This window comes from Pristiophorus japonicus, chromosome 9 (genome assembly GCF_044704955.1).
Source record: "Pristiophorus japonicus isolate sPriJap1 chromosome 9, sPriJap1.hap1, whole genome shotgun sequence".
Taxonomy (NCBI): domain Eukaryota; kingdom Metazoa; phylum Chordata; class Chondrichthyes; family Pristiophoridae; genus Pristiophorus; species Pristiophorus japonicus.
Window position 1 is genome coordinate 124,813,502 of NC_091985.1, and position 72,089 is coordinate 124,885,590.

General features: G+C 46.7%; 1 protein-coding gene and 1 long non-coding RNA gene across 3 annotated transcripts; one reads left to right on the top strand and one right to left on the bottom strand.

Annotated features, from left to right (window-relative positions):
- The first annotated feature begins 6,824 nt into the window (after window positions 1-6,824).
- Window positions 6,825-51,035, top strand: LOC139273213 (uncharacterized). 2 transcript variants are annotated; one of them, XR_011595037.1, is made up of 4 exons: window positions 6,825-6,894; window positions 32,576-32,752; window positions 43,658-43,756; window positions 50,367-51,035. It is a non-coding gene; the product is annotated as an uncharacterized lncRNA (long non-coding RNA). The 2 variants fall into 2 exon arrangements; XR_011595038.1 differs by lacking the exon at window positions 6,825-6,894 and adding an exon at window positions 17,629-17,653.
- A 3,074-nt stretch (window positions 51,036-54,109) lies between these two features.
- prokr1b (prokineticin receptor 1b) lies at window positions 54,110-57,038 on the bottom strand. The gene is made up of 2 exons (XM_070888773.1): window positions 56,569-57,038; window positions 54,110-54,809 (listed from the first exon to the last, which is right to left on the bottom strand). The coding sequence occupies exons 1-2, from the start codon at window positions 57,036-57,038 to the stop codon at window positions 54,110-54,112; spliced, it is 1,170 nt and encodes a 389-aa protein (XP_070744874.1).
- Between the last annotated feature and the right edge of the window lie 15,051 nt (window positions 57,039-72,089).

The window sequence follows — 72,089 nt, forward strand, 5'->3', positions numbered from 1 at the left end:
TATAATTACATAGAAGCAAAAGGAATATAACAGAATAATCAGAATAATATACGATCCTTGGCTAACCTACATAGTTTAAGCTCTCGCAAAAGTGGTTGATGCCCTTTCCAGAATCTTTAAACTGAGTCTTTTGATGCTTATAACAGTTATTTTTTCTCTCTAGAGATTCCTGTTTTGCTGCTAATGTGGAAAACAAATGGCTAACACAGGAGAACTGGGAATTGAGGAAAGAGTGAAAACTCTCACTTATTATACCATTTGGGAAGGCTTTATTGGGAAGATAAAAATGTTACAAAATACAGAAAATGCAGGTCAGGCAGTATTTGTGGAGAGAGAAGTAGGGGTAATTTTTCAGGTCAATAACCTTTTGTCAGAACTGGAAAACGTTAGAGATGTAATAGGTTTTAAGAATGTACAGGGGCAGGGAAAGAGGGAAGGGGAGGGGAGGAAAGAACATAAGGGAAGGACTGAAAGGTAGGAGAGATTAAATGACAAAAGGGATGATGATGCAAGGCAAAAGGAGATGGTAATGGGACAAGATAAGAAACAAAAGATGGGTCTGGAGGAGGTGTAAATGGGAATAGCCATCAATACACCTTTCCCATTAGACTGGTGCTATCACTCAATTCGCTTTTCAGATCAAAGAGTGTGCATTTTAACCTTCAAACCTTGAGTTGTGTGTTTTCTTCTTTACATCCTATTAATATATCCATCAATTTAATCCCGAGAATAACTGTTTGTGACCATTTTGCCCATGAAAATTTTGCACCCATCCAAAATTTCACAGGGAGGAGAGAATTCGGTTTGCAATTAACAATTTTCCTAGACTTTGCGCCAGGGAAATGCTTCTGCCCTAGGTGCAAAGCCCAGGAAAAAGAGACAAAGATCCATGATGTTGGATCTCCGCCCCTAAGGGTGGCTGCAGTGGCTGTGCCCAAATGGAATGCAACCATATACCCAGGTCTCTATCCTCATTTTTCTGATGGGCATCCAGAAGAATTAGGCCTTTGCCCTAAGTTCTTCCAGGGTCAGGGGTCAGTGCTGAAGGCCTCCTGGCTGTTGCTTTTTGGATGGCAGCCTCTGACCTTGGTAGCCATTCCTACTGCTGCAGGTCTCACAGTCCTGTAGCAGGACTAGGGTTACCAACCCTCCAGGATTGTCCTGGAGTCTCCAGGAATTGAAGGTTGATCTCCAGGAAACTGCTACGAGGAAAACCAGGAGAAAAATGTTTGGGGCATTAAAACAAATTGTGATTTAAAAAAAAATCTTTGAACCCTTTAAATTGTAAGCTATAAAAATATTGGAGATCAAAAAAGGCTGTTTGACTCACAATCAAGACCCATTCAGTCGGTTATTGGAGAGTCTGCCTACTTTCCAATTGCTGTGGGCAGGCATGGGGGGTGGGGTGGTTAGTGACAGGAGGTCATGTGATGAAATCTCCAGGAACACGTCCAACCAGAGTTGTCAACCCTAAGCAGGACTGACCCTTCTCCTCTGCTTCTAGGCAAAAGTCCCTGGTAGGGCATTGGCATATCATCATAGGCAGTCCCTCATGTAGAAACATTGAAACATAGAAAATAGATGCAGGAGTAGGCCATTCCGTCCTTTGAGCCTGCACCACCATTCAATAAGATCATGGCTGATCATTCACCTCAGTACCCCTTTCCTGCTTTCTCTCCATATCCCTTGATCCCTTTAGCCGCAAGGCCATATCTAACTCCCTCTTGAATATATCCAATGAACTGGCATCAACAACTCCACAGGTTAACAACTCTCTGAGTGAAGAAATTTCTTCTCATCTCAGTCCTAAATGGCTTACCCCTTATCCTTAGACTATGTCCCCTGGTTCTGGACTTCCCCAACATCGGGAACATTATTCCTATATCTAACCTGTCCAGTCCCGTCAGAATTTTATATGTTTCTATGAGATCCCCTCTCATTCTTCTAAACTCCAGTGAATACAGGCCCAGATGATCCAGTCTCTCCTCATATGTCAGTCCTGCCATCCCGGGAATCAGACTGGTGAACCTCCGCTGCACTCCCTCAATAGCAAGAACGTCGGATTAGGAGACCAAAACTGAACACAATATTCCAGGTGAGGCCTCACCAAGGCCCTGTACAACTGCAGTAGGACCCCCCCTGCTCCTATACTCAAATCCCCTAGCTATGAAGGCCAACATACCAATTGCCTTCTTCAACGCCTGCTGTACCTGCATCCAACTTTCAATGACTGATGTACCATGACATCAAGGAAGATTAGCTTCCACACCAAAAAGGGATGAGTTCACAGGTGTTTGAATGAAGGACCTAATATTCCAGATCCCGAACTACATCCTGTGGAAGTTGCCTGTGCATGAATTTTTTTAACGTGTGGTGGCCGTTGCACACCAGCCACCACATGGGCTTGACAGATCTAGGTCTTGGTCCAGTGGCAAGGATTAACCAAGACGACTGGAGACCAGCTCTGCTGCATCGACCTAGTGTGCGCACATATTGCAGTGTGGGCTGGCCCATGCTGCCCCTGAACCCACGCCTCTTTTAGCCCCAAAAGAGCCAAACTCATGCCTCTCCTGGGCCCAGATCACGTCGCTCCACAACATTTAGTATAACGCTCAGTTCTGCTAGCTCTATTTTAACGTGGGTTTTATTCCATTGTTTACTGTGGATTTTTGCACATCAATTTTATTCCATGTGGATATGTTTCCCTCCCTTGAGGTATCTGCCTGAATCAAATCTCCTTCAGAGAATAGAATGGTCTTAAACCACTGATGTCTTTCCCCCCGAGTAGTTCATAGGGCCTACACTTGGAATGGCCACGGTGTCTGTATCATTTCAGAAATACCACATCGGAACATGGAACATCATGGCACAGTCACCCATACCACCGGCATTAATATATGTATTGTTGCAGTTAGCTCTGTGAATGTCATCATTAAATGCTACTGTAAACTTGTTTGTTGAGGGAGATCATTATGCAATATTTACTGGGTTCAATGTTACTGAGCTTATACTAGTGTTGGGTTGAGGATTCGGAATACTCCAAACCTCCCAGAATGTTCCATTCATGTCATCTGCCTTCTTGCTTTGCAACTCTCAAGGACAAAGTAAAATGTTGTTGCATGGAGCTAGGCTTGGAACAGTGCCTTTTTAAACTAGGCGGGGTGAGGGATAGGGGGGGCGCGGGGATGAAGAGAAATCTACTTTAGTAGAGTGCTGAGTAGAAAACTGGCAATAACATTCAAGTTGAATTGAAACATTCTGTTTTCTATTCTAAGTGTCTTGGTCCCAGCTGCAGTTTCTACTCTACTTGTGTCATTGCTGTGTGAATAGGGATTCATTTGTTCAGATTATTTGTTAAACTAGATTTGGGCCATTTGTATAACATTATTACACATCTGTTCTGCTGTCAACACTGACACATACCGTGTTAGCACCTGGCCCATGTAAATGACCTGAACAAGGAACACAGGCAGGTCCAGGTCATTGTAGGCAGAGCACATAAAGTGGGAGTGCTTCGAAAACACCTAAGCGAAACCACTTATAGAATTTGATGACCGCGACAGGATGCTGGGTGTACTGAATAGAGAGCTATGGAAGATATTCAGGCCAAGAGATCGGCAATGGGGGATAGGATCTCCTCATATATCTTTGGGAAAGTTAACATATCACAACAGTGGGTACTAGACCTTTTGCGGGCTGAGAGTCCGGAGGACAAAGCCGCTGAGTGGACGGAGAATAAGGAGCATAGAAAGGCCAAAGAAAAGGCCATCTAGCCCCTGTGTCTGCAGAAGCAAGTCCAACCGCTTAGGGAGCCGGTTGGTAGGCTTAAGGCAGAGCTCAAAGAGTCCGAGAAGCAGTCAGCTGCAAGGGCCGTGGCAGGAACAAGGCTTTTAGATGAGTTGCGTGAAGAAAAGCAGGAGAGGCACACTCAGGAGGAAACCTCCCGTAACAAAAGAGAGTATCTGCAGTGTCAGGTAACAGGCCAAGTTCAATGAGCAGGTCGCATGGCAGGAGGCCGCTCGTCTAATGGGTAAAGTAAACGGGTTGGAGGGGTAACTGAAGGATTTTGGGCCCAAATTTCCCCAAGAGTTGCCCTGTTTTTTTTTGGAGTTGTTATATATGCATACTATAGATATACTCTCTGTATAGTCACCGTATAGTTGCATAATATGGAGACTTGTTTACCGGAGGTACCATCAACAAGGTTCACACTGTATACACTATGCTGGCACCACCAGAGGGTGCAACTGGTGGAGGCCCAGGGGTCACCTGTACACCACAGGTACCCAGGTATAAAAGGGAGTCCACCATGCACTATCCTCACCCTGGAGTTATATTAATACTTTGCCTCGTGGAGTCATTATCAGAGCATCTAAAGACATAACAGGCGTAAGTAGCTTTTTTTGGAGTAACTTAAAAATCGCAAATTTCCCCATTTAACTTGCTCCAATGTAAGTCAGTTAGTTAGGTTTTATTTCTAGTTTAGTTTGTTCTCTCCAAAAGGGGGCGTGACAAACCACTTACACCTCTTCTGGCCATAGAAGCAAATTTGGTCAGCTGAAAGTTACTCCAAACTAACTTAGACCAGTGTATGTGGCCACTTTTGTAGGCACAGAAAAACCTTACCTACATTTAAGAAATCAGCGCAGGTAGCCAGAGATAGGGGGGTGGGAAGGTGAGTTACAGGATTCCAAAGCACTAAAGACCTTCACAACATCAGCACAACAACTGCACAACATCACCACAAATAAAAGAAAGATAAATCAGCTACAGAAAATAGAGCAGTCCTACCTTGCCGACTGCAGAATGCACCAGCTAGCCCTTCTGCCAGGGCGGCAAGCATGCATGACTGTAGGGGTGAGGGATTTTTACTTTTTACAGTTGACCCTAAATGTTGCATGGTCCTAATGGAGGATGATTCAGTTTTGATGCAAAAGATCTTGTATTGTAAATTTTACAGTGCACTTCAACGCTACCAACAACAACAACAACAGCAACAATAGGAAAGAAAGTCTGCACCCATCCCTCACCCACATCTCGGGGAAAGTGCACTCCCTCATAGGATCGGTGATGGTAGTGGGGGGGGGGGGGGGGTAGTGGGGGCCCGGCTTGGGTCTGACCGGTGGCTGTTGCATGGAGTGAAGTGGGAGTGACATTGTGCCCTTATTGCAGAAGCCAGCTCCCCCATGGCATCTGCCATCGCTCGCACACTCTCTGAAATGCCCGCCCTGACTTCCCATCTTCGAGCAGAGATTTCACCCGACAGTGTCGCGACCTCAACACGCACCCCACTGATGGCCGCCACAAGTGATCTTGTGAAGGCATTGGTCTCCTCACGCAATGAAACCACCTGATTAACCTCTGCTGAGGGCTGCCTTTCAGGAGAGACTGGTCGGCTTCTCCTTCCCCTCGCCGTGGGTATGCCTAGTGGCACCCCTCCAGTGTGAGGCACAGGCTGGGACAGTGGGGGACTGGGTGTCCCAAGATGCATTTCCCGACCGCCACTCGGACCCACGATCTCGGAAGGTGTGAACCCATGGAATGTTGCCGAGGAGCTAATGGAGGGTTCTGGCAGTGTGATGCCCTGTGCTATGTCCTGATCCATATCACGGTCAGCATTCTCCTGAGCACACATTTCCATGGACCCCTCTTCCCCCCACCCGCCTTGGTCTGGAGCGCACGCATCTGGATCCTCAGGATCTTGAGGAGTGCCTTCTTCTTCTGCAAAAGACAACACAGCAGTCAAATGGTTAGCAGCACAGGAGGGGGCAGGATCGGTAGCATGCGTAGTCTCACACAGAGCAGGCCAATCAGCAGGTTGATTTGAAGGGCGACTATGCATTTTAATGACTCACCCTCACCCTTGCGTGTGGGTCCAGCTTGTGCAGAGCTGATTCTTTTTCTGCCGATGTGAGTCAGCAAGGCAGCAACCCTCTGTTCCAGGGGTGTCAGTTGGTGTAGATTTGGCAGACCTCCTCCTGTTCTAGTTCTCTCCCTCTTGTTGTGGGCCAATTTCTTCTGCAAAGATGAAAATATTAATTGTCAGACATGGTGCGCTTCTGATGGGTGGAACACATACAGGTGCTCACATTTTCCACTGCAATTCAATTTAAAGATGAAGATATTACTTACACTCATTACTTGACCAACATCCCGCCATTTCTTCTTGCACTGGCTTCCAGATCTTGCGGCGTTGACCCCAGCGGAGAATTCTTCTACAACGAGGTTCCATCTTTTTCTCATTTCCTTGGGTAAGACCTTTGACGGACCACTCTTGCTGATACCCAACTCCAGCCGTTTCTCTTCAATTACAGTCACTAATTTCTCCACTTCCTCATGGAGGAAATTCTTGGTTCGTCTTGCACGCTCTTGCGCCATTCGTCTATTGGACTCAACTGCAGGTAATGTTCAAAGATCTCACCTCTCACCTCTCACCTCTCACCTCTCACCTCTCACCTCTCACCTCTCACCTCTCACCTCTCACCTCTCACCTCTCACCTCTCACCTCTCACCTCTCACCTCTCACCTCTCTTACACCTATCCAGCACTCCTTTCCACTCCCTCAGCCACACAAAAATCAATATTCAGACCTCACCTTTATATATGCTCCATAACCAATTATTCTGAGGACGCTCTCCCCTTAATTGGCCGATTGCCAAGCTTCCTGTTACACTGCGCATGTGCGCAAACTGAACCGCCCATTGCGCATGCGCGCACGCTCAAACGGTCATGCGTGCCCCTGCTGGCACTACACAACATGCTGGCCCCAAGCCCCGCCCCCCTGCCTGCCGCGCTGAGCAAGCGTGACCGAAGCTCCGCCCCCCCCCCCCCCCCGCAGTCTCTGCTGCGCGACGCCGATGGATCCGGACGACGAGGGAGCGGCCAAATTCAAAGGTAGATTTTTGGCGCTTTTTTCCCCCCAGGAAGTTGGCGCGCCACATCTAACTACGGCACTCTAAGCGGCTGGGAAAATTTGGGGCCATTAAGACAGCGTATAGGGTAGCCACCAGTAAGTATTTTGAGAGTGGGAACCATGGGCCCTGCCAAGAGAAGATCCAAAGCTTGACCCATGCTCTATACAAGGCCAAAGGAATGGTCTGCCTATAGGCCCCGGGGGGAGCTTGGGTGGACTGGGAAGAGGAAGGGGAAGATAGTGATGATTGGGAGCTGGACAGGGATGCACGACCTCTGCCAGAGGCGCCGGGACCCATGTATCCCATACGGCAGCAGAAATACGGTGCGCCCGTAGACGGCCAAGGTCAGGGAGTGCTGCAAAGCGATTTTGTGATCCCATTCTCAACCCCACAGGTGCAAAATATGATTTCAGGGGTGCCCAAGCTTACCAACGAAGGCGACCCATCGATCCACTTCACAGAGGTGGAACAGGTGGGAGGGATTAATGGGTGTAATGAAGCAGAGGTTCACAAGCTGCTATTATTTTCCCTGGAGGGGAAGATGTATCAGGCCCTATCTGCCGAAAGCAAGAGGGGGCAGGGAACCATAGAGGGCTTAAAGGAGGAAATCCTAAGAGCCATGGGTTACACCCAAGTTAGTCCATTCTCCAGGGTGGGATGGACGTGCAACTGGCTTGGGAAGCACCTCAGGCTTTTGCGGACCGGCTCTGGCTGGTCTATAATAAAGCCTGTAATGGAGTGCTGGACCGAGTGCAGTTGCAGGAGGAGCCAAGGAACCATTGGCTCAGGACCCTAGTGTCAAAAAGTTTGCCCCGAATTAGGATAAACTCCAAGAACTGGTTTGACCCTGAGAATCTCCAGAACACGGAGGCCGATGTGCTCCGTCACATGAGTCTAGCATTTAAGGAAGGCGCGGAGGAGGAGGTCAAACCAGTTAAAGAGAAGGTTCACGAGATAAAGGCCAGTGAGGGTAGTAAAAGAGAATGGCGCCAGGAAGGAGGTAGCTCAGAGAGGGCTAGGGTGTGGGAAGATGGGACATGGAGGAGAGACTGCCCGGCCCCGAGGAGGGGGCAAGGCAAAGGAGATCCTCCAGTGCCTACGACGAAACCTGCCAAGGCGAAGGGACCGACCCCGGAACAACTTGATGTTCTGGTGACCGCCCTTTGGACAGCTTTTGTGCCAGAGCAGGGAAGGGTAGATGCTGCCCTGAACAGGGAAATCCCGACCGCTCCAGTAATACCACCACCCTGACTAGCATGCACCCAGCCTGAGTACCTGTGTTTTCTCACGTACAATGAATGGAGTAGACCATGCATGAGGATGGGGGTGGAGAAGGTAGAAGGGAAGTACTTGGTGGATACTGGGGCTTCGAGCACGGTGATTCATGCGAGTAACCCGACCGATTCACCCTGGTCCAGCAAGGTTCCACACAATCTGGTGGGGTTCATGGGGAACGAGCAGGCGGGGACGATGTCCAGGCCATTAGCCATAGATTTAGGATCCCTCCACACCAGGTGGGAATGCATCCTAATAAAGTGGGGACAGCCAGAGTCAGGAGTCCTAGGGGTCGACTTTATGTTAGCCCCCAGAATCATAGTGGATTTAAGGATCCACTGTCTTTAGGGGGAAGGAGAAAGAAGTGGTAGTGATCCCAAGAAAAGGGGAAGGTAAAAGCACAGTGCTTACGATGAAGCCGAAGGGTAGTTACGACCTAGAGCAATTGGTTAATATTACCCCGGCCAAGTACCGGGCTTACGTGCGGGACAATCTCGCATCGTTCGCCACACACAATCACGACTGCGGTAGGGTGACGGGGGTAGAATTCAGGGTACAAGGAGACCCTATGTCCCGGCCGCAGAAACAGTATAATTTCCCCAGGGAGGCTGAGGCCGACTTAGAGACAGCACTGGGATCCCTGGTAGCCCAGGAGGTGTTGAGGCCCATAGCCACATACGTGAACTCTCCACTTTGGCCGGTTCAGAAACCGGACCAGTCGTAGAGGGCCACCATGGACTATCGGGTGCTCCGCAAGAACATTCCAGCTTGCGGCTGTAGCCAACCTGCTAGGGAGCATTCCAGCATCTGCGACCACATTCACGGTGCTGGATATATCGAACGGGTTCTGGTCAATTCCCCTCAAAAGAGAGGACCAGTACAAGTTTGCATTTTAAAGGGCAACTGTATACCTGCTCGTGCCTTCCCCAGCGTTTCCACAAGAGCCCCTCCATTTTTCACCAGTGTATGGCCAACAGTTCAGCAGACCACAGCAGTTGGTGCAGTATGTGGACGATTTGCTTCTGTTCCCCGACGAGGGGGAGGAGCATGGTCCGCTGCTGGCCGAGCTGTTGAAGGACATCGGGTTCAAGATCAATCCCAAGAAAGCTCAGATCGGTCAGAGGGAGGTCAAATTCCTCGGGCTGACCGTAAGGGCTGAGGAAAGGGCTATAGACGGGGACAAACGGAAGGCGGTACAGGAGTTACCAACCCACACGACCGTGATGGGGGTGATCCTTCCTGGGGCTCACGGGGTACTGCAGGGATTTTATTGAGGATTCCGACACCACGGCAGCCCCTCTACTTCAGCTCCTCCGCAAGGGAGTCGGATGGGAATGGGATGGGGGCTGCACGGCAGCGTTCAATCGTCACAAGGGAGACCTGTAGACAGCACCCATCGAGGGGCGATTAATGGTGGGGAGGACTTAATTTTAGAAGTTGCAGCCAGCAGGGACAGTTTGAGCGCAGTGCTACTCCAGGAGCGGCACCGCAAACTGAGGTCTGTGGTGTACTCATCAACAGTCCTCACAGATGTAGAACGGGGGTTCTCCAATTGCGAGAGGCATCCTCTTGCCATGCATTGAGCCGTGAAGCGCTCCCAGCTCTTCACGGGGTCATCCCAGATCAATCTACTAACCCACTATACCCCCACTCAGATGTTATTAGATGGGAGAATAAAGGATGGCACAGTGAGCAGTGTTCACATTGCTCACTGGACTTTATTGCTCTAACAAATGAATCTGAGAGTGCAAGGCCTGTATGAGCCCAAGCTGGCAGCTGACATGATCTATGCAGGGGCGGCCCATAAGTGTTTGGTAGAGGGAGTACGGGACGTAGACGTAGGATTTCGGTCCGGGTTAAACCCCACGGGCCGCAAAAAAGTTGTCGATGGATCCAGTTTGGTGGTAGCAGGGGAGCGTTTCACCAGATGTGGGATCTATGACCGGACGGCAGGCTTTGCAAGGGCCATTAAACTCCCGAGCACTCTGAGCGCTCACCACGCCGAAGAGTTCCGGACCCCATACAAGATCTGCTCAGATTCCACGTTCACATGCAATTCGTGCACCGAATACTTGGCCATCTGGTCTCGTCGCGGTTTCACATCCGCAGACGGGAAGCCCTCAGCAACCAAATCACTATTGCAAAGGATCTTAGAGGCCACGGGAAGCCAGGGAAGCCATTACATTCATAAAGTAAAGGCCCATTCCAAGACTGAGCCCAGAGGGGAAGGCAACCAAAAGGCTGGAGTTAGCCAAGGAGGGAGCCAAAACAGGAGAGTGTTGTGACCCATATGGGTCCAGCCCAGTAGCAGCGATCCGGGACAAAGGGGGAACACAAGGGAGTGTAGGGGTAGCATTGGCCCCGGACTTGAGGAAATTCCAGGCACAGGATCCCATCCTCAAGGTTGTCCTGGAGCAGCTGGCTGGGGAAGAAAAGATAGAAGGCCTGTTCGGGGTACTGGGCATTACTTTAAAGGAGGGAATGCTTTTCAGGGGAGATCAGTGGGTGGTTCCAGAACAGCACCAGAGGGAATTCCTCCAGATAACCCACAGGGGCCCAGGAGCGGGACAACAAGGGCCAGAGACTACCTGGCAGAGGGTAGAATAGGCAGAGTGGTGGCTGCAACTGAAGGAGGATGTCCATGATTTTTGCGCAGACTGTCTGGTGTGCGCAGCGAACAACCCCGATCTCCAGAAAAGAAAGGTTCTCATGGGACACACGAGAAGGTTAGAGGGACCATGGCAGTCGGTACAGGTCGATTACATCAGGCCATTGCCCACCGCAAAGTGGGGTTACAAGTACTGTTTGGTCCTAGTGGACATTTTCTCGAAGTGGGTTGAAGCCTTCCCTTGCCGATGAGCCACAGTGTTGACGATGGCAAGGATCTTGGTGAGGGAAGTGTTCTCTAGGTGGGGACTGCCCCAGATCGTAGAGTCCGACCAGGGGAGCCACTTCACAGGGCAGGTCATGCAGGCTACATTGAAAGTGCTAGGAAAAGAAGGGAAATGGCATGTGGTTCACAACCCACAGTCATCGGGCATTGTGGTGCGACTTAATCGGACCATCAAAGAAAGGCTGCATAAGGAAACAGGACAGTCCCCGAAAATGTGGGTTGAGGTCCTGTCGTTTGTCCTTATGGGGGTCCGAGCCAGCCTCTCCCCGCATGAGCTCATGACTGGTAGGGTCATGTGCACGCCCACCCATGTTCTGGCACCGGTTCTCACAGTGGGGCAGGTGAGAGAGGTAAACCGGGACAAGTTTGTCAAGAATCTGTTCGAGCACTTGAAACAGATTCATTTGCAAGCTGCCAGCAACATGGGGAAGCAGCAGGGGAGCAATCGGTTGTTCCTCGAGCCCCGGAGAACCCACGAGCAGAAGGTAGGGGATCAGGTCATGGTCCGCAATTATGCTCAGGTGGGCATGTCTGAGCCTTTGTACATGGGACCCTACAGCATCGGAAATAAGGCCAGTCCCATGGTGTACGCGGTTAAGCTTCCGAAGCGCACAAAGTGGTTCCATGTGAACCAGTGCAAGTTGTTTAACCCGGGGAAAAGAGCGAGAAACAGAAAGAAGCACCAAGGCGCTGTAAACAGCAAGGTGGATGCGGGTCTTCCTCCCATAGTTTGGGACAGTGAGGAGCCCGTGGTGGTGGTGGTTAGGAGGAGGAGCAGGATCCCATGGCCGAGAATGCCATGGTCGCCTCTTTACACACCACCGAGGAGCCGTAAAAGGCCCAGCATCGTAGAGACCGAGTGTGGCCACCCAGAGACGGGTGGCGGTGTATATAGTTTCCTTCTCAGTTTCATGTTTTATAGAGTGTATTTTTGATGAAGCCAGACCTGTGGAGGTATACCTTCTCACAGAAAGGTTGTTGTTTCTTTGTATCTTCACAGGATTCCGAGAGAAAGATGGAGACTGTCATGTATTTAACCCCTTGTAACCCGTATTACGCTATCACCAGAGGGCCTATCTGTTGGAGTCCCAGGGGAGCCCAGCATCCCTTGGGAGCAAGGTATATAAGCACGAGGTACCTGCACTCTGGAGTCTTATTAAAGGAGCTAAGGTCACACTTGCTCATTGTACACAGTACTCAGTTTCATCTTTTATTATGAGTGTACCAATTGGCGACGAGGTAAAGAACAATCGCGTGAAAATGCAAAGAACAGTTGGTATCCTGGAGAAGTTCTCAGAAGGGGACTATTGGGAGGCCTTCGTGGACAGGCTCCAGCAATACTTCGTGGCCAACGAGCTGGAAGGGGACAAGAACGCTACCAAACGAAGGGCGATCCTCCTAACTGTCTGTGGGGCAACAACCTATGGCCTCATGAAGAACCTCCTGGCTCCAGCAAAACCAACAGCTAAGTCCTATGAAGAATTGTGTACACTGGTCCGGGAGCACCTAAATCCTAAGGAAAGCGTTTTGATGGCGAGATATCGGTTCTACACGTGTCAACGATCGGAGGGTCAGGAAGTGGCGAGCTATGTCGCCGAACTAAGGCGCCTCGCAAGACATTGTGAGTTTGAGAGATTCCTAGAACAAATGCTTAGTGACTTTTTTGTACTGGACATTGGCGATGAGACAATCCTTCATAAACTTTTGACTGCAGAAGCTCCGAATCTAATAAAGCCATAACGATAGCCCAGGCATTTATGTCCACCAGCGACAACACCCAACAGATTTCACAGAGTAAAGAAGTTTCGGCCAGTACTGTGCATAATGTAACGTCGGTTTCGAGCAGAAATATACATGGCACAACGTACACATCGCCAATTGTTACAATCATAATAAAGGATGAAACTGAGTACTGTAAGCAATGAGTAAGTGTGACTTTAGCTCCTTTAATTAGACTCCAGAGTGCCGTTACCTCGTGGGTGGCCTGCTTATATACCATGCTCCCAAGGGATGCTGGGATCCCTTGGGACTTCAACAGGTAGGCCCTCTGGTGGTGGTGTGATACAGGTTGCCAAGGGTTAAATACATAACACACGCAAAGACTGTAAATGCATTAATATGGGAGGACAGGAACACTTCGGCGCAGGCAGTACAAAACGAAGTGTGCGTGTTGTACGGTGCCTGGTTGTTGAGCAAGGGGCGCGGTAACTTAGAGGACCTCCAGCAAGGCTGCGTCCCGTCTTGGATCAGCAACCGGCACCTCGCAGCGCTCAGCCCATGTCAGCTCCTTCTAGCCTCCGAAGCCTACCCAATCCCAGTGGATTGCGGTCAGTCCAACCACACAATCATGGGGATAGTGTTGCATATGCTGGTAATGGGTGAGACATCACAACCAGCGGCAGTATACAGGGTGGAGAACATTGGGGTCATACGGGAAGGAGTGCACGTACGGTATCATGAGGTCCCACCATTTGTTATAAAGTGGGAGCATGCCATGATCGGCATTGACCTCAATGGGTGCCAGAGCAGGGCTGCACACGTCATATTGTGTCCCCAGCATTTGAACGTTCTCGATCAGCCAGAGTGCGGGTTTGAATCCAAGAGTCGAGAGCCTATCAATTGCACCGTGGAGGTGAGGGCCCATAGCCACATTACACCTCAGGTAGCATATGCGGGCAATGGATATACTGCGTAACCACGAGTGTGGACCGGTATCGAGTGCACCGGAACACTTGGTGTCCGGTCACCGACAGCACTTTCTGCTTCAAACCCCACACCGAAGTTCAAGTGGCACAGGGACGCATTATTCTGATCCCAGAACCATCCACGGTACACATTACGGTAAATTACACGATCCCGAACCTGCAACAGTTCATTACCCAGTTTGGGTATCAGATCCCTTTTCTGCCGGAACACCTAACAACGTTATTAAAGGCCGTCGAGCTATCCCAAAAACATTATTTCATACTGGAACAGACAAACTGGCACACAGGGGAAAGAATTAAAGAGATAAATTCCCTGCCCTGGTGGGACCTTGGTATAAGTGTGGAGGTTCCTCGTGGATCCGGATATGCTCACATACTCTCTTCATTGTACAGTTTTTGATTGTGATATACCCGTTGTGTATTTCTTGTAAAAAGAGAAGTCAGGTGCTCCGGAGTCGATGGGAGGCCGTAGTTAACGAACCTTGAATGTAACTTTCTGTATCTATATGCTAACAGTGCGATGCACAGTTGTATTACATGGATTTATATTTGGGGTGTTTTAAAAGTAAAAAGGGATAGGATTGGTTGGGAACCGCGATGCTTGCTCACCAGTGGACATTGATATGTTCTAGAAGACTCTTGAAATATCATAGGGGGGACTGTAAGCATCGAATCCCTGAGGATTTATTGGACATTGTCTGGACATTGCGTTTTAATATTCTTCTCACTGCAGAAGAAAAGCTGGAAGCTGTTTGTGGGAGGGGCCCAGATGGTACTCCATGTTGGATTTAGAATGATGGGCAGGGAGTCTGGGAAGACAATGGTCAAGATAAGGCAATTCATTGCAGGTGATGAGCAGATGGAGAGTCCATTGTTAAGCAATGTGAACTCGTCAAAGGTAGATCAGGTGCACTGATCAGTGATCGAGCCATTACCTGGATGAGATAACAGAACAAGAGAAAGCCATTTAAGCCCAGACCAGTTGGAAGCGAAAACCCATCACTGGACTCAAAACAGGAAGCCTCGAAAACAAGAAAACTTTATTGGGTAAAAGCAGAAGACACACCCACAGGAAGCCTCGAAACAAACTTTATTCAGCTTGAAGGAACAGACAGTATAGGGATATAAAAGAGGCCGTGTGGCCACACATCGCTCTTGCTCTCTTGTTCTCGCTCACTTCGCCTCTACAAGGACCAAACCCTCCGTATGGGATGGAGAGAAGAAACCAGAAGAGACATGTTTTCATCAGGAGAAGCAGCGACTAAGCCAACGAATCGGTGAGCATCATCTTCTGCACACACATCTTTTAAGATCACAGCCACGGTGTGAGGAGGTATCGTGGGTTCTCCCAATCAATATCTTAGGGGTTTTCAGGGAAGGTTTTAATCATGGGTATTTCACGATAGGGGCCTTTTAAGATGGACCAGACTGTGTTATTGTACTGCATTTGTTTGTTTTACACACCAGGATGTGTGGTTTTACTGGGTGCAGGTGTGTGTTTTAACTTTAATAAAAGCATTGCTGGTACTCAGACCAAGGTACCCATCCCTGACTCATTCATCTGTTCAGTACAGTATTCACTCCCAGCATTAGAACTATTGTAAACTGGGGGTGCTTCGAAAACACCTAAGAGAAACCACTTACAGAGCAGAGGGCAGGAGTTACTTTTTCACACCGAGCGTTGTGAGGCTGTGGAACTCATTTGCAGGGCTGGTGGTTGAGGCAGAAACTGTGGCAACATTGGAGATTAGATTAGATAGGTGGATGAAGGAGAAGGGGATAAAGGGAGTAGGATGGATAAATATGATTAGGACTATTTGCTTGCATGGAATATAAATGCCGATATGGGCTGATTGAACCGAATGGCCTTTTTCCATGTTGTAATTTCTATGTATATAATAGGTATCTGTAGGTGTTTTTTAAGATTTTGCAATTATTTTGACAGAGGGATCAGTCCTGATGTTTTTTTATTGATTCATAATCAAGTTTAAAAATCAGACTAGATCTTGAAGACAAGAAGCTTAATGTGTATCTGTACAGCAATGTCTCAACTCTAGGCTTCAGATTTTTAAGAACAGCACCTTACCCACTTTACATGTTACACTGGGGCCATTAAACTGGATTGACCTGCTGGCCACATGACTAAGAAGCAGTAACCATAATCTGATTCTGTGTTACTGAAATAATTCACAGATAGGCAGTAAGTCCTGACTATTACTTGGGATACTATGCTGGCATAGCACACAACTGATAGGTCAGCTTTGACCAGCATACTACGTGTACTTTGGTACATCCTTTACAACCTTTATTATGCTGGACTTCAGACCTTTGTGACTAACTAATGTACACATTTTGCTTACTGCATTTAAATAGACATTTCTGTCTACATCTTAAGCTATTCATAGCTTTTGCTAAATTGGATGAGGTTATAATGTTGGTTTGGTTGTCAAATTTTAAGCATAGACTGAGTGAACCTTCCATAGGCATATCCCCCACCCAACACACAAACATTTTACTCTCAATATTGTAGAGCCAAATTTTCAGATTTTTACGTGCATAATTTTACTAACTCACCTCCTCTAAAGGTATTTATTTAGGAATTATGCAGCTTTGTATATTTACAAACCATTCCCCTAGTGTCACTACATCACTAAACTTGTCAGCAAACGGCAATAGCTCGCAAGTTCAGTCATCCCATCCAGCAGTTTTTCTGATACGTCACAAATCTACTGAAGTCATTTTATGTAACTTGACAATTTTGTTCTTATTGGGAATCAAGAGATGGATTTTCTTTTAATTCTCTGATGAAATCACGGACTGAGTACAGATAGGCAGCTTCACAATAAGGACACAATTCAATATTCTGTTGAAGGCTAATGCTCTGAATTTTCCTTGGCATTGAGACAACAACAACAACTTGTATTTAATATAGCACCTTTAACATAGTAAAATGTCCCGAGGTCCACCCCAATGGTGGGACAGTTGTCCATGAGACTATAAATATGTTGAGGAAGCTCATGGCTATGATTGAGATCCACAATAACTTCCATACTCCTTGACACAATTGGCAGCAGGGATACTGGCCTGTAGTTATTTGGGAATTCAATGTATTACTTTTTTAAAGATATGCATAAAATGTGTTACTTACTCCTGAAATAAGACAGCACTGATTGACAGCTAAGATAAATGAGCAACACGAGCAGGTAGTATTTTATGATTTATAATATATTTTATGATAGATATTGGGCCCGAAATTGATGATCCCCTGCTGCCGCCTGATTCTTGGCGGTATTCCGGCGGTCCGTGGTTTTTCACCACCCGCTGCTGGGACTTTCATGAAAATGTCACGTATTTTCTCCTGCCCTCTGCTCTCTCTTACAATTAATCTTGTATCTGTGGCCTCTTGTTCTAGATCCCTCAACCACAGCAAACAGTTTTCTTCTATCTGCCTTGTCCCATCCTTTCATAATTTGAAATACTTCCATCATGTCGCCCTGTAGTCTGCTCTGTTCTGCTGAAAAAAGCAGCAATTTTCAAGTATTTCTTTGTATTTGTATTTCCTCATACTAGGCATCATGCTAGTGAATCTGAAATGTGCACTCGCGAGAGGTCTCATTATCTCTCCTACAATGTGGAGCCTGATACTGCATGCAGTATTCATTTTAAGGTGTTATAAAGACTAATCATTACATCTTGGTTTTATATGCTGTCGGCCATATATAATGTAGTAATGCAGCAGTGGTGGTCCTTGAACTAAGACTGTGCTACATGATGTGACGGTACTCATGTCACCCTGACGCCTCCCCTGCTGCTAACCACTTAAATGTTGTATTGTACTTGCAGATGCTGATTTGGATGACACCAAGGTAGCCTCCATCTCAACCTCCGGCATTCAAGCAGCAACCGCCTCGATCTCTGGCACCCAAAGAGCCTCTGCCAGAGCCCTTGCCTCAAGCCCCTTCAGACCCCCCCACCTCGACTTCCGCGAGAACCCCCTCCTCCACCTCCGCCACCCAGGGAGATCAACGACAGAAGGGGGGGGGGGGGGGAGGTAGGAGAAGGAGCAGTCCATTGTTTTAACCTTTGTGTCTGCACCTGTGGACACGAATAACTCTGCATCGGGGTTGGCGTTGTATGGCTTTGCAAATGATTCCAAAGAAGCGGGACCAAGCGGTGTGCAGCAATGCATCCCTAGTGATCAAGCCACTATGCCGCTAACACGGAGGTTGATGCAGCAAAGAGGGAGTGCTGCAAGACATGGGGCTGCTCAACAGGACATAATTGAACTGTCAAGGATGAGCGTCGAGATAGGTCAAGAGCTCCTCCAGGCCATGGCTGCGATAGTTGGGCACATCGCGGGACTTTCAGACCGACATCGGGAGTCTATGTCGAGGCTGATTGCCGCGGTGAAGCAAAACACCGAGTCCATCGATACCATGCGGCAATTGATGGTCTTGGGATATGGCACACAACCCCACCCCCACCCCCGTGCCATAGCAGCCAGGCCTTCCACATCCCGAACTGCTCATGTGAGTCCAATCATAGCGCCGCCATTGTCTTCCCACCAATGATGGCAGCAGCTCCGGAAGCAGTGCTGCACAACGTCCTGGCCCCAACGCGGGGAGGGGCAAGGGTGGGGGTCGGCGTGGGGATAGGCAAAACGTTTAAGATCAGCTAAGATCAGGTAAGATCCTACTTTTCAGGACGGTATTTAGGACGGGCGGTAAATGGATCTTAGTGATCAAATTTGCATTTTTGGGCCTTCTCCGTTGGGAGGCCAGTATCGACTACTGCTGGTGGTAAATATCTGATGAATTTCCCGCTGGAGGGAATGTGGGCGGTAAGTGGGCAGTGATTTATTTTTTTGGGATTAAATTCGCATTTCAGGGCGGTTAGTTCCGATTTTTTTAGGTAAGTTTTTCACCAAAGCGGGCGTAATCTGCCACCCACGCCAATTCTGGCCAGTTAGGCAAGTTTGGCCAGCTGAGAGTTACTCCAGTTCTTTTTAGGCCAACGTTTGTGGCCTCTGTCGAAAAACCTTCTGGTGAGTTAAGGAAATCGGCGCAGGTAAGTGTAGCAGATGCCCGGATAGCAGCAGCAGGAAAGGTAAGAGAGAGAGATGGGAGAGGGACGAAGCCTTTCGGGTGTATGTAGGTGCGGGGACCAGGAAGGAGGCCATTCGGCCTGGGATAGGTGCGGGGGAACGGACTAGGAGGTCATTCGGCCTGGGATAGGTGTGGGGGAACGGACTGGGAGGTCATTCAGCCAGGGACAGGTGCGGGGACATGGACCGGGAGGCCATTCAGCCAGGGCTAGGTGTGGGACAGAGAGACAGGAGGCAACTCGGCCAGGGCTAGGTATGGGACAGGGAGGGAGGAGGTCACTCGGCCAGGGCTAGGTATGGGACAGAGAGACAGGAGGCCACTCGGCCAGGGCTAGGTGTGGGACAGGGAGGGAGGAGGCCACTCGGCCAGGGCTAGGTATGGGACAGAGAGACAGGAGGCCACTCGGCCAGGGCTAGGCGTGGGACAGGGAGGGAGGAGGTCACTCTGCCAGGGCTAGGTATGGGACAGAGAGACAGGAGGCCACTCGGCCAGGGCTAGGCGTGGGACAGGGAGGGAGGAGGCCACTCGGCCAGGGCTAGGCGTGGGACAGAGAGGGAGGAGGCCACTCGGCCAGGGCTAGGTGTGGGACAGGGAGGGAGGAGGCCACTCGGCCAGGGCTAGGTGTGGGACAGGGAGGGAGGAGGCCACTCGGTTAGGGCTAGGTGTGGGACAGGGAGGGAGGAAGCCACTCGGCCAGGGCTAGGTGTGGGACAGGGAGGGAGGAGGCCACTCGGTTAGGGCTAGGTGTGGGACAGGGAGGGAGGAGGCCATTCGGCCAGGGCTAGGTGTGGGACAGGGAGGGAGGAGGTCACTCGGCCAGGGCTAGGTGTGGGACAGGGAGGGAGGAGGCCACTCGGCCAGGGCTAGGCGTGGGACAGGGAGGGAGGAGGCCACTCGGCCAGGGCTAGGTACGGGACAGAGAGGGAGGAGGCCACTCGGCCAGGGCTAGGTACGGGACAGAGAGGGAGGAGACCACTCGGTTAGGGCTAGGTGTGGGACAGGGAGAGAGGAGGCCACTCGGTTAGGGCTAGGTGTGGGACAGGGAGAGAGGAGGTCACTTGGCCAGGGCTAGGCATGGGACAGAGAGGGAGGAGGCCACTCGGTTAGGGCTAGGTGTGGGACAGGGAGGGAGGAGGCCACTCGGTTAGGGCTAGGTGTGGGACAGGGAGAGAGGAGGTCACTTGGCCAGGGCTAGGTGTGGGACAGAGAGGGAGGAGGCCACTCGGCCAGGGCTAGGTGTGGGACAGGGAGGGAGGAGGCCACTCGGTTAGGGCTAGGTGTGGGACAGGGAGGGAGGAGGTCACTTGGCCAGGGCTAGGTGCGGGGAACGGACCGGGAGCCCCTTCGACGTGGGATAGGAGAGGGGATCGGCACCAGCATCGGGGGGGGGGGGGGGGGGGGACTTTAATAATTTAATGGAAGTAAGTTGCTGTAATGTATTTGTGCTTGTGAAGTTGCTGCAATGTGTAATGTGCTTGTGCAGGTTGCTGTGAGCTGGCTGTATGTTTCACTTTCCAGCTTCAGCCCACATTGTGTGTCTGCTTACTGTGGCAGCCTGATCTTTATGGTGCAGATTAAGGCTCCACTCCTAAAACTAAAGGACAGGCTAAGCTGCACCAAAATGAAGAAATCAAATGGGGAAACTTGGAACATTTTTTTGGGGCGTACTTGGGCCTCCAAAAAACGGGTGTAACTCTTCTAGTACACCAAAAAAAAGCTTTGGGTAAAATTGAGTGCATAACCTCCAACCTGATTCTTAAACAGATACCTACCCTTGTTTTAATTTAAAGGAGCGAAAAACCTTTACGTGAAAAAAACAGATTAAAAAGAAACACTGGGACATTCCTTTCCGACTCCCTAATGAAACATTTTTGCTGGTTGGAGTTTTACTTCAAATGTATACCACTCTTTTAATCTTGATATTTCTGATTGTTTATTGGTGCCTTTTAATTTTATAATCGCACTCTGCTTGTTCTTTTGGTTGCCTGAACTTCTCTACCTTTTTTACATTGTTCTTGGAGTGGGTGACATGGGTAAAGCTGTATTTAGTGACCATCCTTATTTGCTCTGAGATGGTGGTGATGGGCACAACTGAAGGGCTTGCTGGGCCACTTCAAAGAACATTACGAGTGTGGCATTACACTGTAGATTGAGTAATGGTGACATGTTCCCTTACTCGAAGGACATTGCTTGCAGTGTGGTTTTACAGTAGCTCTTTAACCTACGGTGCCAAGTTTCGTGTAGCTCAATGTTGGTCAGAGATTGGGCGTTCTTTATTGCAGGGTGAAGTATCTCAGAGATGGTGTTAAGGATTATTAATGCATGGGTGAGGTGGGGGAAAAAAATCAACTGAAGCACTGGTTACTTAACTGTTGCTGAAGAGCTCTGGTGAAGGCAGATTTTTGTAGAATCATAGGGGTCACCTGTTAGCACCTCCGGAGGGCGTTAACGGGGCACGGAACACTTTTCACCCAGGGGAATTGGGGTGGATGGGGTGGATGGGGTGGGGGGCTGGATGGGACGCCACCGGCTCCCGTGAAATTGCCCAGGAGTTTGCGGAGGCGGCGCCACACCTCACGGGTAGCGCCCCGGGCTGCCGTGCAACCGACGATTAAGTCATTGTCGTGTGCAGCGGCCCCTCATCGCTCTTCACTGACCCTTTAACGCCCCGTTGTGGATATTGCCCCACGCCCCACGAGGCTGGCACCGAGCACGTGTCAGCGTCCGCCTCGCAGGTCATGAAGCAGGCCGACAACCACTCGCGGGGTGAAAGTTAAAGGGGATGCCGCAGGCAACCCACGCCGCTATCTTGGAGGTTTTGCCGACTCACCGGTCAGCCCAAATTCTTGCCCCGATGCACGGTCCGGTCCGCCATCCTGCAGCCCGGCACTCTATCTTTTTGTGCCGGGCTGCAGCCTCGGTACGACACTACCCTGGTGGCCTAGTGGAGGCCATCAGAGGCCGTGCAGAATGAGCAGCTGTCCTCCCCTTTAAGCGAAGGGGAGGGGTGCAGCGCTGCCAATTGAACCCCATTAGCGCCGCTGGGCCCAGCCCAAGGGGAAGTGGCCCGTGCGGGATTGTGCTCCTCTTCTTCTGAGGGGCGGAATTCCGCGGTTGCGGCGGTACTTCCGAGCTGGGTGCAGTTTACCGCCCCCAATCAGGGCGCAGGGCAATTTCTCCCTCATAGAACCTTACAGCACAGATGGAGACTATTCAATCTTCGTGCCTGTGTCAGCTCTTTGGAAGCGCTATCCAATTAGTCCCACTCGCCTGTTTCTTTCCCCATAGCCCTGTAAAGTTTTTCCCCTTAAAGTATTTATCCAATTGCCTTTTAAAGGTTACTATTGAATCTGCTTCCACTATCCTTTCATACAGTGCTTTCAAGGTCATAACAAATTGCTGCATAAAAAAAAATCTCATCTTGCCTCGAGCTCTTTTGCCAATTACCTTATTGGCAAAGTGTATTGTCAGCCTTCTGCTTTTTCTCAACCCTTGCTTTCATTGCGTTCTTCCTCACCAGTTGGTGGAAAGTCTTATTACTGTGCAGGCTCCATTTGCTGTCCTCATTGCACAGTAAAGTTGTACAGAATGCAGCAGACGACCACAATCTCTCTATGGGCTGTAGCGCAAAAAGTCGCAGACCTGTGCAGGCAGAAAAAGCGTTGTTTGAATAGTTCATCATCATCATAGCCAGTCCCTCGAATCGAGGATGACTTGCTTCCACGTCAAAAAGTTCACAGGTGTTTCAATGAAGGACCTAAAATTCCAGCGGCTAGATTTGACACTTTTGTGCAGATCGCCGAAAAATGGGCACTATTTCCAGTGTGGGCGGTAAAAATGGGTTTTCAGATCGCCGGCTTGTTGCCCATTCTCAAAGCCCCTAGTCTCATAGGAACATAGGAATTAGGAACAGGAGTAGGCCATCTAGCCCCTTGAGCCTGCTCCGCCATTCAATAAGATCATGGCTGATCTGGTCGTGGACTCAGCTCCACTTACCCGCCCTCTCCCCATAACCCTTAATTCCATTATTGCTTAAAAATCTATCTATCTTTGACTTGAAAACATTCAATGAGCCAGCCTCAACTGCTTCCCTGGGCAGAGAATTCCACAGATTCACAACCCTCTGGGAGAAGAAATTCTTTCTCAACTCGGTTTTAAATTGGCTCCTCCGTATTTTGAGGCTGTGCCCCCTAGTTCTAGTCTCCCCCACCAATGGAAACAACCTCTCTGCCTCTATCTTGTCTATCCCTTTCATGATTTTAAATGTTTCTATAAGACCACCCCTCATCCTTCTGAACTCCAAGGAGTAAAGACCCAGTATACTCAATCTATCGTCATAAGGTAACCCCCTCATTTCTCGAATCAGCCTAGTGAATCGTCTCTGTACCCCTTCCAATGCTAGTATATCCTTCCTTAAGTAAGGTGACCAAAACTGCACGCAGTACTCCAGGTGCGGCCTTACCAATACCTTATACAGTTGCAGCAACACCTCCCTGCTTTTGTACTCCATCCCTTTCGCAATGAAGGCCAACATTCCATTTGCCTTCCTGATTACCTGCTGCACCTGCCAACTAACCTTTTGGGATTCATGCACAAGGACCCCCAGGTCCCTCTGCACCACAGCATGTTGTAATTTCTCCCCATTCAAATAATATTCCCTTTTACTGTTTTTTTTTCCCAAGGTGGATGACCTAACACTTTCCGACATTGTATTCCATCTGCCAAACCTTAGCCCATTCGTTTAACCTATCCAAATCTTCTTGTAGCCTCTCTGAGTCCTCTACAGAACCCGCTTTCCCACTAATCTTAGTGTCATCTGCAAATTTTGTTGCACTACACTCTGTCCCATCCTCTAGGTCATCTATGTATATTGTAAACAGTTGTGGTCCCAGCACTGATCCCTGTGGCACACCACTAACCACTGATTTCCAACCGGAAAAGGATCCATTTATCCCGACTCTCTGCTTTCTGTTCGCCAGCCAATTCTCTATCCATGCTAATACATTTCCTCTTACTCCGCGTACCTTTATCTTCTGCAGTAACCTTTTGTGTGGCACCTTATCGAATGCCTTTTGGAAATCTAAATACACCACATCCATCGGTACACCTCTATCCACCATGCTCGTTATATCCTCAAAGAATTCCAGTAAGTTAGTTAAACATGATTTCCCTTTCATGAATCCATGCTGCGTCTGCTTGATTGCACTATTCCTATCCAGATGTCCCGCTATTTCTTCCTTAATGATAGTTTCAAGCATTTTCCCCACTACAGATGTTAAACTAACCGGCCAAAATTACCTGCCTTTTGCCTGCCCCCTTTTTTAAACAGAGGCGTTACATTAGCTGCTCTCCAATCCGCTGGTACCTCCCCAGAGTCCAGAGAATTTTGGTAGATTATTACAAATGCATCTGCTATAACTTCCGCCATTTCTTTTAATACGCTGGGATGCATTTCATCAGGACCAGGGGACTTGTCTACCTTCAATCCCATTAGTCTGTCCAGCACTACCTCCCTAGTGATAGTGATCATCTCAAGGACCTCCCTTCCCACATTCCTATGACCAGCAATTTTTGGTATGGTTTTTGTGTCTTCCACTGTGAAGACGGAAGCAAAATAATTGTTTAAGGTCTCAGCCATTTCCACATTTCCCATTATTAAATCCCCCTTTTCATCTTCTAAGGGACCAACATTTACTTTAGTCACTCTTTTCCGTTTTATATATCTGTAAAAGCTTTTACTATCTGTTTTTATGTTTTGCGCAAGTTTACCTTCGTAATCTATCTTCCCTTTCTTTATTGCTTTTTTAGTCATTCTTTGCTGTTGCTTAAAATCTTCCCAATCCTCTAGTTTCCCACTAACCTTGGCCACCTTATACGCATTGGTCTTTGATTTGATACTTTCCTTTATTTCCTTGGTTATCCAAGGCTGGTTATCTCTTCTCTTGCCGCCCTTCTTTTTCACTGGAATATATTTTTGTTGCGCATTTTGAAAGAGCTCCTTAAAAGTCCTTCACTGTTCCTCAATTGTGCCACCATTTAGTCCTTGTTTCCAGTCTACTTTAGCCAACTCTGCCCTCATCCCACTGTAGTCCCCTTTGTTTAAGCATAGTACGCTCGTTTCTGACACATCTTCCTCATCCTCAATCTGTATTGCAAATTCAACCATATTGTGATCACTCATTCCGAGAGGATCTTTTACGAGGAGATCGTTTATTTTTCCTGTCTCATTGCACAGGACCAGATCCAAAATGGCTTGCTCTCTTGTAGGCTCTGTTACATACTGTTCTAAGAAACAATCCCGTATGCATTCTATGAATTCCTCCTCCAGGCTACCCACTGCGATTTGATTTGACCAATCGATATATAGGTTAAAATCCCCCATAACTACTGCCATTCCTTTTTCACATGCCTCCATTATTCCCTTGATTATTGCCCGCCCCAACATGAAGTTATTATTTGGTGGCCTATAAACTACGCTGACCAGTGACTTTTTCCCCTTACTATCTCTAATCTCCACCCACAATGATTCAACATTTTGTTCATTGGAGCCAATATCATCCCTCACAACTGCCCTGATATCATCCCTTATTACCAGAGCTACCCCACCTCCCTTCCCATCCTGCCTATCTTTCCAAATCGTCAGATACCCCTGTACATTTAATTCCCAGTCCTGGCCACCTTGCAACCATGTCTCTGTAATGGCCACCAAATCATACCCATTTGTAATGATTTGTGCCGTCAACTCATTTACTTTATTTCTAATGCTGCGTGCATTTAGGTAGAGTGTTTTCATCCTACTTTTTAAACCATGATTTTTAGTTTTTACCCCTCCTGCAGCCCTTTTATATTCAGTGGCCCTTTTTGTTTCTTGCCTTTGGTTTCTTTGCCCTCCACTTTTACTCATCTCTTTTCTGTCTTTTGTTTTTGTCTCCTTTTTGTTTCCCTCTGTCTCCCTGTATTGGTTTCCCATCCCCCTACCATATTAGTTTAACTCCTCACCAACAGCACTAGCAAATACTCCCCCTAGGACATTGGTTCCGTTCCTGCCCAAGTGCACACCGTCCGGTTTGTACTGGTCCCACCTCCCCCAGAACCTGTTCCAATGCGCCACGAATTTGAATCCCTCCCTGCTGCACCACTGCTCAAGCCACGTATTCATCTGTGCTATCCTGCAATTCCTACTCTGTCTCCATTTTTGAAATCGGGCGTTACCACGAGCGATATGAAATGGGTGGTAGCGTTAAATCTCTCTGACTTTCTGCCAAAAAGTGTCGCCGTCCTTAACAACGGCATGGCAATATTTGTTTTCCCGTGATTCAGGAGGTCAGAGGTCATCATTACATGCGCAGAAGAGGAGACAGAGAGGGACTGAAAGCGTGTGTGGGTGTGGTGTGTGCTTGTTTGACTGTTGTGGGAGGCACGAGGGAGATTCACCAGCAGCAAAAAGCCTACTAAGCACCAAGAACATAGTTGGCACCGAGTTTTTGTCCAACAAATAAGATATAACATGGAAGGGATGGAGGAGGCCCTGGAGCTGGTAGCCAGGAACACTGTGGCAGAGGGCTCCCAGTGGTTCCGGAGCGCGGCACTGTACCTCAAGGTGCTGCACCCCCATTGGTAACGACACATGAGAGCCAGGAGCAACAACTTGCTTCTGGCTCAGAGCACGTTCCCACCTCGGGACCGTCCTCTCCCGTATCCGTCCAAGCAGCGGTTCGGCCATCATCCCCGCCCCCCCCCCCAATGAAGCATCGCCTGAGGAACTCCTCGGCCAGGCGGCTTGGAGTCAGGAGGGTAGGGGTAGAAGTGAGGAGGAGAAGTGGGGTTCGTTTTTACAGAAATATTGATGATTTCAGACAAATGGTCAGTTTAAATGTTTTTTATTTAACAAAACCTTGTTGCGCATTGGTTCAGATAGCTGCACCATTACACGCTGGTGATTCCTTATCAAAAGGTATAATTACACTTAACTTCAATCAACTTAAACTTTAACTGTCACCAAGGTGATGCCCACCATTCATGTATGACCTGCACATCCAGCAGTGTGTCAGCCTTGTAAATAACACCAACATTCTTTCAGGCAAAGTGCTCATTTATGAGTTCCTTATGTAAGAGTCTTGCAGCTATCATGTCACCACAGGTCCTTTCATGCGGTCTACAGGGGGGGGGCGGGGGCATGGCTTCAGCGTCAGCCTGATTGTCTGAGCTGATATCAGAGCCACCTCCTCGTCCTCCTCTTCCTCTCTCTGCTGAGGTGGACTGTTAAACTCTTTTGGCAATTCTTGTCCCCTCCTGATAGCTAAGTTGTGCAGCATGGAGCACACCACCACGAATTGAGCTCTTGCTCAGGTTGGTATTGGAGCTCACCTCCTGAGTGGTCCAGGCATCTGAAGCATTGCTTCAGCACTCCAATGGTTTTCTCCACGATATTGCGAGTGGCTCTTTGGCTCTCGTATCACCCCATGGCTTCGGTGTGGGTCTCACGCAGGGGGGTCATCAGCCAGGTGGCGATGCCATATCCTTTGTCCCCAAACATCCAGCATTGGCCTTGTGGCTGATTGTTAAACAAGTCAGATACAGTACTCTCACGCAGGATGTGAGCATCATGAATGCTGCCCGGAAATTTAGCATTCACTGCCATAATAATTTGCTGGTGGTCGACAATGAGTTGCACATTCAGGGAGTGGAATCCCTTGCGGTTCCTGAAAACCTCTGCATCCTGAAAAGGTGCCCGCATTGTATGTGCGTAAAGTCCATTGCTCCCTGCACCTTGGGTAAGTTAGCAATTCTGGAAAATCTTAGAGCCCTCTCACTCTGTGCCTCCCTGATCATAGGGAAGCTGATAAAGTCCATCCTGCGAGCGTACAGGGCTTTAGTGACCTGTCTAATGCAGCAATGTGTGGCGTGCTGAGACAGACCACAAATGTTGCCAGCTGAGGCCTGAAAAGAACCTGACGCCTAGAACGACAGTGCCATGGTGACTTTGACCTCGACGGACAATGCAGTACTGATGGTGCTGGCAGGCTGCAGATCTGCCCTTATGAGCTGGCATACCTCAGTGATAACCTCTTTGTGGAAGCGCAGTCTGTGGCAAGTGTTATCGGACAAGTTGAGGTAATACCACGTCTCCCTGTACTTGCGGGGGGTGTAGCGTCTGGTTCTCCTCATCAGATTGGCACGTCTTACATTGGGCACATAATGCTGTGGAGCGTACCTTCTGCCATCTCGAGTCTGCAGCATATAATTGGTCATCAAGAAAGGATGAGAAAGGACAGGCCCCATTCCAATAGCTATCTGTTTTCCACCGATTGGTCACAAAAAATGAATGCCCCGACGAGGACACCTATTAAATTTCAATCGTTCACAGTATGATAAAGATGATTGTTCAGATGTTCACATCGCCTCCAAAGACCTCCAGAGTACATCCGAACTCCCCCGAAGTTGAAGCAGAGCAGCCTTTTAAATGGTGCGACATGTGATTTAGAACATGATGTCCTTATCGCTGTGAGTAGTTCCGGTTAGTTCCACATTTTCCCAGCGTTTTTTTGGGTGAGCGATATTGCGGGCGAGATGTGTGCGAGGTGGTGAAAGTGACGTTGGGTGATCTCTTGGGCGTTAGTTTCGGCAAATGTGATCTTTACGACAAAATAAAGTGGGCAGTCGGTATTATTGAATCTCAGCGTTAATTACGTGCGGAAAGTAACCCTGGGCGATATTATGGGCGTTGGTTTCGCCCATTCTGATGATTCTGCCCCAAAAAAGTGGGAGGGCGGTATTATTTTTTTCCCGGCGTTACACACATGGGTAAAGTAATGCTCGCTAAGTGGGCGATATCTGGGCATTATACATCATTTCAGCATTAAAATGGACGTTAAGTGGGCATTATGCATGCAAAAGAAGTGGAAAATCTAGCCCAATGTCCCGAACTAAATCTTGAAGCATGGAAGATGCCTGTGTGTGGATTTTTTTACCGTGTGGTGGCCGTTGCACACCAGCCACCACATGGGCTTGACCGTGCCCTCTTGTTCTAGTCTCCCCATCAGTGGAAATATCCTCTCTGCATCCACCTTGTCAAGCCCCCTCATAATCTTATACTTTTCAATAAGATCACCTCTCATTCTTTGAATTCCAATGAGTAGAGGCCCAACCTACTCAACCTTTCCTCATAAGTCAACCCCCTCATCCACGGAATCAATCTAGTGAACCTTCTCTGAACTGCCTCCAAAGTAAGTATATCCTTTCGTAAATATGGAAACCAAAATTGCACGCAGTATTCTGGGTGTGGCCTCACCAATACCTTATATAGCGTAGTAAGACTTCCCTGCTTTTATACTCCATCCACTTTGCAAAAAAGGCCAAGATACCATTGGTCTTCCTGATTACTTGCTGTAGCTGCATACTATCCTTTTGTATTTCATGCACAAGTACCTCCAGGTCCCACTGTACTGCGGCACTTTGCAATCTTTCTCCACATAAATAATAACTGCTCTTTGATTTTTTTCTGCCGAAGTGCATGACCTCACACTTTCCAACATTATACTCCATCTGCCAAATTTTTGTCCATTCACTTAGCTTGTCTATGTCCTTTTGCAGATTTTTGTGTCCTCCTCACACATTGCTTTTCCTCCCATCTTTGTATCGTCAGCAAACTTGACTACATTACAGTCAGTCCCTTCTTCCAAGTCATTAATATAGATTGTAAATAGTTAGGGCCCCAGCACTGATCCCTGTGGCACCCTACTAGTTACTGGTTGCCAACCAGAGAATGAACTATTTATCCGACTCTCTGTTCTCTGTTAGTTCACCAATCCTCTATCCATGCTAATATATTACCCCTATATAGCTTTACCAAAGACATATGAGGAAATCCTATCCCCCATTGCCGATCTCATGGCCTTAATATATTCCATAACTCTGTTCAGTACATCCAGGTTTTGCCGTGGTCACCAGTTCTGTAAGTCGTTTCCCTTAGGTGTTTTCAACGCATCCCATGTTACACTAGTTCTAGACCTGGGAGTGATTTCTATACTGAACAGATGAATGAGTCACGGACAAATACCTCGGTCTCAACTAGCAACGCTTTATTAAGGCTAAAACACACACCTGCACCCAGTAAAACCACACACATCCTGGTATGTAAAACAAACAAATGCAGTACAATACACAGTCCTAACTCGAAGTACCCCTACGTCTAAAACACCTCCCCTGTAAACCCCTAAGAATTTGGTTGGGAGAACGCACGATACCCCCTCATGCTGTGGCTGTGATCTTAAAAGATGTGTTTGCAGAAATGCTCACCGATTTCACTGGCTTACTTGCTGCTTCTTCTGCTGAAAAGGTGTCTCTTCTGGTTTCTTCTCTCCATCACAATACGGAGGGTTGGATTCTTGTAAGGGCGAAGCAGCGAGGCGAGAGAGAGAGAGAGAGAGAGAGCGATGGCCACATGGCTATCTTTTATATCCAAGTCTGTTTGCCCTTCCTGGGTCATTGCGGTTGAGGCTTCCTGTGAGTGTATCTTCCTTTGGCCTTTGTTCCAAGGTTTCCTGTGGGTATGTCTTCTGCTTTTACCCAATAAAGTTCCTTGTTTTCGAGGCTTTCTGTGTTTGAGTCCAGTGATGGGTTTTTGCTTCCAGGCAATCTGGGCTTAATGGCTCTCTATTGTTCTGGTAACTCATCCAGGTAATCACTGATTGACGAGGTCACCTTGCCTAACAATGGACTCCATTAGCTCACCTCCTGCCTTATGTTGGCCATTGTCATTCCACACTCCCTGCCCATCATTCTAAATCCAACACGGAGCCGCACCTGGGCCCCTCCCACAAACAGCTTCCAGCTTTCTTTCTGCGGTTTGAAAAATATTAAACGCAATGTCCAGACAATGTCCAATAAATCTTTGGGGGTTCGATGCTTCCAGTCCTTACAAGCGTCCCTCTTCCTTTTTGGTGTCGACTGCAGCTCCCTGAGCTTCCCTGACCTGCTGCTGTTCCTCATGCTCCTCCTCCAGTAGCCAGAGTATAGTGGTCAATATGACTTCTCTGTTGTCCAGTCCCTCCCTGAGCTTCTGAAAGGTTTTGAAGCAGAATATAGCAGAAATATAATAATTTTTCACGGCAAAAAAATCTGAAAAAAATCCATCAAGCTAAGTTACAAACATATTCCAAGGATTTGAATATCCCTTTAATTAGCAAATGAATGCCCCTTTAATTAGCTCGTGAAAATGCCGTTTCATGGGCCCAGAATTCCACATGGACTTTTTTTGGCGCAGTTGTAGAGATACATCCGATTGAGCCAAAGATTCGTTGGCATAACCTTTCAATTTGAGCGGCACAAATTGTCCTTAAGCTCTGTGGTGGAGCTTAAGATCTGTGCCAAAAAACTGAGGTTGCCTGGGTAACGAGGGACGCTCTGAAGGGCTGAGGCACAAATAAAGCATTTCCCCTTTGTAAAATAGATCACTAAGTGAGACTTGGGACAACAGACTGGAATCTCAACATATGAAACAGTATGAAATTCCTTTATTCCTTTTCAGCATTTATAGATTTTTTTCACCTATACAGTGTTGATGTCGCTGCAATCCCGGGCCAAAAGGCCCCCACTCCCCACCCACCACCGGCCCGCACCTATCCCGGGCCGACAGGACTCTGTACTGGCCCGCACCTATCCCCTGCGGAAAGGACTCTGTACCGGCCCACGCTTATCCCGGGCCAAAAGGACCCACACCGCCCCCGCCATCTGCCTGCCCTGCCTTCAGCTCCGCTGAAACAATAGCGTCTTCTCTCCACCGATTTTCTCTTCCCTGTGCCAATTCTTTAAGGTGTAAGGAAGATTTTTCAAAAGAGTGAAGTGTGCCATTTTAGAAATAAATTGTACTTGGCCAAACTCGCTTAAATGGCCAGAAATGGTGCACCCGGCAGGTTCCACCCCCAGTGATGTAAAAAAATCGGGAACTAAAAAAAATCGGACGTATCTACTTTAGAATGGCGCAGAAACTTTGGCGAAACTTGCAGATTTTATTCTGCTCCAAAAAAAACAGTGCATGCCAAAAAAAACGGCACAGAATGGTGGTGAAAATTGAGCCCCATGTCTGTACCGCCTGTTAATACTGGACGGAGCCAGCACTGTGAGACACATCGGCTTTTTTTCCAGTGAAACTGGCACAATGACATCGTAGGACCCCAAATTAAATACTTCAATGAGGCTCTTGCCTGTTTCAGACCATCTACTAGGTCACCCGTGTAAAAGCCATCAGGAATAGGATGGTAAGTACAGCACTGCCCCGTTCCCATCCTGCAGAGGCAGTTAAAAGGGCCCTATTACCCCCTAGCTACAGAGGAAACCAGCTGGGTTTGATCATTGGTGACTGCAGAGGTGGTCTGTGGTGTTCTCTTGTTGCTGCATCAATCCTCACAAAGGAAATCAGGAAGAAAGCAAAAAGCAAGACTTGCATTCATATAGCGCCTTTCACGACATCATGTCGTCCCAAAGCACTTTACAGTCAATGAAATACTATTGAAGTGTAGTCACTGTTGTAATGTGGGAAACGCAGCAGCCAATTTGTGCACAGTAAGCTCCCACAAAAAGCAATGTGATAATGATCAGATAATCTGTTTTTATTGATGTTGATTGAGGGATAAATATTGACCAGGGCACCGGGGTTAACTTCCCTGCTCTTTTTCAAAATAGTGCCGGGGAATCTTTTACGTCCACTGGAGAGAGCAGACGAGGCCTTGGTTTAAAGCCTCACCTGAAAGACGGCACCTCCAACTGTGGAGAAGGACATGAACCCACAACCTTCTGATTTAGAGGTGGGAGTGCTACTGAGCAAATTGGGAGGAACAAAAGGTGATAGAAGAGAGTAAGGTGATTGTTCCACTAATACTTGTCATTGGCTCATAGTGTTAAATGCAAACCAGCAATAATAATGTTCAAAGTATGTATAATGCTAAATAGAAAATTCACTTTGCATTTGCAGCACACAGCAATGTCACATTTAGGATGATCTGAAAGGCTGGCAAAAAAAAGCAGGGAAATTATTGACACAAGATTTTTCTCTCCTTGAGGAATATTTGTATCTGGAGGAATTCAAAGATTCCAAATTTTCACTGAAAGGCTGCCAACCATTTCTTGAAATACACAGTGCCAGCTGTCCCAGAAAGAAGTATTGCTAAAATGTCACAATCTGCGATACCAGTGAAAGATGGGCACGGATGTTGATGCAATATCATGATGAGCTGCAGACTCACTCACACCTTTTTCTTATTGTAGGTGAAACTGGCGCACAATCGCCGGGAGCAGCAGCGCACCAGAGATGGGGAGCTTGACCTGCAGGACCTCAGAGGTCGAGCAGTGAGTGTCGGCCCTCGTGGGCACCCCAGTTGATGTGGTGGCGGCCGGCAAGGCAGAGCCCCCTATGGATAGTGACGGTATGTGAATGGCCTTGGCGACTTTGAATTTCCTGACATCATGTGGAGGAAGGACATATATAAAGATGTCCCATGCCACCTCCCTTTCATCACCTTGCCTCCTCCCCACTGCTAACCACACGTCTGTTGCCTTGTGCTTACAGATGATCAGCCAGGAGCGCGGCATCCTGCCCCTGATCTTTCTACATCGGGCAATGGGGGAGATGATGAGGGAGTGCACAACTGTGTGATAACGGAGCAGAACACTCCATCAGTCCCACTGAGTGGGGACACCACATCGGTGGAGGAGCCTGAATTCGCGGGGTTTGAAGAGCATGAGGCTCCTGGCCCCAGTGGCCGACAGCAACGCCAAGCGGGAGGGGGAAGCTCAGAGGCCAGCTCCCCAGAGGGTGAGTCAGCCCAGGAGTCCCACTGAAGCACAGTCAGAGATGGACCTGGATTTGGAGGCTATGGACAGGGAAACCACACAAATGCACCATGACCTCATGGGTGCATTGGAGAAGGTCCTGCAGAGCATAGACAAACTTGCTGAGAGTGCCTCAAGCATTGCCCCTGCCCCCCAGGGGTCCAACAAGCCCACCCTTGCCTGCTTACAGAGGGAGTTGGGCCCAACGAGTGACGGTGGACTCACAGAGGGGATGGCGCGTGCGAAGGATGATGTGGCAGCAGCTGCCACATCACAGGCTGAAGCCACGCAAGGACTTTGTGATGTGATGCGGTCAGTGATTGCTGGTCCGAACACTCCGATTGCTGCGTTTCAGGCTCATTGTGCTGTGACTGCTGCCAACCTCTCTGTGTTCCCCACAGTCCAACAGGGAACTGATGGTGCAGAGGCAGGCCAGTAATCTGTGCTCCCACAGATTGCTCCGGATGCTGAGGCTCTGCCCCAGTGAGTGGCAGTGGGTCGCTGGAAATGGAAGGTGCTGTCCTTCCTCCACATGATAGCATTCTGGCTTCCACCACTGCCACTCTGCCTTTGCACCTACACCCGAGCCATCCCAGACTGCTGCCGGCGATGCTGACGCGGTGCAGTCCACAGCTGGGCCTTCGAGGTCCAGAGCTAGTCCAGGGTGTCCTGCTGGCCATTTGTACTGTCTGCCCCACACATATAGCAGCCCTTCACATTGAGGAGGAGCACTAGGTATGGGAGAAAGTGAGGGGTGGGAAATGTCAGTCAAAGTATGAGTGAGGACTTTGCCCATCATGGACAGATGTACTCATCATGGCTGTAAATATGTCATTACATTGTTCAGCTTTATTGTGCTTGATGGTATTTCAATGGGACATGTTTTATTTTGTTACTTGCTGGGGAGGGGTTTGGTGGTGTAGTTTGTCGCGACTACGTTGGTGTCGTAAATAAAATGTTAGTTTGACCATTTTGCATTGGTGTCTTGTGTATGATTGTGGACTATAATGGAGATGTGCCATTATGGTGGCACAATGCGCAGTCAGAATTAGCTGCATCCCTCACCTTCCTCCATTCAAGAAAACCGATGCATTATGAGCCGCTGACATGTGGCTCTTGCACCTGCAGCATCGCCATGCTGCGTCCACCGTGGATGGTGCTCCTCCTGGTGTGGCTGGCCATTCGGGGCCTCGCCAGGCTCCTGTTCCTCATCCTCCTCCTCCTGAGGTGGGGCTGCAATCCCCATTGGCAATGCCCGGCCCCTCATGATGGCCAAGTTGTGTAGCATGCAGCACACCACAATGAATTGCGACACCTGTTGAGGGAAATATTGAAGGCTACCTTCAGAGCGGTCCAGGCAAGGGAAATGCTACTTGAGCACCTCTACGATGTTGTGGATAGCTGCATGGCTGTCATGGTAGCGATGCTCTGTTTGGGTGGTGGGGTTGCGGAGGGGGGGGGGGGGGGTCATTAGCCAGGTGGCTAGTCCTTATCCTTTGTCCCTGAGCAGCCAGCCACGCCCTTCTCGCGATGACTGAAACATAGTGGCACAGTGCTCTCATGCAGGATGAAAGCATCATGTGCGCACCCTGGAGAGCGGGCATTCACTGTGAGGATACGCTGCGTGTGGTCGCACACCAGCTGCACGTTTAGGGAGTGGTATCCCAATTCAGTTTCTGAATACCTCTGCATTGTGTAATGGTGCTCGGCAGGCCTCGTGTGTGCAGTCAATGGCTCCTTGAACCCTCGGAAAGCCCGCAATCCTGCCAAAACCACATGCCCGCTCATTCTGGTTCTCCCTGCTCATTGGGAATGTTATAAAGTCCTTTCTGTGGGCATCGAGAGTCTTTGTGATGTGGCGAATGCAGTGATGTGCAGCTTATTGAGAGACGCTGCATATGTTCCCTAGTGCAACCTGGAAGGAGCCGGAGGCATAGAAGGCCAATGCCACAGTGACCTTCACTGCGATGGGCCGCGCAGTCCTGGTGCCGATATGAGGCTGCAGGTCTGCCTGTAGGAGATGGCATGTCTCTCTCAGCACTTCCTTTCGGAAGCACAGCCTTCTCATACACTGCTCCTCAGAGAGGTGGAGGTATGAATGTTGCATCCTGTAAACCCGTGGGGGGTAAAGCCTCCTGTTCAGACGTCTACATCTTCTCACTCGTGGCCCTACATGGCCAACAGCCCTTCTATCTTTATGCCGCCTAACCAGAGCATGGAGTTAGGCGACGCTGGCAAACTAGTAATGCCCCCATCAAATTGTTTCACTAAACCTGTAAGGACCCCGTCATGGCTAATCATTCTTCAGATTTAAAGTCAGGTGTTGACGCAGCAACCTGAGCGATAACGTTGCACTCAATGTTCCCTCTAATTTAGGATCCTCCCCCCTCACTTTAAAGACACTGCAGATAGCACCAACAGAACATGGAACCACTGTTTTTTCTGGTGTGATTAGGGGCCAACGCTAAATGAGGTTTATCCACCTAATTTTTCATCCGGGCCGCTAGCGGGACGTTGCACGACGACTGACGTCATGATCTGAATGAAATTATAGAGCGAGGTGCTAGCGTTTTGCGACACCGCAAAACTGCTACCAAATTTCCCGGCGGGGCGCTGAAAGCTGTGTGCCTGGGTGGCAAGCAATTCGAACAGCATTACCGTCACTCCAGGGCGCTAACAGAAGCACTAGACAACTGAATTTCCAGCCCTAGGAATTTAAAACAAGCATTAACTCATTCCTATCCATATCACTGTTATAAGAGTTTTCTCCTAACCTGACCAGACTGATAAGTATGGGGTTGCATAGAATTTACAGCACAAAATAAGCCATTCGACCCAACAGGCCTATGTTGGTGTATATGCTCCACACGAGCCTCATCCCACTTTACTTCATCGCAACCTATCAACATATCCTACATATTTCTTTCTCACCCATGGACTTATCTAGCTTTCCATTAAATGCATCTATACTATTCGCCTCAACTCTTCTTTGTGGTACCTGTAGCAAATTCCACAGTCTAACCATTCTCTGGCTAAAGATGTTTCTTCTAAATTCCTTGTTGGATTTATTGCTGACTGTCTTGTATTTAAGGCCTCTAGTTTTGGACTCCACTACAAGTGCAAACATCTTCTCTACATCTACCCTATCAAATCCCTTCATAAAAGGGTTGACTCCTTCAGCATCACTGGATGGCAAGCAAAACAAATGGCTTGGCTAAAATGATAATAGAGTTGAAATAGTTAGGTTATATACTCCACAAAGTTTCAGACCACAAACCCTGAACATACTGAACTCTTCTAACCATACTGCACCAACTGAATTTGGTTCTGGTATGACTCACTAAACAGTAAGGGTAATCGGGCAGTGGAAACATGGATAGAGTTAAGGAACAGCAAAGGATGCGAGACTCTGGTAGGAATTGTCTACAGACCTCTTAATATTAATGGACGCGTTTATTTGTACTGCAAAAATGGCCAACAGGCTCCACCCCTTATTTCTGATTGGTCCCCTTGGAGGATAAGCCACACCCTGAGGTTTCACAGGAATGTGTCACTGGTTCCGCCTATCCCAAGGTCTCACTGACTTTGCAAATTGTAACTCAATCCACTTTGCCTTCCAGAGGACAGAGCTCCCCAGAAGACAGCAACTGAACTGCCTTACCCCACCCAGACCAAGTGCATGCCTCCCCCTGCCAAAGTGCCTTACCCAAGCGCAAGTGCATCCTCTCCACAGCCCCCTCCACCCTGCCCACCCATCCCCCCACAATAGATGGGGCAGGCATTATGTATGGATTGTTAACAGGTTTATTGGGTATGAAGTGAATAGTGACAGTGCCGTGACTTTTGGATATGATCCACTCCAGCGATGTCTCTTGTAAGGGGTTGGAAGAACGTGATCCGTCTTTCCTGAGTTCTCTCTCCTCTCTCTCCCCTCCGATTTCACCCCCCCCCCAACCCCCGTGGCTTTCTCTCCCCACCCAACCTAGCTCTTCCCCCCCCCCCCCAGTTTCTTTATCTTCCCCCCCCCGCCAAGCCTCTCTCCCGCAGCCCCCCAGCCTCTCTCTTTCTCTTTCTCTCCACAGCCTCTCTCTCTCTCTCTCTCTCTCTGCCCCTGTCCCCCATCCCCCCAGCCTCTCTCATTCTCCCCACAGCCTCTCCCCCCGCAGACTCCCTCTCCCCGCCCCAGCCTCTCTCTCTCTTCCCACCCCCAGCCTCTCTCTCTCTGCCCCCCCGTCTCTTTATCTTCCCCCCCAACAGCCTCTCTTTCCCCCCTCCTCAGCCTCTCTCCCCCCCTCCCCCCCAGCCTCTCTCCCCCCCTCCCCCCCAGCCTCTTTCCCCCCCCTCCCCCCCAGCCTCTCTCCCCCCCTCCCCCCCAGCCTCTCTCCCCCCCTCCCCCCCAGCCTCTCTCCCCCCCTCCCCCCCAGCCTCTCTCACACACGGCCCCAAGGCCCTCCTGACTTCCCCCCCATCACTGCGACTCAGGGCTCGCGGCTCACGGGAGGCTCGGGGCCCGATTGGAGGCTAGGGATCGCAGCTCAGTGGGAGGCCCAGTCTGCTGTAGAAGCAGGCTCGCGGAGGAGCAGCAGCCCACTGCCATCAGCCCCCTCCTGCCGCCATTGGGCGCAGGCCCGCCTGGGAGGCGGGGGAAGAGAGTCGAAGCCTCAGGTCCTGCTCTTCTGGCACCACATGGATGGAATGATTCAGCTGGGAGTGGAGGCGGAGCTTAACAGGGGGTGGGGCTTGTCGCCTGTCAGTCAAAGAAGTGCAGTATGGGCGGCCCGGGGGGGGGGGGGGGGACGGGCGGGTGTGGGCGTGGCGCTGCACAGATGCCTATCTGTCAAAAAAAGTGCAGTACAAATAGTTAGTCCCAATAATAATACAGGTTGAACCTCCCTTACCCGGCACCCTTGAGACCTGGCCTGTCCCGAACGAGGGGTTTTGCCAGATGAGGGCAGGTCACGTGTTTGGGTGGACTGCGTCTTTAAGTACTGTTGCTGGGGTAAGTATGTGTGTGCACCGATTGGCTGGACCAACAGTCAGTCAGTCAGCCAATCAGTGTGCAGAGGGCCCAGAAGCGCCGGCAGGCCCAGAAAAGCCAGCGGGCCCCGACGAGCTGGCAGGTACTGAAGAGCTGGCGGGCCTCGGAACAACCAGCAGGCCCCAAAGAGCCGGCGAGGCCCAGTGGGCCCAGAAGAGTTGACTGGCCGAGAAGAATCGGCCCGACCCTCTGGAGGGAGCGCTGTGGGGAGGAGCGGCCGGTTCGAGGACTATGCTTGCAGGAGTTCCAGCAGGGCGACGAGGAGGAGGCAGCCAATCGAGGAGAAAGATTATATTGGTGAGTAGGATTTTGACAGTTGCGTTCTGCGCATTCGCCACCCGGCGAATGGGAATGGTCCCGGACGAGAGGTGGTGCCAGATAAGGGACTCCCGGATAAGAGAGGTTCAATCTGTAGTAGTGTTGTAGTAGGTGGGGGTGGGGTTGGGGGCTGTGGGAGGCAGGATCATGGAATTCCTAGAATGTATTCTGGACAGTTTCCTGGAACAATAGGGCCTAAAGTCATTAGTGTCCAACACCGGGCATGATCCAAGGCACATCAGAACGGAAAGGCTCAAGACCATCTTAAATGTGGAAATCCAGCGGACTGGGAGAGCTATAAAAGGATATTTATAAAGAAAACTTGCAAGCAATATCAAAGCTAACAGCAAAAGTGTTCTATAAATATATTAAAAGTGTGGTAAAGGGAAAGTGGGCCCATTAAAGACAGATGCAGACGGGACTATAATGGACAATAAGGAAATGACAGACCTGTTAAATGACTCCTTCATCATGTTCTCACTCCTCTGAGTTCACTACTCTCCCTTCATCTCTCCCTCCATGTGAACTCCCCAACCCATATTCACGGCCACCCCCTTGACCTTGCTATCTCTCGTGGCCTCGCTATTCCTACCATGTCAATTGCAGATAAGGTCATCTCTGACCATTTCCTTCTGTCGCTCTCCACCCGCATCCCCCTTCCCAATCCAACCCTACTTCCTTCTGTGTCCACCCCTGGAAAAACTCTCTCCCGACTTTCTTACAACTGCATTTATCAACTCCAAACTGTCCAGCCTTTGGCCCTCCTTTCACCATGACCGATCTGCTCAACCACACCCTTACCACCACCTTTGATGCCTTAGTCCCTATTAAAACAATTACACTCTTTCACCCTGGCTGTTACCCTGGTACAGCCCCCATCTTCGCTCCCTCAGGTTCAAGGGGCGCAGACTTGAATGGATGTGGCGGACAACTGGTTTAGCCATTCATCGCCAGATCTGGCTGGACCACATAAAGCATTATTGAGTCCTACTCTTGTCTACAAAAACTGCTCACTATTCCAGGATCATTCTGGAATGGAAAGATAACCCCCGGCTACTATTCTCTACTGCTAACCCCTCTCACCTGTCTCCACCACACTCGCCTCCAACAACAAGTACAAGGAACTCATGCACTCCTTTGACTCAAAGATTGAGATACTCTGCCAGTATCCTTCCTTCCCCTAGCCCACAAGGCCAAACTTCCTCTGAGGCTCCCCCTGCCCTAGCCCTGAACTTGCATCTCTCCAATTTCTCTCCGATCTCCCCGCTTGGCCTTTCCACACTCATCTTGTCCCTGAGATCCACTTCCTGCTCCCTTGACCCTATTCCCACTAAACTGTTGACCACCCAACTTCCTTTTCTGACTCCTTGTTAGCTGACATTGTTAACGGTTCTCTCTCCTCAGGTACTGTCCCCCTCTCCTTCAAATCTGCCGTCATCACCCCTCTCCTCAAAAATACAACCCTTGACCCCACTGTGCTTGCAAGCTACCACCCAATCTCCAACCTCCCTTTCCTCGCCAAAGTCCTTGAACGTGTTGTCACCTCTCAAATCCGTGCCCACCTTTCCTGGAACTCCATGTTTAAATCCCTTCAATCAGGTTTCCGCCCCTGCCACAGTACTGAAACGGCTCTCATCAATGTCACAAATGACATCCTTTGTGACTGTGACAAAGGTTAACTATCCCTCCTTTTCCTTCTCGACCTGTCTGCAGCCTTTGACACGGTTGACCACTCCACCCTCCTCCAACGCCTTTTCACCACTGTCCAGTTGGGTGGTACTGCATTCTATTTGTGTTACTTTCCGCATATAATGGGATCAGCTAACATATACAAGGACCAGCAGGTCGGAGCCTTCAAAGGAGCAGCGTGTAGGATACCACTTCAAGGTGCAGTGTGAGCTGATTCAGGAGGGCGACGGATGTGAAGAGGGCCACTGGATTAGACGTCACCATAACTCAGGCTGGTGATTGGAGCGTGGGCAGGTACAGCATGAGCAGCGAGGTCAGGGCGAAGGAGGGGCTAGAGATTGCAGAGCAACATGATCGGGGCCCAGGAGAGGTGTGACTTACGGGGCCCAGAAGAGGCGATGGCCCAGGGGCAGCACAGGCCAGCCCACACTGCCATATGAGTGCGCACTAGGTCGGTGCAGCAGAGCTGGTCTCCAGTCATCTTGATTAATCCTTGCCACGGGATCAAGACCTAGCTCTGTCAAGCCCGTGTGATGGCTGGTGTGCAACAGCCACCACATGTTAAAAAATCCATGCACAGGCATCTTCCATCCTTCAACATGTAGTTTGGGACCTGGAATATTGGGTCCTTCATTAAAAGACCTGTAAACTCATCCTTTTTTGGCATGGAAGCAAGTCATCCTCGATACGAGGGACCACCTATGATGATGACGATGGTACTGCACTCGCCTGGTTCAATTCTTATCTATCTAATCGTAGCCAGAAAATCACCTGCAATGGCTTCTCTTCCCACTCCCGCACCATTACCTCTGGCGTCTCCCAAGCATCTACCCTTGGCCTCCTCCTATTTCTCATCTATATGCTGCCTCTTGGTGACATCAGTTTCCACATGTACACCGATGACACCCAGCTTTAATTCACCATCACTTCTCTCGACCCCTCCACAGTTTCTAAATTGTCAGGCTGCTTGTCTGATATCCAGTACTGGATAAGCAGAAATTTTCTCCAATTAAATATTGGGAAGACCGAAGTTGTTCCCCAACACAAACTGTGTTTTCTAGCCGCCGATTCCATCCCTCTCCCTAGCATCTGTCTGAGGCTGAATCAGATTGTTCACAACCCACAACCTAGGTGTCATATTTGACCTTGAAATGAACTTCCGACCACATATCTGCGGCATAACTAAGACTGCCTATTTCCACCTCTGTAACATCGCCCGTCTCTGCCCCTGCCTCAGCTCATCTGCTGCTGAAACCCTCATCCATGCTTTTGTCACCTCTAAACTTAACTACTCCAATGCACTCCTGACTGGCCTCCCACATTCTACCCTATGCAAACTTGAAGTCATCCAAAACTCAGCAGCCCATGTTCTAACTCGCACCAAGTCCCGCTGACCCATCACCCCTATGCTCGCTGACCTACAATGGCTCCCGGTTAAGCAACGCCTCGATTTCAAAATGCTCATCCTTGTTTATAAATCCTTCCATGGCCTTGCCCCTTCCTATTGCTGTAATCTCCTTCAGCCTCACAACACCCGGAGATGTCTGCGCTCTTCAAATTCTGCCCTCTTGAGCATCCCTCATTATAACTGCTCAACCATTGGTGGCTGTGCCGTCAGCTGCCGAGTCCCAAGCTCTGAAACTCCCTCCCTATACCTCTCTGCCTCCTTAAAAACGCTCCTTAAAAACCAGCTCTTTGACCAAGCTTTCTTTTTATATGGCTCGGTGTCAAATGTATTTGTTTTGTCTTTAAACACTCCTATGAAGCGCCTTGGGACATTTTACTACTTTAAAGGCGCAAGTTATTGTTGTACTTTGTATCTGTTTTCATGGTGGAGACAAATTGTCAATGGTACAAGGGAACCTAAAAATAAGCCAACTTAGTTGATTTAATAGAAGTAAAACATTTGTAATGGAGAAAATAATGGGACTAATGATAAACACACCTCCAGGACTTGTTGGTTTCCACCTCAAGTTGTTAAAATTAATAAGTAAAGAAATAGCAGCTGTGCAAATGGGTCTGAAATTATGGTGTTTCTAATAGCATCGATACGATACGCTGTCGGAAGTCTTCAGAATGGCCCCACAAGCTCCCGGTTTCCACATGCACGAAAATCCAGGACTTGCGATCTGTCAAGTTTCGCATAAATAGATCCTTTGCATCTGCTACAAAATCACTTTCGCTGCCACAGAGTTGGGCTATTTGCCAAACTACTGCCAAGCAAATGTCCATGAAATCCTTACGCCTGGGAAAAGTAGGGGTAAGGCCTACTTTCATCAGTGTAAGGGTTAAACTAAATGATAAAGTATATATATTTAAATTATTTAAACATACACATACATTTAAATTTTGTGCAGGTAAATTTTGTTTTAAATGTTTCAATTTATTTTTCAAAAAATGTAATTTTTATTTTAAATGCTTAATTAAAGATTTTTAAAATTAATTTTGAACATGTGATCATTTGTTTTTATTTAAGTGGTGTGAATTCTTATTTATTTGGGGATTTCTATTATGCTTACGGTGATTCAGTACGTAAATAGAATCCCCATAAGCATCATGGGAATCCCCTTTTTTGATTGATTGGCCTTGCCCATGTGATCGCGGGGACGCTTGCAAACTTCATGTGACACTGGGATCCGTTGGGCCTTTACATAGGTATATATATGCCTGCAGGCCCAGGAGTAGATAATCTGAAGCTCTGGAGAAAGTAAATTCTGATTTTCTTTCTGCTTCGGAGGCGTATTCTTCTGGTACACTTCCGACTGCAAATTCAGGGCCACTAATTTTCAAAAGCATTCAATATTCAGTAATTAATTGTGCCATTGGATCGGAAAATTGTAAGTTTCACTCTATTAAACCAGATAATTACAGACCTGTCTGTTTAACATCAGTTCTGCGGAGGTTACTGGAATCTATCATCAGGAACAGTGTGACTGAACACTCAGACAAGTATCAGGTGATCAAAAAGAGTCCACATAGATTTGTAAAAGGTAGGTCATGTGTTACTAATCTAGTTGAATTGTTTGAGGAGATCACTATCATGGTGGATCGGGGAATGTCCATGGATATTGTCTCTATAAAATTTCAGAAGGCATTTGACAAAATTATTAGCAAAATTGAATATCCACTCAATTGGAGATAACTTGTGACATGGTTTGGTAATTCTCCCATTTGGGAATTCTTTTTAATGTTAATTTTTTTCAGAAGGCAGTTGAGCTGTAAGGGCTAAAAGTTGCATTCTTTACATCATTTTTATTTTTATCATTAAGAAAACAACAATGCATTGCCCTTTTAAGAATCCCACAATGCTTTGTGAAATTACAGCCTCGCTTTCAGAGGCTGTTGAAGCTGCAATGCTGCTTGGGCCATGCTACATTGGGGCCTGCTGCTGGGACCAAAGGCACCAGGTCAGTATTACACTATGAGTTTAGTGCTGGGCTAATGATAATTAGTCCCCAGCACCAATTGTTTGGTCCTGCTAGCACCACCATTTTTGGCAGCCGTTAACCCCTGATTGCAGTGACACCGGCAGCTTTTGTGGTGGCCACGAATTTCTAGTCCAGAGATTTGTATATCCATGCTTGCAGATGATAGGAAGCACAGTAAGTTGTGTAGATAAGAACGGGAGTTACAAAGGGATGTAAATAGACTAAGTGAGTGGGCAAAATTATGGCAATTGAAGTTCAATGTGGGGAAGTGTCCACTTTGGACCCAAAATTGAAAATCAGAATATTTTCTTAATAGATGGGGACTAGGAGGTGTGGAGGAGCAAAGGGGATGTGCATGTCCATTTGGGTTAAATTATGAGGACAAAACATTGGGCCCAAGTTTCCACAGGATAAAAAACGGGCGCCCCTCCGAGCTGGGCGCCCGTTTTTCGCGCCTAAAACGGCGCCAGAAAAAAAACGTGCTATTCTCGAGCGCTTTGCAGCTCCTTGTCTGTTTGGCGTGGCGCCCAGGGGGGCGGAGCCTACACTCGCACTGATTTTGTAAGTGGGAGGGGGCGGGTACTATTTAAATTAGTTTTTTTCCTGCCGGCAATGCTGCGCGTGCGCGTTGGAGCGTTCGCGCATGCTCAGTGTGAAAAAAACATTGGCACTCGGCCATTTTTGTAGTTCTTTGTAGCTGTTTAATTTTTGAACATTTTTTAATAAAAGCACATTGCCATCAGCACTGAGGCTTCTTGCAGCCTTCTCACTGCCTCCTTCCCCTCCCCACCCTCCACGGCAACAAACGGCGGTTTCCTCCCCCTACCTCCCCTCCGCGGCGGCAACAAACCGCTGCCTCCTTCCCCTCCCTCCCTTCCACGGCAACAAACCGCTGTCTCCTTCCCCTCCCTCCCCTCCGCGGCAACAAACCGCTGTCTCCTTCCCCTCCCTCCCCTCCGCGGCAACAAACCGCTGCCTCCTTCCCCTCCCTCCCTTCCACGGCAACAAACCGCTGTCTCCTTCCCCTCCCTCCCCTCCACGGCAACAAACCGCTGTCTCCTTCCCCTCCCTCCCCTCCGAGGCAACAAACCGCTGTCTCCTTCCTCTCCCTCCCCTCCGCGGCAACAAACCGCTGCCTCCTTCCCCTCCCTCCCCTCCACGGCAACAAACCGCTGTCTCCTTCCCCTCCCTCCCCTCCGCGGCAACAAACCGCTGCCTCCTTCCCCTCCCTCCCCTCCGCGGCAACAAACCGCTGTCTCCTTCCCCTCCCTCCCCTCCACGGCGGCAAACGGCGGTTTCCTTCCCCATCCCCCGCGGCAACGAACGATGGCTGAAGCACTTTCACACAGGTAGGAAGATGGTTTATTTAATCTTTTCTTTGCTTATAAATGTTTATTCAGGTTGGATTTATTTGTATAATATTTGTAGAAGTATAAATAAGGATTGATTGTAGAATTTAATGACTTCCCTTCCCCCCCCCCCCCCCCCCCTGCACCTCGTTCTGGATGCCTTATTTGTAACCTGCGCCTGATTTTTTAATGTGTAGAACAGGTTTTTTCAGTTCTACAAAAATCTCCACTTGCTCCATTCTACTTTAGTTTGGAGTATGTTTTCACTGTGGAAACTTTGAAATCAGGCATCAGTGGCCGGACACGCCCCCTTTTGAAGAAGAAATTCTGTTCCAAAGTAGAACTGTTCTACCTCACTAGAACTGCAGAAAAAAAATGTGGAGAATTGCGATTTCTAAGATAGTCCGTTCTCCACCAGTTGCTCCTAAAAATCAGGCTCAAATCATGTGGAAACTTGGGCCCATTGAAACACAGAAAATAGGTGCAGGAGTAGGCCATTTGGCCCTTCGAGCCTGCACCACCATTCAATAAGATCATGGCTGATCACTCCCTCAGTATCCCTTTCCTGCTTTCTCTCCATACTCCTTGATCCCCTTAGCCGTAAGGGCAATATCTAACTCCCTCTTAAACAACTCTCTGAGTGAAAAAATTTCTCCTCATCTCAGTCCTAAATGGCCTACCCCTTATCCTCAGTCTGTGTCCCCTGGTTGTGGACTTCCCCAACATCGGGAACATTCTACTCGCATCTAACCTGTCCCATCCCGTCAGAATCTTATATGTTTCTATGAGACCCCTCTCATCTTTCTAAACTCCAATGTATAAAGGCCCAGTTGATCCAGTCTCTCCTCATATGTCAGTCCGGCCATCCCGGGAATCAGTCTGGTGAACCTTCGCTGCACTCCCTCAATAGCAATAACGCCCTTCCTCAGATTAGGAGACCAAAACTGAACACAATATTCCAGGTGAGGCCTAATCAAGTCCCTGTACAACTGCAGTAAGACCTCCCTGCTCCTATACTCAAATCCCCTAGCTATGAAGGCCAACATACCATTTGCTTTCTTAACCGCCTGCTGTACCTGCATGCCAACTTTCAATGACTGAAGAACCATGACACCCAGGTCTCGTTGCACCTCCCCTTTTCCTAATCTGCCGCCATTCAGATAATATTCTGTCTTCGCATTTTTGCCCCCATAGTGGATAACCTCACATTTATCCACATTATACTGCATCTGCCATGCATTTGCCCACTCACCTAACCTGTCCAAGTCACTCTGCAGCCTCTTAGTGTTCCCCTCATGGCTCACACAACCACCCTGTTTAGTGTCATCTGCAAACTTGGAGATATTACACTCAATTCCTTCATCTAAATCATTGATGTATAGTGTAAAGAGCTGGGGTCCCAGCACTGAGCCCTGCGGCACTCCACTAGTCACTGCCTGCCATTCTGAAAAGGACCTGTTTATCCCGACTCTCTGCTTCCTGTCTGCCAACCAGTTCTCTATCCACGTCAGTACATTACCCCTAATACCATGTGCTTTGATTTTGCACACCAATCTCTTGTGTGGGACCTTGTCAAAAGCCTTTTGAAAGTCCAAATACACTGGTTTTCCCTTGTCCACTCTATTAGTTACATCCTCAAAATATTCCAGAAGATTTGTCAAGCATGATTTCCCTTTCATAAATCCATGCTGACTTGGACTGATACTGTCACTGCTTTCCAAATGCGCTGCTATTTCATCCTTAATAATTGATTCCAACATTTTCCCCATTACTGATGTCAGGTTAACCGGTCTATAATTACCCGCTTTCTCTCTCCCTCCCTTTTTAAAAAGTGGTGTTACATTAACTACCCTCCAGTCCATAGGAACTGATCCAGAGTTGATAGACTATTGGAAAATGATCACCAATGCATCCACTATTTCGAGGGTCACTTCCTTAAGTACTCTGGGATGCAGACTATAAGGCCCCAGGGATTTATCGGCCTTCAATCCCATCAATTTCTCAACAAGTTGAGTAAACTTGGTTTGTATTACCTTGAGTTTAGAATGTTGAGGGGTGATCTGATTGAGGGGTTTAAAATGATAAAGAGATACAGTAAAGCTATTTCCTCTGGTGGAGGCATCTATAACAAGGGGGCATAATCTTACAATTAGAGCTAGGCCATTTAGGAGTGAAATCAGGAAGCATTTTTTCACACAAGGGGTAGTGGAAATCTGGAACGCTCTCCTCAAAAAGCAGTGGATGCTGGGCCCAATTGAAATTTTCAAGACTGATTTCTATTAGGTAATGGTTTCAAGGACTTAGCACCCTCCCTGTTCTGCGGAAGAGTAGACCGTAGGAGATCCATAATCCGACTGAAGCTCCTATCCATTTGGTCTTCCTGACTCTCCAACACTGAGGAGATAGTTGAGTGCAGAACCTGCATGGCCCCAACTATAAGTATCTCTGAGAGATGCTATCATTGGTGCTACAGACCCTTCCAGGAAGGTCCCAGAGGAAGCCTCCATTGAGGTGACCACGCACTACATCATTGACTGCATAGGGTCGATGCCGAGAACTACAAACCCACACAAGTTGGTAGTGGACTTCTCCGGACTCTCTGACACATAGTGGAAGCTCCCTCACAGGCAACCTAATGTATTCAGCCATTGCTGGGCTTCTGAAATTTGAATCTCTGTCTTCTTCAGCAGAGTTGAAGGTGAACTTGCCCTGTGGTGAGCCGTTTCCTGGTCCATCCTTTCCACCTGCACTTGCTCCTCTTCACTTGCACTCAGTAAATTACCCAGCACAGGCCCTCTAACTTATTATCTATACCTCGTCGGGTGTCAGACATTGTCTTTTTTTGTGACCTGCACATAAAAATTTGCAAGTTACAAAGACAAGATAGTGATCAATCCATATTAAGGAACGGGAATTTTTTTCCTCTTTTTCTTCAATTAATCATGTTTTACCTTCTTTCATTCTCCTTTTCTTTCTCATTTTCTATTACATGTGTTTAGTATTTTTCCTTCTTTTTCTATTTATAAATCTTTTGTGCCTTTTTCCTTTTCACTTTGCCACTACAGTGGATCATGAGCACTTGGCTTACTTTGTGAAGTCAATAATAATTTCTCAGTCACTTAACAATCCACTTTTCCACATCATGGCATGGCTTCCATATACTTCAAGGAACCTTGTTTCTTAATGAAAACTCTGTTCAAGACAGTGATGCAAAAAAATATATAATGTAGTTTCAGAATAATCAACAACAGAAAAACTCATTTAAAAAAAAAAGTTTTTCTTGTCTGTACAATGCTGGCTTTTGCAACATTCCCCATCCGCTTTTTCTATATATAGTGTGCAGACTGCTCAGATTTCCATTTAGGCTCTTTTTTAAAATATAGACATTCAGGCCATTATGCCATTCCCATCAGTATAGGATTAGAGTTGTGCCAGGTTTGTTCAATCCTCTCTTGACAGTTGTGAGCAGTACAACTTAGGATCATTTGGCAGTGTATAGTCCAGAAGTCTGGTAGTTCATTTTATTATTTGCCAATCTTGTCTCTTCCCCTCCTCCTCACAGTTCCAGATACACCGACTATTATTTGGTAGCTTCCCCAATTGGCCAGTTTCCAGTTTGGACCCCTCACGCTGAGTATCAGCATGTTATTCAGCTATAACGTGAGGAAGGAAATCACAGCCAAATCATATGCCATTTTCAATCGATGCGCACTCACACCACTTCTAACATGAATTGTTGGATACTGATAAGGAGCAGGAATCTGGCCAACTTTCCAAACCCAGATACATGCAAAATATGGAAAATGGATTGCATGTGCATGATTCTGTGTGCAAAGTCACATTATCCCTTATTTTAGAACAATAGCTTTAAAATGAAAATTGACTCTGTTTTGTGAATAATGTAACGCAATTCTTTCACAGATATACCCTTCTGGTTGTGAATTGAATTTTGGCTTTCCTAATCTAGCTCTTAATGGAGATGAACCTTCAACATAAAATTGTTGGTACTAAAAATGTTGTTGAAATGGGAAGAGAAGTATAGATACACCTGCAAATAATATTCAAACAATTTATCTTTAAAGTACAGTTTATAGAGATAATTTCCAACTTTGTGTTTCTGGTGGGCAGCCTTGTCAGTTGGAAGAGCACATCGTAAATTTAGAAGTGAGATGTGCATGATTGATTGAAAAATAGCAATCAACCGAATTTCCATCATATGTTTCTGGTGGGTGAGGCTCCCCGCTCAGAATGCTAAATTAAAAATTACCCATGATGTGTTCAGAATAATAACTCAAGAAATTCTGAAATCTCACAGTGTTCAACTATGACAATAACAAGAACAACAACCTGCATTTAGATAGGGCCATTAATGTTACAAGGTGCTTCACGGAGACAGGAGAAAACACAGATGTTGAACCAAAGACGGGATAAGTAGGTTTAAGGTCTTCAAGGATAGAGGGAGAGACCAAAGGAGTTTAGGAAGGGAAGAGAGTGGTACCTAGGTGGTTGGAATCACAACTGCCAATAGTGAGTGGGTCAAAGAAGGGGAGGGGATAAGTTAGAGTGCTTCGCAGCTTAATAAACCATCCATTTCCAATTGTAATGGACTTGAACGCTCACTTAGTTTGTTTCCCTGAAATTTATGAAGATAAGTGTTTAAGTATATCAGGGGTGTTTCTTACAGAAAGATTTGCAAGGCTATCAGATTTTTTTAAAGTTTTCTTTTGCAAAGTATTTTTTCTTTTCTTCCTTTCTGATGGTCTTTCTACCTTTTCCGGTCAAGAGGCTGCTCACTGGCTTCTGCTTATATTTACCTGTTACAGACCACCAGGAAAGAAGATCCAGGTGGTTCTTCATCAGGAAAGAGGAGTTGATGTCGAAGATCGGCCATGATCTTATTGAATGGCAGAGCAGGCTCGAGGGGCCGTATGACCTACCCCTGCTCTTATTTCTTATGTTCTTAATGGGGCATTCCTTGTGTTTATCAGGAAACATACATATTGAATGAATGCATATGAAATGGTGTGAATGTTGTGCATACGTATATATCTGTAACTGTTGAGTGTAGCTTCTGCATTTTGAATTGTATAATCCTTAAATTAGTTTGATAACCTGAGTTAAAGTCAATTGAGTTGTTAAAATAAGACATTATAAAATATCTGGCAGATATCACGACTTCTGGTGGAAAGTTCACTTAGAACTCTTTGAGGCAGACATTACTGGTCTCCTGCATTGGGACATTTTGTTACCAGGAGAAGGGAGCAGTTTGTAATTCCCTGAAGAACACAGGGGCCCAGATATTATGCAAATCTATCTCTAGTAACTATTTCAGCCTTGAGTACTCTGTTCCTTGTTAAATATAAAATCCAGCCAAGGATTTTACACATCCAAAGCATGTATTTTCAAAACATGTTTAATTTCGTTGTGATTATATCTTCCTGTTATTGGCATTGCTAACATTAGGATTGGTTTTATTAATTATGTATGTAACCCTGTGCTATTGATTAAATCAAGAAAACTAAAAAGTTAAAAAAAGAATGTCCTTTCATCCTCATTGTCTTCTCTTCATGCAATTCTGACCTAAATTGCACTTTGAAATGACAGACAGGCAGCTGAGGATATTACCACAGTTTAGCCCCCCGACCTGTGAGAGAACATCTCCGCAGGTCAGCCTATAAAAGAGCTGGAGCGACGTACCACTTCAATCTCCAGCGCGAGCTGCTCCAAGTGTGCGACAAGTTTGAGATGGGCGACTGGGTGACGTCATCAAAACCCTGGTCGCCACTTTGGAGCATGGGCAGGAACATCGGGAGGGCCCAGGTACAGAGGAGTGGGAAAGTCGGGGTGGATGAGCAGCGAGTGTTTCTGGCAAGATGCGGTGAATATTTATGGTGGAGGAGTGGCGAGAGATCGTGGTGGAGGTGCGACAGATGAGGGTACGGGGCCCAGAAGAGCCGAGGGCCCAGGGGCAGCACGGGCCAGCCCACACTGCGATATGTGTGCGCGCTAGGTCCGTGCAGCAGAGTTGGTCTCCAGTTGTCTTGGTTAATCCTTGCCACTGGATCAAGACCTAGCTCTGTCAAGCTCGTTTGGTGGCTGGTGTGCAACGGTCACCATATGTTTAAAAAAAACTTCATGCACAGGCATCTTCCACCCCCTCAATTGGAGTTCAGAACTGGAACATCGGGTCCTTCATCGAAAGATTTGTGAACTCGTGGAAGCAAGTCATCCTGTTCGAGGGACCGCCTATGAGTTTCCATTAGTGAACATCATCTGGAATCTTCCATTGAATAATCACCTGAGTTAAAACACCAGCTAATATTCAGTATTATCTTTGAAAATGAAATTTTACTGCATTATTTTTTCAAAAATCTCTGTGACTGACACATGTGTGGCAAAATTGCTGCCAGATACAGCAAAAAATAATTGTAATTTAATGATATACCACAGAGGAACTTTCCTAACTATTTAAATCAATAATTAGTATGCTTGCATGTAAAAACAATTAACAGGCTCCGTGATCTTGCTGCATGATTCCATTAAGTATTAATTGTGAGAACTGCTCGCCTGTCAATTATTCTATTTATCTTTGGATTTTTGTTCTGGAAATAGTTCCCAGCATTAGTGTAATTACTTTTACATGCCTATCGGTGTCAACAATCTTTGCCTCGGGATTCAAGTTATACATAATGCGCAACATAAGCATATATTTAACATTCTTCAACTGCTGGTAATTATTCTGTTGGATGCCTAAAAAGCCAATGACAAAAGAACAGCGGTATCACATGACTGACAGCCTCCAGAGTTACACTGTTTGCAACTATAATTTAAAAATATTCTCAGCGTTTTTTTATTTCTGGCTTGCAAACTATCCCAGTTAAATTTAAAGTGTCAATTATACAGCAATATCAATGCCCAAAGAAATGCTGTGCAATGTATCCATGCAGTGTATGTTGTGCTACATTCGAAACAATGCTGGCATACATGGGCACACAAGCATGTGCATGAGAACATGCTATTTAATAAATAATTACCTTTTTTTGCTTGCGTTTTTATACGTAAGATCATTACACTTTTATTTTAAATAGTTTTATTCCAACTATAAGATGCCGACATAATGCAATGTTTGGTTAATAAGAAAAATATAAATTTCCCGTTAATAACTTATTTGCACCGTGACTTTTAAAATTATACTTAATCAAAATGTTCATTGGCCTCATTGACTGTAAAGCGCTTTGGGATGTCCTGGAGTCGTGAAAGGCGCTATAGAAATGCAAGTTTTTCTTTCTAAAATGTCACTTTTTTCAGAACACGGGTGCAGTATCTGGGTGTTAGCACTGAGGGACAGCCATACATACAGGATTCTGAACCATCACAAAGGCCTTATGACAATCAGTAACGAGAGAATAGATTTTATTTTAAGATGAACCACATACTCTTATACACAAAAGATAAATTATACAACAGATGTGCCCATGATCATTATTCAGAACTCAAGAGAAGCCCTTTAAAATATGACAGCTTAACCCATATGTGGAGACTTACGTGTTTGTCAGAGCAGCTCCTTGCCTTATGAAGGTGTATCGTTTGACATTTATTTGGATTTCTGAGGCTCTGCTGATTTCTTAAAATATACATTTATTTTTCAAATGTAATCGGTGCTGATGACATCAGTAGGCAATTACGGGCTGAACAGCAGACGGGAGCTGAGTTAACAGGAAAGTTAAAACCGAGTTATTGGTTATGTTGATTGAAGTTGCTCAGACGGATCTCCAGCACGGCAGCTCTGACAATGCCATTGTCAGTTTCTGTACACACTACCACACAGAGTGAAATAGACAGGGCCATCAGTTCAATATTAATTATGTCTTGACTATTTTTGAAGGACGTCCCGCAAGTGGAATATTTTCGTCCACCATGCTCTGGTTAATTTCTTCAATTAAATTCGCAAACGAGAGTATCCCAAAATATTAAGTGTTTGCTCATAATAGCTGTAAGAATTTTCCTCCGAATTGATTTAAAATGAATGAAATAAATAAACACGAAACTGATTTGGAACGGTTTCGTTATAATTCCTTTTATTGGTGTTTTTTGACGATATCAACTTTTAATTCACTACAATGTTTGCTTCCATTTTAAAACGTGTACCGGAATATGTAATGGTAATTTTGAGAACAGTTCGGGAAAGGGTATATATTCTGTTTAACTGAAGCACTGGGATAGGCGCAATTTTATTTCGAAGTTTCTCTCAGTACAGCAAAGCATAAATAAATAATGAAGAATACTCCTTGGTATGGGAATCACCGCAACACGGCAGAACTCAAGACAGTACATCATATTACTGCACTTCCTTCCGAGTATCTGATACTAATTCCCAACAACCGTTGTCCTACCCAATATTTACAACGCAATGGACAACGTGGGTACATGACATCTTTTACACACTCAGACAGTGAACCACACGGGACAAGACTAAGCTGAAACGGCGCTGGCGGCTGGCCCACTCTCTCTGAACTCACACCAGCATCGAGTGATAAGCGGCTGAGGCCCCGCTATGTTTGACCTGCTATTTCAATTGCATTTGCTCGATCTCTTCCGACACTGGCACGCCGGTTGTTCGGAGATCTTGTTCTTGGGTAGACTTGCTACTACCGCTGTGAGTCGATTTCCACCTCAACAGTATCATCTTCTTAAAGTATTTCATCGTGTTATTCTTCACTGTCACAAAAAACAGGGTATTGATCATGCTGTTGCTCATGGCAATGCACTCGACCATGTAGAACACCGTAATATAGTGCTTCTCTCTCAAAACCAGAGTTGGGTAGAAATCACGAACTATTGAAAATCCGTAATAAGGGGCCCAGCATAATATGTAAACAGTCAGTATGCCCATGAGCACCAACACGGTCTTCCTCCTACACCTCAACCTTTTCCGAATCTGTTCAGTCTGGAAACCCGGCACACTTTTAAACCACAGCTCCCTGGAGATCTGAGCGTAGCACAGTCCCATGGTCAGCGAGGGTCCCACGAATTGCAGGACAAAGATGAAGAGGAAGTAGGACTTGTAGGACACCTGCTGGTCTGCCGACCAGATCTGCCCGCAGAAGATCTTGTGTTGAGTCCTGGTGTGTGGAATGATTGTCTCGGCGGTGAAATAGGCGGATGGGATGGCCATGAGCAGAGAGGCGACCCACACCACCCCGATAAGCACATAGGCGGTCTGGAACTTCATGCGGGGTTTCAGCGGATGCACGATGGCCAAATACCTGTGGCAAAGGACAATGACACGGTAATCCACGATATAACATGACAATGTACTATTTAACATGATAACCCATCACTATGTAACACAATAATCCATTAATATATAACACGGTAACCCATCGATATATAACACGGTAATCCATCAATATTTAACACTGTAATCCATCAATATATAACACGGTAACCCGTCAATATATATAACACGGTAGTCCATCAATATTTAACACTAATCCATCAATATGTAAAACACTGTAATCCATCAATATATAACACGGTAATCCATCAATATACAAGAAGATAATTCATCATCATGTCACCGTGCAGGCCATTTAAAAAGATTCTGTGTTGTGTATGTAAAACAGTCTGACAGGGATCATTATCAGCGATAGAGACCGATTTGGGTATATAAACTATGTTTATTTCAGTCTTAAAAAAAAAGAGTACAGTAATGTTTACAGGGACTGGAGCCCACACAGCAGCTTGTGTCGTCTGGCGGGCCCGGAGAAGAAAGGCACCTCTCAATACAAATTCTGGAAATCTGAAATAAAAACAGAACATGCTGGAAAACACTCAGCAGGCCAGGCAGCATCTGTGGCGAGAGCAACATGTTCTGGTGAAAGGTTACCGATCTGAACTCGCTTTCTCTCTCCACAGATGTTGCCTGGCCTGCGGAGTGTTTCCAGCATTTTCTGCTTTTTACTAACTAAAGACCTGAGGGAGGGTTTTTTTTTCTCATTTTGCTTCATTAATTCTTCAATGGCAGGTCTAACATTTCAGTCATGGAGGGGTTGGGAAGGGCAGAATTTTCCCGATGACTTATTGGATAAACAGTATTGGATAAACAGGGAGAGAACTAAGCGCTCGTTTGTCACCGGGACATTTCTGCTGTTGTGCGAGTGGCTGACATAGCGGCGTCTCATTTTATTCTATCTTTATAAGATTTCAACAACAACAACTTGCATTTATATAGCGCCTTTAACGTAGTAAAACGTCCCAAGGCGCTTCACGAATGATTTTGCAATGTTAGTATCCGCTATGTTTGATGAAAAAGTGTGAGATAGAAATCATAATCATAGCAAAAGGTTTTTGAAATGTAAGTGTTTGGTAAAAGATATTTGAAGTCCTTTTACACGACTGATTAAATCCAAATGAATCAATAATTTTAACTCCGAGGAAAGATTGGATAGACTGGGGTTGTTTTCTTTGGAAAGGAGGAGGCCGAGGGGAGATTTAATTGAGGTGTATAAAATTATGAGGGGCCAAGATAGAGGAGACATGAAGGACCTATTTCCCCTAGCAGAGAGGTCTATGATCAGAGCGCACAGATTTAAAGTAATTGGTAGAAATAGAGGGGAGTTACGCAGAACTTTCTTCACCCAGAGGGTGATGGGGGTCTGGAACTCACTGCCTGAAAGGGTGGTAGAGGCAGAAACCCTCACCACATTTAAAAAGTACTTGGATATGCACAGGATATGCACCTGAAGTGCCGTAACCTACAGGGCTAGGGACCAAGAGTTGGAAAGTGGGATTAGGCTGGATGACTCTTTTCGGTCGGCACGGACATGATGGGTCGAATGGCCTCCTTCTGTGCTGTAAGTTTCTATGATTCTATGCACTTAAACTCATTCACAAACCTCACCACTTCTGAGCTACAATATTTATTCTCATCTTAAGCAATCTGTCAGTGATGTCAAGTGTTCTTATCGCGCGTTGCTGCGGTGTCTCCCCTTTTAACATACGTCTTTATAAAGTTTCACTTACCGATCGAGTGCAATGGCCAGAAGCGCATTTGTGGACACATAGAGAGAGACGGTGCGGAGATAATTGACAGAGGCACAGAGCGTACGGCCGTGCTCCCAGGACAGCTCTTTAACCACATAATAATCCATCTCAAAGGGACAACACACGATAGCAACCAGGAAATCCGAGATGGCCAGATTGGCGATCAACAGATTAGTCAGATTTCGGAGTTTCTTGTAGCAGGCTAAGGTGGCGATGAAGATGAAGTTGCCGATGCCACAGACCAGCATGATGCAGACCAAAGCCACCCCGACCACCGTCCTGGCCGCGCCGAAAGTCCTGTCCGCCGTGAAGTCCTGTTTCTCGGACCGTGAGATATCGTAATTCAAGTCCTCGCAGCTCAGGTTCTCAGACAATATCAGATTTCTCAGATCCAGTTGGTCGGGGAATGACTGGTAAACCTCGGCGAAGTCGCTGCATTGGTCGTCCATTGTAGGCTCAGATTTTACCCCTGACGTTTCAGAGTTGAAAACACTATAAACAAACAGCAGAACATTAAATATATACGGAAGGCAGAGGCTGGAGATACAGCCGCAAGCATCTGATCTTACAGCTGATTACCTGAACTCAGTTAAATATTGACAGTGGGGAACATCTGTCAAAAACTTAAATGCAGTATAAAATGACAAAGGAATAATCTTATTTGTGACTTTCGGTACTAAAGTTCGTGTGGAGTAACGAACAGTAAGTTATTTCGCATGCGATATACCTGTTTTTAAGATTTAGGATTTGTTTTCTTAATGGCAATGTGCACGTTTAAATATATATAGTATAAGTTTATATTTAACTATCAGTAACAATACAATATAAAACAGTAATATAGTGTGGTGTCTTTACCATTCGGGTGTCTATGGATACAATGAATAAAAGACAAACGAGCGCCTACGGTAGATTGCTACAAATATAGCCCAATGTTAAATTAATTTCGTTTTTTACATTGACCGCCACACTATATACTTATAATTCTTCCCGTAATCAACAGCGACTTATTTATCCAGCTCTTTAGAACACTGAAATAACTGCGATACTGAAAGAACAAAACGTCATTGTTTTGCATATGTAATTAGAAATATTACAACACAAGGATTTTTAATCAATAATAAAACGAGGGGCATCTATGTGAAATGTGCAAATGTATAAAGGCGTTATTGAATAAAGGAAGTTCTTTTCGTAACCATTACAGCGAACTTTAAACGCAGTTTACCCAATTTCCCCAAATCTGGCTGCAGCACTTGTGTTTGCGGAGAAACTTCTCGCCACTTCAGCCCCTGGTTTAGGATTGTCGATGGTGTTCGGCCATTCTGGTTATTGACCAAGCTCTTTGCCTGTTAAGTTACGGCAGGAGCTGCCGGAAAGGTGACGCAGCCTTTGACAAGAGAACCGAGATTAAGGAACTGCTGCTTCAGACGCGTGGCAATGACTAACTTCTGTCCCCATCCAATGGTAAATATGAACACAGCAGAGGCTCTGACGCATATCCCGCCGAATGAAACGCTTGTCATGAGCACACCTGACCCAGCACAGCATATAGACCCTTTGTTGTCCCCCCATCCAGTGCAGATCCAACAGGGGGGGAAGGGGGTGGTTATTGATTAAAGAAACTATTACAGCTGTAAGGAGGGATGATATGTTAGAGGGATCATCAAATGAGGCCATATGGGTCAAACTGGAAAATAAAAAAGAGGCAATCATATTGCTGGTTGTGTATTATAGACCCCCAAACAGAGCAAATATGTAGGCAAATTTCTGTGAAGTCCAAAAACCATAGGGCAGGAAGAAAAGGGGATTTCAACTATCCTAATATTGATTGGGACAAATATAGTGTGAAGGGTGCGGAATTCCTGAAATGCATTCAAAAGTATTTTTTGGTCAGTATGTAACAAGCCCAACACAGGAGGGGGCAGTTCTGGATTTAGTTTTGGGGAATGAAGCTGGGCAGATGGAAGGGGTATCAGTGGGAGAGCACTTGGGTGCCAGTGACCATAATTCAGTCAGATTCAAGGTAATTATCGATAAGGAAAAGGATAGACCAGGAATAAAAGTCCAAAATTGGGGAAAAGCTAACTTTGCTAAGTTAAGAAGTGATTTGGCCACAGTGGACTGGAAGCAGCTACTTGAAGGTAAATCAGTATCGGAACAGAGGGAGGCATTCAAGGAGGAGATCCGGAGGGCTCAGGCCAAACATGTACCCTTAAAGAAAAAGGATGGGAATAACAATTCTAGAGCCCCCTGGATGTCTAGTGACTTACAGGTGAAGATAAAGAAAAAAAGGGAAGCTTATGTCATATACCGACGGCTAACTACTGTAGAATCACTGGAGGAATATAGAAAGTTCAGAGGTGAAACTAAAAAGGATATTAGGAATGCTAAGAGAGAGCATGAAAAATTCTTGGCAAGTAAAATCAAGTAAAACACAAAGATGTTCTATAAATATATTAACAGCAAGAGAATAACTAAAGAAAGAGTAGGGCCTATTAGAGACCATGAGGGTAATATGTTGTGTCTGTTTTTACAAAGGAAAGGGGCAATGTAGATACTGCTATTGAGAAGTGTGAAATTCTGGACGAATTAGACATAGTGAGAGAGGACGTATGGGGGTGGGGGGGATGTTGGCAGCTTTGAAAGTGGATAAGTCCCCAGATCCAGATGAAATGCATCTCAGGTTGTTGAGCGAAGCAAGAGAGGAAATAGCAGAGGCTTTGACCATCATTTTCCAGTCCTCTTTGGACTCAGGCATAGTACCGGAGGACTGGAGGAATGTTAATGTGGTACCCTTGTTTAAAAAGGGAGAAAGGGATAGGCTGAGTAATTACAGGCTTGCCAGCCTAACCTCAGTAGTGGGAAAATTAATGGAAAAAGTCCTGAAGGACAAGATAAGTGTACATTTAGAAAGGCAAGGATTAATCAGGGACTGTCAGCACACATTTGTTAAGGGAAGATCGTATTTGACTAACCTGATTGAATTTTTCGAGGTGGTAACTCGGAAGGTCGATGAGAGTAGTGTGTACGATGTAGTGTACATGGACTTTAGCAAAACTTTTGATAAGGTCCTACATGGCAGACTGGTCACAAAGGTAAAAGACCATGGGATCCAGGGCAAAGTGGTAAGTTAGATCCAAAATTGGCTTAGCGGTAGGGTGTTAGCGCGAATGTTTTCCTGCAAGAATCACTCAACACTCTGGGTCGGTTCCATTGCCAAAACGGCTTTTATTACGCCGGCGGGGAGAGAGCCTCTGGTCCAACTCCAGGCACTCCACTCCACCGAACAAAGAAATTCATCAATATTTATATGTTTTACAATAGTTCATTACAGTTACTCAGCCCACTTCGGCTGGACACAATCCAATCATAATGATTATAGATTACATATAGGTTTAAATGGGCCAATAGAATTAACCCTGGTACATCAGGGGGCTGCATGATCAGTTTGTGACAGTTGGGGGCTGATCCCTATTCGTGTGATGCTCTCCAGGCCCCCCTTAACTTCGTTGCTCATGGATTCTGCCGGTGCCTAGCTCCTTATCTCTATGGTTGCTAGGCACCCTATATGGGGGTCACTGACTTGAGGGCATTCCGTACTAGGTACCGCAGTGTTCTATATACTATCTTGTCTCAAGCTGTTGATTCAAGACATTCCTGAGACCAGGCTCTGCAAGGTCAGCGCTCAGTCAGCAGCTTTAGCTAACTTGGCTAACCGAGCCCCCATCATGCTTTGCTAAGACCCCTGGCAGCCATTTTATATTTGGCTAACATTTTAAACATACATACATACATATATATTTATATATCCAGCAGGTGCCTTTGCCTTCCTACAACATAGGGAGTAAAGGGTAATGGTTGATGGATGTTTTTGTGACTGGAGGGAAGTTTCCAGTGGGGTTCCACAGGGCTCAGTACTTGGTCCCTTGCTTTTTGTGGTATACATCAATGATCTAGATTTGAATATAGGGGGTATGATTAAAATGTTTGCAGATGATACTAAAATTAGCTGTGTGGTTAATAATGAAGAAGAAAGTCATGGACTACAGGAGGATATTAATCTACTGGTCAGGTGGGCAGAACAGTGGCAAATGGAATTTAATTTGGAGAAGTGTGAGGTAATGCACTTGGGGAGGGCTAATACGGAAAGGGTATACACATTAAACGTTAGGCCAATTAGAAGTGTAGATGAACAAAAGGGACCCAGGAGTGCTTGTCCACAGGTCCCTGAATGTAGCAGACCAGGTGGATAAGGTGGTTAAGAAGGCATATAGAATGCTTATCTTTATTGGCCGAGGCATAGAATACAAGAACAGGGAGATTATGCTTAAAGTGTATAATACACTGGTTAGGCCACAGCTGGAATATTGCGTGCAGTTCTGGTCGCTGTATTGTAGGAAGGACGTGATTGCACTGGAAACGGTACAGAGGAGATTTACGAGGATGCTGCCTGGAATGGAGAATCTTAGCTATGAGGACAGATCGGATAGGCTGGATTTGTTCTCCTTGGAGCAGAGGAGGCTGAGGGGAGACCTCATTGAGGTGTATAACATTTTGAGGGGCCTGGATATAGTGGATAGTAAGGGCCTATTTCCTCTGGTGGAGGGGTCAATTACGAGGAGGTAAAGGTTTAAGGTGGTTGGTGGAAGGTCTAGAGGGGATTTGAGGGGAAGCTTCTTCATGCAGAGGGTTGTGCAGGTCTGGAACTCACTGCCTGGAAGGGTGGTGGAGGCAGAAACCCTCACCACATTTATAAGGTACTTAGATGTGCACTTGAAGTGCTGTAACCTGCAGAGTTGCAGACCTAGAGCTGGTAAGTGGTATTAGATTGGATAACCTCTTGTTGGCTGGCACACACACGATGGTAATTACATCATGGAATCTAATACTGCCAGAGTGATCTCCTGGACTTTTCGATCGCCTAGATGGGTGATAGAGGAATTTTCTCAGATTTTCTGCCCCAATTGGCCTACGTTTTTATCTGATTTTTTGGGCTCTCCCAGGAGATCACATGGTTCTGGTTGGGGTGGAGTGTAAAATGTTGCAATACATGGTGTATCGCAGTTGTGTGGGGCGGACTGGTTGGGCCGAATGCTCTTTACCTGTCCGCCATTGTTCATTGTCCATAGGTTTATATGTAACCTTCAGGGCAGCTGATTGAGGGCCGTGTGGCTCTTTGTCGGCCGGCGCGGACACGATGGGCCGAAATGGCCTCCTTCTGCGCTGTAAATTTCTATGTTTCTATATAAAATATTCAGATTATATTTGTCATTGTAAACTACCCAAGAAACATCCTGGGTTTGATAAAAAGTTATTATTGTTAAACTGAAGATAACTTTACACTTCGTTTGACTGGTGCTGGTTTATGATTGTTTGGTAGAGCCCTCCACAATATTGGTGCTCAACTAGTTATCTGCGAACCAATACTAACATAAGTGCCTGTAATTCACTCTAATGTCATCTACCATGGGCTGGTTTTACATTGCAGGGATGGCTGGACTGTCATATGAGGAGAGACTGGATCAACTGGGCCTTTATTCACTGAAGCTTAGAGGGATGAGAGGGGATCTCATAGAAACGTATAAGATTCTAACGGGACTGGATAGGTTAGATGCGGGAAGAATGTTCCCGATGTTGGGGAAGTCCAGAACCAGAGGACACAGTCGAAGGATAAGGTGTAGGCCATTTAGGACTGAGATGAGGAGAAACTTCTTCACTCAGAGAGTTGTTAACCTGTGGAATTCCCTGCCGCAGAGAGTTGTTGATGCCAGTTCAATGGATATATTCAAGAGGGAGTTAGATATGGCCCTTACAGCTAAGGGGATCAAGGGGTATGGAGAGAAAGCAGGAAAGGGGCACTGAGGGAATGATCAGCCATGATCTTATTGAATGGCGGTGCAGGCTCGAAGGGGCAAATGGCCTACTCCTGCACCTATTTTCTATGTTTCTAATTCATCACAAGTTCTGACCCCTGTAAAGATTCTTGCAGTTCCGTGGCTCAGTTGGTAACATTCTCGCCTCTGAGTCAGGCAGGTCGTAGGTTCAAGTCCAATTCCAGAAATTTGAGCCCATAATCTAGGCTGACACTCCCGGTGCAGTACCAAATGAGTGCTATGCTGTCAGAGGTGCCGTCTTTTGGATGAGATGTTGAGCCGAGGCCCTGTCTGCTCTCTCAGGTAGATGTAACAGATCCTATTTCGAAGAAGAGTAGGGGATTTTTCCCCGATGTCCTTGCCAATATTTACCCCTCAATTTACCCCTCAGTTAACATAACAAAACACATGGGGTCAAAATTGCCCACTGCCGGAAACATGGCGCATCTACCCTGTTTCAGCTGTTTTTACCGGCGTGGTGGATGTGGTGACCTCGTGAGCGAAATTCTGTTCTTTGGCTTTTTTTTTCCAGTGGCCCGAAAGTCAGTCATAATGGGGGTAGAAGTGTGGCGGAGAGCAGAAGTTCGCACACTAGGGGGCTGAAGTGGGGGGCGGGCGGACTGTCCTCCACTGTCACTCATCAGAGTAGCGCTGATGACATCATCAGGCTGGCGCATTACCATGTCTCTCCCCTGTGGGTGGCCTGGCCGAACACGGAGAGATAATTGTCAGCCAGACCCAGCAGTCGGCCGACAAAAAAAAAAATGGCGGCTGCGGCAGTAGGTCCTCTCCTTTAATGGCAGCCACACTGCCATTTTACAAGCACTCAAAGCACAGTGTACCGGCAGAAAAAGCTGTCGGCGGCACCGAGCGGTGGGAGCAAGATTTTCTGTGCGGAATTTCGCGTTCTGGTGACGCACTCAGGACAAATCGGCAGCAGCGGAGCATTAGTGGGGCGAGTGGGTCACCGCCGGGATACGGCAGGAGCGGAATTTTCAAAAAGACGCCCATTCCACCAAAAAATAGTCAGCCATTCCACTCCGCAGCATGGTTGCTCCTTTTCAGCGGTAATAGGCCTTAAGGGAAGTGGAAATTATCTCTTTATCTGTTTACAGGAGCTTGCTGTGAGCAAATTGGCTGCCACAGTTACATTACAACAGTGACTAATTACTTAATTGGCTGGAAAGCACTTTGGTACGCCCTGAGATCATAAAAGGTGCTGTATAAAGGGAAGTCTTTCTTTCTATTCTCAACAACAAATACTTAGATTCTGTAGAGCTGCATTTTTAAAAGGGAGAAAAATCTAGTTTGGAGAGGCTAGAGGTAGGACTGATAGTGGATAAATGCAAAATATGTTTTGAATTACCAAGATATATCTACACATGCCTTGCCTCTAATCACTTCAAAGAGTCACACTCTCACACTAGTCGAAGTAATCATAATGCCATCAAGTGACACCTATTCACCCATAATCTACTCACCAATGCTCTGTGAATGTTTTTAGGCAGCAAGTTGGTGTGATCTGGAAGGGTGGTAGAAGCAGATTCACATAGTAACTTTCAAAAGGAAATTGGATAAATACTAGAAGGGGAAAGATTTGCAGGGCTATGGGAAAAGTGCAAGGGAGTGGGACTAAGTGGATAGCTCGACCAAAGAGGAGACACAGGCACGATGGGCTGGATGGCCTCATTCTGTGCTGTATTATTCTATGATTTTGAAGGCTGATAGACAGTGTATGTTGGGTCCTAACCAGAGTTTGGTTCAGTGTCATACAGCAGTTTTGGGGTAATACAGCAGCAAAAAAGGTTTAATGTTTAATCTGCAGACCAACCATTCTATTCCAACACTAGCGCTGTTCAAGTCTAAACCGAATGGATGCAGCAAGACTAATCAATGGTTAACTTCTCATCATCTTTGTAGGCAGTCTCTCGAAATCGAGGAAGTCTTGCTCCTACTCTAAAAGTGAGTTCTCAGGTGACTGTACAGTCCAATACGGGATTTTACAGTCTCTGTCACAGGTGGGACAGACAGTCGTTGAAAGAAAGGGTGGGTGGGTAGTCTGGTTTTCCAAACGCTCCTTCTGCAGCCTGCGTTTGGTCTCTGCATGCCCTCGGCAACGAGACTCTTCTATGGTAATATTGTCAACTTTACCTGTTGCCAGTGCTCCACTTCTTGAATAATTTCTAGGGAATTAGATAACCAATTTGATTCCTGAATTAGATTGTTGACTTTGTATTGGTGCAAAGTGGAAAGTTAGTTTCAGCCCTGATTTCCACAAGGTTTACACCCAATTTTGGACCAGATTTGGGGATGCCTGGGGAAATTGGAAAGGAAGCTGTTTTGCTAGCTCCTCCACTTAATGCTGCCATTTCCATAATGTTCCACCATAACATAATTAGGCTTGTTATAAATATTGCAAAAAAAAAGAGAGGAAACTAATCTTGAATGGAAAAAAGCCAGCTCCAATAAAAGAGAAACTAATCCAGATGAATTAAAACAAAAAAAATGGCAGATAAGACAATGCATAAACAATGGGGAAACATTCAAACAGGAGATATTTAGGCTACACATGAGACAAAAAGTTGAGCATTTCTGCAACATCTGGAGTTCCGTGGATAAGTAGAAAAATTCAAATTAAAATGAGACTTAAAAACGAGGCCTTTGACAATTTGGTTTTAAAATGTATTCTTGGGATGTAGGTGATGTTGACAAAGATGAATTTTTATTACAAATTAATACAGAAAATGCTAGAAATACTCAGCTGGTCAGGCAGCATCTGTGGAGAGAGAAACAGAGTTAACGTTCCGGGACTGGAAAATGTTAGAGATTTAACAAGTTTTAAGCAAGTACAGAGGCAGGGAAAGGGTGGGAGGAAAGAACAAAAGGGATGATCTATGATAGGGTAGAAGGCAGGAGAGATTAAATGACAAAAGGGATGATGGTGCAAGGCAGAAGGGGGTGGTAATGGGACAAGTAAAGAAACAAAAGATGGGTCTGAATTTTCATTGCTCCCCCTGTTACTCTGAGAAGGTAGTACTGGATCCTCTCCTTAAACCACTGAAGGCCTAATACTCATAGGCCCTGAACTTGGTGACTTACCGCCCGCTGCCGCCAAGTTTTCTCTGTGGTCTCCCCTCCGAGCGAGTTTGATGGAAGCCTCCCACTGACGGGGAGGGAAGACCACAGGGAACTGCCTGTTGATGTCTGCTGGCGCGCAACGTGCGTGAATGTCCTCCTGCCCGCCGAGCTGCCAGTTTGGTCCGGGCGGGCATCTGCTGCAGCAGGGGAAAGGACCGCAGCATGGAGGTAGGCCTAGCCTCAACGGTAAGTAAAAAGAAGTTACTAAACTTCTTTTCTTTCTTTTTTTTCCCAGCAATTCAGGTGGATGGGGTCCCCTGAAGGTTTTCCAGTGTTTTTTTTATATTTTGTAAATTTAAAATGTTATCAGTTCCCCCCCCTCCCTGGGCCCGACTCAATCCTTGGCGATACTTTGCCGAGGATTGCGTTTGCTGCTGAGATTGGGAGCTCCCGCCCGCTGCAGCCCAGATTCAGGGTGTAAGTAGATTTTTTTGCCGCCGGACGGTCATTCCAAGACTTTTCCACAAAACTCCCGGCCAAAGTACCGTCAGGTATCTCAGCGGTCCTTTGGGTGGCACTTGGGCAAAACTTAGCTTCCGCCAAGTTCGAAGCCATTGTCTCCTCACTGTAGTGTTCCTTAGAGAATGCCAGGATTGTGATCCAGTGACTATGAAGGAATGGTGGTATATGTCCAAGATAGGAGGGTGTGTGACTTGGAATGAGAAAGTTGTTCCCATGGTCTTGCTGCCCTTGTAGCAGTGCGGGGAGATGCTGTCCAAGTAACCTTAGTGAGTTCCTGCTGTGCAGTCTAGTAGTACATACCGCAGTCATGGGACATTGGTGATGGAAGGAGTAAATATTCAATCTGTTAGCAGGGGTGTTGGTCAAGTGGATTGCTTGGACCCGGATGATCTTGAGCATCTTGAGTGTTTTTGCAACTGTGCCCATCCAGGCAAGTGGTGAGTTTTCCATCACAATCCTGACTGGAACCTTGCAAATGGTGGAGAGGCTTTGAGGGATCAGGAGGTGAACCTTGTCACAGGGTACCCAACCTCTGCCATGATTGTGTGTCATTGATATGGTTGGTCCAACTTAGCTTCTGATGAATAGTATCTCCCAGGATGCTGATAGTGGAGGACTTGGCAATGGTGATGCCATTGAAGGTTAGGGCAATGTGTTTTAGTCTTTTATTATTAGGAATGGCCATTAACTGGCATTTATGAGGTATGAATGTTACCTGCTTGGTTGTTATAGGCTGGCATGAGCTGCTTCATCATTGGAGCCATTTTAAATGTAGCTGAGCAGTGAAAAGTAATCAGCAAACAGTCCCACATGAGTGACCTTATGCTGGAGGGAAGGTCACTCATGAAATATCTGAAGAGGGTTGGATTGAGAATACTTCAATGAGGAAGTCCTGGAATAATGTCCTGAGGTTATGCTTAACTTCAAACGACCATCTTCATCTGTGTCAGGTAAGCAGAAGAGATTTACTAGAATGGTACCAAGGGTGAGGAGCTTCAGTTATATGGAGAGACTGGAGAAGCTGGGATTGTTCTTCTTCGAGCAGAGAAGGTTAAGAAAAGATTTAATAGAGTTGTTCAAAATCATGAAATGTTTTGATCGTGTAAATAAGGAGAAACTGTTCCCAGTGGCAAAAGCTTCAGTAACCATAAAGTACACAGATTTAAGGTGATTGGCAAAAGAACCAGAGGCGACATGAGGAAGCATTTTTTTTACACAGCAATGTGGAATGCATTGCCTGAAAGGGCGGTGGAAGCAGATTAAATAGTAACAGTCAAAAGAAGATTGGATAAATATTTGAAGGGAAAAAAGTTACAGGACTATGGAGAAAGAGCAGGGGAGTGGGTCTAATTGGATAGCTCGGCCAAGACCCGGCACAGGCATGATGGGCCAAATGGCTTCCTTCTATGGTGTATCTGACTGCAGTTACATTGCTAGGGCTCCTTGCTCCCATACTCAGTTGAATGCTGCCTTGATGTTTCTACTCTGGCATTCAGCTCTTGCATCCACCTCTAGATCAAGGCAGTGACACAGTCAAGAGTTGAGTGGAATAGCATGAGCGAGCAGGTTATTGATAAGTAGGGATCACTTGATGGCACTGTTGATGATTCCTTCTATCATTTTGTTCATGATTGAAAGGACATTGATAGGTCAGCAATTGGCCAGGTTAGATTTCCCCAGATGGGAAATATCTGGTCATTTTTTCACATTACCGGGTCGATGCCAGTATCATAGATGCACTGGAGCATCTTGGCGAGGGGAGCAGCTAACACTGCTCGTACTGCAGCCAGGATGATGTCAAGTCCCATAGCCTTCACTGTGTCCAATGCAATGTGCCACTTCTTACTATCACTCGCAGTGAATTGAATTAGCTGGATATTGGCATCGATGGTGGTGGAGATATTGGTAGGAGAATCGTCCACTTGACACTTCAGACTTGACTGTTGCATTCACATGTCGGATTCCACCATGGTTGAGGATGGCAATGTTCATGGAGCCTCATCCTCCTATTGTTGCCTGATTTTCCACCACCATTTTCAGCTGGATATAGGGAAACTGCCAAATTTCGAACCTTGCAGCAATTTAATGTAATTTTTTTTTTAAAGTTTATGGCTTGCACAGTTTACGCTGGGACAAGATACTCCTCTCCCTCCCTGCCAATGCCAGCTGCACTGTGAAATATTTAAACGCCCCTGACCCTAAGAAATGGATGAGGGGTGCAAACAAGGGGCAGGAGGACCTCGAAGAGTGCAGACAGATAAAACTCTCTCCCTTTTGTGTTTAACTTTAAAAGTCTACTTTTTTTCTTCACTCCAGCTGTTTTTTATATTACTACCCAATGCTTATCCTTGATTGTGTGAGACCATCTGTTCCAGATGGTTTTGCTCACAGTGTATAGAAAAGTGTGTGCCTATTTGACACAGCACTTCTGGTATTGGGTCGGCGCTGTGTATGTTCTTGAATGATTGGCAAATAGTGCAGCGTAAAAGCACATAACTTGTCCAATAAAAGAACCAGATCCCTTTATATCCACAGGGATTTGCTTTACAGAGACTAGTTACACTATATTCCAATGATCTAGTAGAGATTTTTACATTAAAAACTTGTAGATTTGCTATTTAATTTCTGAGCAGCTAATTATTCTATTTCAGACCTCTTAAGTATATAACTTTTGGGGGGTGAATTATCTTATTTGTTACCTGCTTTATTATTTTAAATGATCTGCTTCTCTGTTTCCTAGCTTCTCTCCACCGCACACTGTCTCCAGCCAGCACAGACAGTCAAATCTCTGCTCTTCATTTTTTTGTTCATTCATGCCAGAGAGTGCAAAGTGTGGTTGGCAACAAAATGAATGTAATTTAAGCACATAACTGACCAAGATGATTACTTGTCTCAGAGGCCTGTCTAAGCCCCGTCAGAATCTGCCACCATTAGCCTTTTGAAAATAGCAACAATTAGAAATGAGAGGGAGCTAGGAGACATCGCCACATCTCCGCTTCTTCCTCCATCCCAGCCGCCCGCCCCCTCACTGCCCCCAGAGAAAGAAAGGCGTTCGCCACTTGCCCTGAAGAAAGCTGCCCACAAAGATCTCGCGAGAAGTTTGTCTTTTTCAACGTGTAAGTGGGATTAGTGCAGTATAATAGGAATCCTGAGCATAGTGCTGCAATGACATCAACAAGCTAAGTAACCAATCACAATGCGGAATTCTCATAGACCAGGAACCAGGAAGCGAAGAAACCCCTTTTATTCAGTCCTTTTAAAAATATTTCAGGGAGCCAAACAAAGATTGGGGCTCTCACATGGAGAAAAGGTAAACCTGAAATAAAGATGAACAAACTTTTCAAAATAACCAAAAAATGTTTCTTTAAAGTTTCTTAAAAATAGTAATTTTTATCATAATGGAAATATTTGACACTCCACAAAGTTTTAAATAGTTTCTCAGCGTTATAACATTTGTTTAGCAGTGAATACACTGTTAAAACCCCGGTTACACCTAATCCAACAAAGTCTAACTTTTAATGGGGTATTTAACAGCGATATTACCGCAGAAAAGCCCAAGTTTTCGACAGTTTAACTGATTGCCGGATCTACAGTGGATTGGGGGGGTGGGGAGAGGGCACAGTGCAGCCTCTGTCGGAGCAGTGAATGACTGGTCGCAACCTCAGGATTTTCGCATTTAGATGCGCATGTGCTATATCCTGACGTTGTGGTCAGTTTCAAAGGGGTAATAACAGCGAATGCTGTTATTTTGCCGTCATTACCCACCTCAAATTCCGGGCCAATGCTGTTTATATTGCTGATTTTTCTACAGTGGTACATAGTACTGCTACATTAAGTTAAATTGTATATGCAAGTCTGTACACTATGCACGTGCATGGTCAGGCATTGCATTTATATGAAGTATGCATGAAATATACATAGAATTCTAACAAATTATTGTATTTTTTTTTTACATTGCCAGCAATCACAGTTAACGAATGGTACTAGAGGGGAAAAATTGGGAACTTAGAATCATAGAATGATTCAGCACAGAAAGAGGCGAATTGGCCCATCGTGTCTGTGCCGGCTCTTTGGAGAAGAAGAAATGGAAATATTTTATGAGGAGAGAATGGAGGGGATTGGAACAAGTAGCTACTACCAGGTTGTACATGGAAATGTCCAATCTAGTGTGAGATCTATGCCAGCGAAGTCTCTGATTAATGTAGGTGCCTATTTCGGACTATTAGTTCAAAGCAAACTATAAGTGAAATGAAGAGGAAAATTATTTTTGCAAATCTTGTGGGAAGAAAGGAGAAGGGGATCACAGGGATGAATATAGGAACATATGGAAGGACATCAAAAGGGTGATCAGGAGGGTAGAGAGAAATCTAGAAAAAAGCATTGTTGTAGAGACAAAACATAAAGATAAAAAAAATCTTTCAATAGTATAATAGAAAGAGAGCTAGTGGAGATCTTTTACATGGGACGTTTCCCTAAAATATACTGTAATGTTGTATAGATTTCCCAATGGAGATTTTACCTCTTTACAGTATATTGGAGCCGGAAGAGGATGAAGGATAGCAAGCTGACAGACAATGGGGTGAAATTGTTCTTTGCCAGTAGCACAGAAATGGTGTACAGTGAATCATCAGCCCTTTTTAAACTGCACTTGATTCTATTTTCCGTTGACTTCAGCAGTCAAGTTTCCCTACATTGCAACAGTAACGATACTTCAAAAGTACTGAATTGGCTATGAAGCACTTTGGAGTGTACTGACGCTCCAAAAGGGGCTAGTTCTCTCTTTCTTTTGCAACTTTGGTGAGCAATGTTTTGGTGCTGTGGCAGGGGCAGAAACATGATTGTGGAGTTGCAGAAAGGGACTTGCAGGAGAGATGGGCCTATTATCTGGGAGGCAACACCACAAGGACTTTGGAGAGGAAAAGGAGCGTGGAGATGGGGCGATAATCTGCAAGGACAGAGGAGTTGCGGTTGGGTTTTTTGAGGAAGAGGATGATGGCTACAGTCTTGAAAGGAAGAGGTTCAGTGGCTAAGGAGAGGGAACCATTTACAATAAACTGCAAGGGAAGTTGAGTGGTCAGCAAATTAGTGGGAATGGGGTCAAGGGAGGGGGCATGGATCTTGTATACAAGATGAGTTCAGAGAGGATATGAGTGGCGATGGTGGTGAAACTAAACAGAGGCTCGGGTTCAGGGATATGGTGGTTGGGGCAGGGGGAGATTTGGCTTGGTGGGCAGGAGAAAGCAGCAGAGGAGCTAAACAGAATGTCTCAATCTTGGGGATAAAGAAGTCTATACATTGGGTCCGAAATTGGTGGACATACTGCCACATACCGCTCGCGGACTGCTGACATACCGTCCCAAAGCATAGAATTCATCAAAAAATACCTAAATACCACCCACATACCGCCCGGCGGAAAATTCATCAGTGACATACCGTCGGGCAGTATGCATACCGTCCGCCCATGAACACCGCCGACATACCGCCCAAAATTGCAAAATTCATCACTTACCACTGACATACCATCGACCTTGCAGACTGCCCTGGAAAAGGTGGTTTAAGTCGATCTTCTGTCAGTGGTATGCATCTTTACCTGTAAAAATGTTTTATCTCTCATCCCCTAGTCTCTCCCACCCCCAGTCTCTTCCCCCCTCCCCCACAGTGATCTCGTCACCTCTCTCAGAGCGATCTCCTCCAAAGTAACGATCTCCCCCAAAGTATCGATCTGCCCCCAAACAGCAATCTTCCCCCAAGCAGCGATCTCCCCAAGCAGCGATCTCCCCAAGCAGCGATCTCCCCAAGCACCGATCTCCCCAAGTAGTGATCTCCCCAAGCACCGATCTCCCCAAGCAGCGATCTCCCCAAGCAACGATCTCCCCAAGTAGCGATCTCCCCAAGCAGCGATCTCCCCAAGCACCGATCTCCCCAAGCAGCGATCGCCCCAAGTAGTGATCTCCCCAAGTAGTGATCTCCCCAAGCAGCGATCTCCCCAAGCACCGATCTCCCCAAGTAGTGATCTCCCCAAGCACCGAT

Excerpts from the sequence above, each read along its gene's own strand:
- prokr1b (XM_070888773.1), bottom strand. The coding sequence starts at position 57,038 with ATGGACGACCAATGCAGCGACTTCGCCGAGGTTTACCAGTCATTCCCC. Across the intron at positions 54,810-56,568 it reads CTGGCCATTGCACTCGATCG|GTATTTGGCCATCGTGCATC; the intron begins GTAAGTGAAACT and ends CCTTTGCCACAG.